The sequence below is a fragment of the Rhinoderma darwinii genome, chromosome 4 (assembly GCF_050947455.1).
Source record: "Rhinoderma darwinii isolate aRhiDar2 chromosome 4, aRhiDar2.hap1, whole genome shotgun sequence".
Lineage (NCBI taxonomy): Eukaryota > Metazoa > Chordata > Amphibia > Anura > Rhinodermatidae > Rhinoderma > Rhinoderma darwinii.
Window position 1 is genome coordinate 348,802,105 of NC_134690.1, and position 72,089 is coordinate 348,874,193.

Below are 72,089 nucleotides of genomic sequence, written 5' to 3' on the forward strand. Positions count from 1 at the left end.
TTTCACAAGGGATAAAGGAGAAAAAGCACCCCAACATTTGTAAATCAATTTCTCCAGCGTACGGAAATACCCCACATGTGGTCATAAACTGCTGTTTGGAAACATGGCAGGGCTCAGAAAGGCAGGAGCACTATTTGGCATTCAGATTTTGCTGGATTGGTTTTTGGGTGCTATGTCACATTTGCAAAACCCTAAGGTACCAGAGTCAATGGCGGATCATAGGGCTTTTGGGGCAGCCGCCCAAAGTACAATGTAGTGTTATTGCGTTTTTGCTGCGAATCACGGCAAAAACTGTGACAAAACGGCATTGTATATGTCCTGCAAAAGGACATAAGGTCAGGGCCGGCCTTAGGTTGGATGGCGCCCTGTGCGGGACTCTCTATTGCCACCCCCTAGACAAGCCAAAAATTAACCACATATATAGACACGCTGGAACATATATACCGTACATACATAAAGACAGATATTTAGACATACAGGCAAATATACATACACACATTCAGGAATATATACATACTGGTAAATATATAGACGTACAGACACATATATACACACACACACACACACACACACACACACACACAGATAAATACACAGACAGGGATATATACAAATACATAAAAGGCACATATATACAAGCACAGACACACATTCACAAACAGACCCATATATACCCAGTACAGATAATGTAGTAGATTTCATGTGCAGTCCTATGTAACACCACAGATAACACACAGTAATAACTGGGTACAGATAATGTAGTAGATATTGCCTGCAGTCCCGTGTAACACCTCAGAGAACAGATATCGTAGATGTTACCTGCAGTCCTATGTAATACCACTGATAACAGTGATAACTCTCCGAATACAGATAATGTAGTAGATGTCACCTGCCGTCCTATGTAACGCCACAGATAACATAGCGATAACTCTGAGTACAGATAATGTCGTAGATGACAACTATACCCACAGACACATATAAACACCCACACAGAGGCATATATATATAAAAATATATATATATGGGCCAGCAGGGTATATAAGGGGCAGCAGGATATATAGGGGGCAGCAGGATATATAGGGACGGACAACAGGGTATATAGAGACAGAATGTTATATAGGAGGCAGCAGGATATATAGGGGGAAGCAGGGTATATAGGGGGCAGCAGGGTATATAGAGGCAGCAGGATTTATAGGGGGCAGCAGGATATATAGGGGCAGCAGGATATATGGGAACAGCAAGGTATATAGGGGGCAGTGGGATATATAGGAGGCAGCGCAGATATCTTTGTTTTATCTGTTCTACTTTAATATTGAACACACATTTTTACAAAGAGACAAACACATGCAGACACACACTAACATATACACATACAAACAGAGAGACACACACACACTGTAACATGGACACATACTATATATATATATATACATATATATATACACACACACACACAGTCTCTCCATGCTGACAGGATCAGAGGCTTTGTGCAGGACAGGCTGTGGGTGGAGCTTCCTCCTCTGCTGTTATTTACTCTGTGTGGCACAGAGTAGAGGCAGAGCCCAGTGGCATCCCCTACATGCTTGGAGGGGGCAGCGCCCTGTGCGCTCCCACACCCCTAAGGCCGGCCCTGCATAAGGTCACATGACCTCATCTCTGAAGTTCTTACTACTGTTTAGAGACCTGCTGGTCACATTACCGCAGGTCCATGAGCAGCAGCAAGACTCCACAGAGAAGACTGAGGTGAGCTGCTATGTAAGTATAAGGGGATAGATTTATTTAAGGGGTCTGTACTTAGGGGTCTGGTGTGGGGACTGTATTTAGGGTGACTGGTTTGGGGACTGTATTTAGGGGGTCTGGTCTGTATTTAGGAAGTTTGGTGTCTATTAGTTTAAGGGGTCTGGATTCAGTGGGTCTGAGGTCTATCAGTTTAAGGGGTTTAGGGTCTGTATATTTAGGGGTCTGTGTTAGTTTAAGGGGTCTGGGGTTTGTATTTAGGGGGTCTGTATTAGTTTGACGTCTGGGGTCTGTATTAGTTTAGGGGTCTGGTCTAGGGTCTGTATTACTTAAGGGAGTCAGGTCTGGGGTCATTATTAGTGTAGGGGGTCAGATCTGGGAGTCTGTATTAGTTTATGGGGTCTGTATTTAGGGGGTCTGGTCTTGTTTTAGGGTCTATTAGTTTAGGGGTCTGTATTAGTTTAGGGGGTCTGGTCTTGGGTCTGTATTAAGGGAGTCAGGTTTTGGGTCATTATTACTGTAGAGGGTCGGGTTTGTATTTAGGGGTCCTGTCTGAGGTCTGTATTTATTTACGGTACTTGTTCTGAGGTCTGTATTTGTTTAGGGGGGTCTGGTCTGGGGACTGCAATAGTTTAGAAGGTCTGGGTCTGTTTGTATTCTATGATCTAGTCTGGGGTCAAAATGTATTAGTCTGGGGTGGTCCAGGCACATCGATAGGTCATCGGTAAAAAAAACGGTCTGTGCCCGGACAACACCTTTAATGTATGGTCCTGAACCTTGGTGTCTAAATTTGTGTGTTTCCATAGAGGCTGGAAACGGCTGCAGAAGTGGTGGGCAAAGATGTCTCATCAGGAGAAGTCGCCATAACGGTCTGCGTCAGATGGAGAAGAAAAGAAAACGACTCCCGTCAGAGGAGACATCACCTGTGAGTCACTGGATCTATAGGGGCTCTGTCCCCTCTCCTGACCTGAAACCAAAAGCCATAGTCTCAAAAAAAATAAAAAAAATAAAATAAAAAAATAACAGTACAAAAATGACTTTATTATTCCATATTGGAAAGAACACAGTTGACCACAACTGTAAACATACAACATATACACAAAAGACGTATAAAATAATAAAAACAAGGTGTGGTAGAGAATTGGAGGACACAGCAGGTAACAATATCCACAGAAAATACAAAAGGGGTTACAAATGAAAGGCATAAATATGCATGTAGACTATAATATAAAGGAGTATAATGCAGGTAGACAGTAAATACTGACACTCCTCCAATTCAGTGATTTAAAAAAATGACAATACATATCCAATGTGAATAGTTCAAACTACATAAGAGAGAAGACCAAACTGATCATCCTTACTGATGATCCCATATATTTATAAATCCATATTAGAAAGGAATAGTATTAGTCCAAGATTTATAAACATAGCGATATAGAATATAAGCATTACAGACCTGAATTGGTCATGCTGCAGACAAGCCTCCTGCCGTGTCCTCTCACCGCACCCTCCAACGCACGTTTCGCAATCCTTCTTCAGGGAGAGTAAGGTGAGAAGGCAGAGAGGAGGTATTTATATGGGCAAATATTAAAATTACTTAATTTACCAAGGTGCTCAGTGATAGAATGAGTGTACAGGTGTTACAAAAATGTCTCTCCATGCATCCACGCCATCCCAAACCGAGGGAAACGAGCGACGCCCACCACTTCCGCCAAACCGCACCATTGCCACGCTCAGAGAAGCGGATATGACGTCACCCATCCCAGCGGCGGGACAGCGCATGCACAGTGAGCGCACAATAACACGGTGGCCATCTTACTAAGGGGCAATTTAACTAAAATCACTATTGTAGTTGAGGGCACTACAAACATTCATAGACAATCAATGGGGATAATATGGGGAAATAACCATATAGACCTTGGACTAGTACAGACCATTATATCCATAAAAAATTCATATAAATACCCAAACAAGTATATTTCTAAATGTATACAGTTGAACTAGTATCTGACGAACCAAATTAATCCCAACATATTGGAATATTGTTGCGGATAATGGATCTATATAGACATATATAAGGGACTATAACAATAAGTATCCACTAAACCAATATGTTTAGGCTGGGTTCACACACCCTATTTACGGACGTAATTCGGGCGTTTTAGCCTCGAATTACGTCCAAAAATACGGCTCCAAAGCGTCGGCAAACATCTGCCCATTCATTTGAATGGGTTTTACGATGTACTGTGCCGACGGTTATTTGTTTTACGCGCCGCTGTCGTAATAAAGACGCCCGCGTCAAAGAAGTGCATGTCACTTCTTGAGACGTAATTGGAGCAGTTTTCCATTGTCTCCATGGAAAAACAGCTCCAATTACGTCCGTAATGGACGCTGCGAAAAACGCCTGCACATGCCATTACGTCTGAAATGCCGGAGTTGTTTTCTCCTGAAAACAGCTCCGTAATTTCAGCCGTAACGGACGTGCACCTGTGAACCCAGCCTAAGAGTGGCCATAAAGTGTGAAAAAAATATAAACAAACAAATAATAATTATGTGGTGATAATTTGAATATCTTTATAGAAATAAATAAATAATATATATAATTATAAGATATAAAAGTGTGTATATATTAGAAATATATATGAAGAGATTAATTAATTAACATAGATATCTTCTCACATTATCCATGTATAAATGTGAAATGTATGAATAAATATACATAAATGTGTGAAAATAAAGCATAATCATGCCGATGCAAATGAACGTGAAAAAGAATAAATAATAAAACAAAGACATGTGTAAGTGAACAAACAATATAAGACATGAATATGTTCATGATAAACAGGACAAGTGAATATTAATAATATAGGATATGGATATTGTTAATAATCTTAATAGAAACATATGTTGATTGAGGAAATTATCCGCATTATCCAACTTCATCTCTTGGTCCTGTATAGTGTGGATCCCTTATTCATACTAAGAAAAATTAAGGGCATAATGACAAGAAAATTAGAGTATATAATGTTCAAGTACAGTCCATATTCATGATAACTTCGATGTAAATCTGCTAAAAACACCCATACTGATATCCACAGACCCATAGAAAGAAGCAACCTTGCATGGAAGGACTCAAAAATGACCCCTTATAAATATGCCCAAAAAGACAAACCTACCTCTCACAATCCTGCCCACCCAAAAAAAAATATTCTATTAAAGAATCACAAAAAATATTAACAATATTCCTATACATATTGTATTATTATGTTGTATCAAAATACTGATATGTTTACAAAGTTATACTTTATGCACATGTCACGGAAGATCATATACTACTCACAAATATGATGAAAAAGCCAATCTTTCATTTAGCCCCATTGGTGAGATTGTTCTCAGTACAGTGATCCATTTACATTCAATCTTCAATAGTTTTTGCATCAAGTTCCTTCCTCTGGATCCCAAGGGACATGATCAATGCCCCTTACTTGTAGTTTATTCCATTGGCCACGATGGAATTCTCTGAAATGCTTCGGTACTGGTTTCAGCTTCCTTATTTTTTCTTTTTCCATCGAAGATAATGCATATGCCCTTTTAATATCTCCGATGTGTTCTTGAATTCGAACTCTCAATTCCCTCGACGTAAGGCCCACATAAAGGAGTCCACAGGGACATGTAAGATAATAGACCACTGAAGATGTACGACAATTTATATAATGCACGATTTTGTAGTTTCGATCACCAATGGAATTGGTAAAGCAGTCTGTCCTGACCATATATTGACAGATGGAGCAATCCCCACATGGTAGAGAGCCCCAGTTAGGACCACGTGAATCAAAGATGGAGTCAGATCTTGGAGCCACATAATGGCTATGTACTAAGATATCACCCCCAGTCTGGCTCCTTTTGGCAACCACTTTAGGTTGTATGGACAAGAATCTGTTGAGATCCGGATCTTGTCTCAAAATTGGCCAGTATTTTTTATAAATCTGCATGGTTTCATCCAACGTGTATGAAAATTAGTGATCAATCTCACCTCACCAATATTTTGCTTGCAAGCTTTTGGCACCAACAGTTGAGTCCTATTTACCTTTTTAGCTCTTATATATTCTTGCCCTATATCACGTTGTTTATAACCTCGTTTGAGAAAACATCTTTCTAGCTCTAAGGCTTCCTTCTCAAATTCAGAGGTTTGATCACAAATTCTTCTAGCCCGCAGAAATTGGCCAGTAGGTATAGCTCGTAATAAAATGGGCTGGATGAGCAGATCTCGCATGCAGTAATGAATTCACAGTTTTTTTTTTTTTACGATGTATCACTGTATGTATTATATGGTCATGGCCGACTGAAATATCTAAAAAGTCAATAGACCTTTGGCTGATAACATGAGTGAGGCGAATATTCAAATCGTTATCATTAAGTTGATGAATGAAGCACTCTCTCCTAACATGTCTTGTAGGAAATCCTTGTAATCTACATATCTTTGTGTACCCAGGACTAATAGACAAACGTGTGTTACCATTCCCATTATCAAGAGTAAGTGTGATACGGCCAGCGATGGTTGGAGTCTATCAGTATGTAGGGACACAGCCCTTTGACAAGAGCAATCGTAACACCCATTTGTCACCAAAAAGGTGGTGTTCACTATAGACACGGCAGAGCGGCAGTGGGGAAGGGGGGCTCAAGTTTGGGGAACAGCCCAGGGCCTATGGTCTACTTAATCCACCACTGACCAGAGTACAGTGGAAGCCCCTACGAAGTGACCACATTTTGGAAACTACACCCCTCAAGGCATTTAAAGGGAATGTGTCGCTAGAATTTGTTTTAGTTAAACTATTATTTGAGTGATTACACATTGTTTTAATTTTTTCACAAGTCAGGAAATATTATAAATTAGATTCTAATTTCTAACATTTCCATGTGCTGGGCACTAGAGGGAGAAGTTCCCAAAATTGCAGCATGGTCAATGTGGTAAAGCAACCTCATTGCTTTATGCTGCAAATTCGGAGTAGACACACTCGCTCTAGTGTCCTCACACAATCCCCCCTCCCTTATTCTGGCTAGTGCCAGGAGAAGGAGGGGTTTGAATCTTCAAACCTCCTACACTGTGTGCTGCCATTTTTTGAGCGACTGCACAGTGTAGGATTATATACAGTGCTCAGCAGACAGTATAACACGAACATAATACACACATCACTTTCACGAACATAAATTACCTGCTCCTGTCGCCTCCGCTCCTATGCCTTGCACCTTCGCTTCCTTGAACATATGGCCAGAAGCCGCGGCTGGAAGTCGTCATCTTACTGTCCGGATGACGGAAAATGGTGCCGGATTTCGCTCTGTGAACAAGCTCCGTTTTGGTCTGTGTGGGAGACGGCGTATGCTGCAGAGAATGAAACGGCTCCCGTTCGCATTCTCTATGGGGTTGTATGTGCCGTATTCCATCTCTGTATGTGTCGTTAATCGACACATACAGAGATGAAAAAAAAATGGCAGCCCCCATAGAGAAGTAAAAGTAAGAAAAAAATAAAAAGTAGAACACAAGAACACAAATCAATAAAATTTATTTTAATATCATACTAAAAGCAATATTATATATAAAGAAAAAAAATTCATGACACCTTCCCTTTAACATTTGCCTGGACATACGACAGAGCTCAGAAGTTAAGAGCAACATGCGCATTTGAGGCCTATTTTGGTGATTTTCACAGCATTGGCCCACAATTGCAGGGCTCTGAGGTCAAATAGTAAAACAAAACCCAAGTAGTGACCCCTATTTTGGAAACTACACCCCTTGAAGGTGCAAGGTCTGTAGTGTGCATTTTGACCCCACAGGTGTTTTCCATTAGTAATTAATGCGCAGCGGATGGTGCAAAGTGAAAATCACAATTTTCCGCTGATATGCCATTTTAGTGCACAATATGTTGTACCCAGTTTGTGCCACCGAAGACACACACACACCTCGTAAACTGCTAAGCTGGTTCCCTCGGGTATGGCGATGCCATATATGTGGACGTAAACTGCTGTTTGGGCACACTGTAGTGCTCAGAACATAGGTAGCGCCATTTGGCTTTTGGAGCGCAGATTTTTGCTTGGTAGTAGTTGTTTGTGGTTTTGCTGGTATTTCAGTTTATAATGCGGGGGCATATGTAGGCTGAGCAGAATACATCAGGGTATAATAATGCGGTAAATAAATAATATTTCAGAGATAGGTGGCCAGTGTCGCACTGATAAATGGTGCCTGATCTTACCCGCTTTTGGACACTCTGCACATTTTGTATCGCCATATTCTAGAGCCAGAACTTTTTTTTAAAAAAAGCTGTGTAAGGGCTTGTTTATTGCGGGACAGGTTGTAGTTTTTATTGGTACTATTTTGGGGTACATGGGACTTTATGATAATTTTTTATTCCATGTTTTGTGAGGGGTGGTGATAAAAAAAATAGCGATTATGGCATTGTTTTTTATAATTTTTTTTGCGGTGTTGACCGTGTGGGGAAAATAACATTAGAGTTTTATAGATTGGGTCGTTACAGAGGCGGTGATACCAAATATGTGTACTTTTTTTTTTTTTTTTTTTTTTAAACGTTTTCATTGTTTTCCTATAATAAAAGACTTATTATAGGAAAACAAGGCAGTGTTTGTTTTTATTAACTTGAAACTTTTCTTTTTACACTTATATTCAACTTTTTTTTTGTCCCACTAGGGGACTTGAGGGCCCGTACCTCTGGAGTTTACTCAAATGCATTGCCCTACCCACGTAGTGCAATCCATTAGAGCTGTCAGTCATTCACTGACAGCAAGCCTATTAGGTCCCGTCTGTGGGCGGGGCCCAATAGGCTATTGTACGTGGAAGACCAGGAGGCCATTATTAGGATTCCGGTTGCCATAGCGACGATCGGCAGTGTCACATCGTGTCGATCTCTACAAACCACTAAGATGCCGCGATCGCTTTTGATCACAGCATCTACGGTGTTAATGGCATGGATCGGATCTAGCTCTGTTCCTTGCCGTTACAGCACAGTGTCAGCTGTAACATACAGATGATACCAGTGGCTGATGTCGCAGGAGCCTGCGCCATCTTGTTACTGTGGCCGGACACATTTTCAGCCCCGCCTCTGGGCAGGACCTAGCAGGCTTCCGTGCTTCCCTGATAATGCTCTGACGTAATAGTCCGTCAGTTTGCGTTAACAGGACAACACCTGTGACCAGTGGCGTAGCTATAGGGGTCGCAATTGGCCCCCACCGCCACTCTAAGACTGGCCATAAAATTAATTCTTTAACAAACTCCTTTTTAAACAGCGCAATGTGCTGCAGCGTGTGTATCTACAATCCTCCCCTATCTCCTCCCGTCTTGTGCTCTGTGGCACTTTATTGGAGGAGGCAAGAGAGGAGGATTCTAGATACACACGCTGCAGCACATCACGCTGTGTAAGGACAGAGCTCGAGCACATCACAGCTTATTTTCCCCTAGGTGTTGGTGCAGGACGAGCCTGTTTCACACAGTTAAATGTTGTTGTTTTTTGCTCTGATCTAGCCTGTGTTTAAAGAGGCTCTGTTACCACATTATTAGTGCCCTATCTCCTATATAAGAAGATGGGCGCTATAATGTAGGTGACAGTAATGCTATTTAGAAAAACGATCTATTTTAAACCACTTTGAGCGATTTTTAGCTTTATGCTAATGAGTTTCTTAATGCCCAAGTGGGCGTGTTGTTACTTTAGACCAAGGGGGCGTTGTACAGAGGAGTATATGACGCTGACCAATCAGCATCATACACTTCTCTCCATTCATTTACACTGCACTAGCGATATAGTTATATCGTTATTTGCAGCCACATACACACACACACACACACACTATAACATTACTGCAGCGTCCTGATAATGAATATACATCACTACCAGCCTGGACGTGATGTTTATTCAGAATCCTGACCACTTCTTTAGCGTCTCTGTGAGATTTACAGTAAGGCAAACGTAATCTCGTGAGATTACGATGTAACCTGTCATTTCAAACGAGATTACGTTTGCCTTGCTGGAATCTCACAGAAAAGATTCACAAGTGGTGAGGATTCTGAATAAACATCACGTCCAGGCTGGTAGTGATGTATATTCATTATCAGAACACTGCAGTAATGTTAGTGTTTGTCTATGTGGCTGCACATAGCGATATAACTATATCGCTAGTGCAGTGTAAATTAATGGAGAGGAGTGCATGATGCTGATTGGTCAGCGTCATACACTCCTCTGTACAACGCCCACTTGGTCTAAAGTAAAAACATGCCAAATCTTTTTAAAAAAACGTGTTCATACTTAACCCCTCCCTCTTTTGTGCATGTAGTCTGGCCTCCTGGGGTGAACTTGCAGGCTATGTGACCATTGCAACGGCCACATGGGATGAAACGTCCTCTCAGGTGGCTGGTCGGGAGAAGCAGGTCCTTTTTTTTTTTTTTCTTACTTGCGATTTTTGCTGCGGAATCGCTGTGATTCTGCCGCAAATGTTGCAACACATACCACTTTGCTGTGGGCTTAAAGAGGCTCTGTCACCAGATTTTGCAACCCCTATCTGCTATTGCAGCAGATCGGCGCTGCAATGTAGATTACAGTAACGTTTTTATTTTTAAAAAACGAGCATTTTTGGCCAAGTTATGACCATTTTTGTATTTATGCAAATGAGGCTTGCAAAAGTCCAACTGGGCGTGTATTGTGTGTGTTACATCGTATATACGGATGACTACGGATCCGTATTTACGGATAGATGAAAATACGGTCATATGTGTGGGACCGTCAAGCCCACGTTCCGACGTAGCGTAAACAGTAGCGGCAAAGTGGAGGAGATTAAGAAAATCGCATGCCCACGCTGCAGAAAAAAAAAACGCAGCGTAAAAGTTAAATTCTCTTGCGGTGTGGAATTTAAATCCGCAGCATGGCAATTTATGTTGCGTTTTTGTAGGTTTTCCCCGTTGAATTCAATGGGGATGCAAAGCCGGCAACAGAAAGCAAATTGCAACTTCTGCAGTGGATTCATAGCCATTACGCAGCAAAAATTGCAACTACGGAGAAAAAAAACCCCACTAACCCAGAAGTCCGTTTCTTCGTCCAGTCCGGCCTCCTGGGATGACGTTGCATCACATGTGACCGCTGTAGCCAATCACAGGCTGTAGCGGCGGTTACATGGGATAAAAAGTCATCCCAGGAGGCCAGCCCGGGGGACTTGAGAGGGCTGGCCTCCCGAGATGACGTCACATTCCGTGTGACCGCAGCTGTAGCCAATCACAGGCTGCAGTGGTCACATGGCCTGCAGCGTCATCTAGAGAGGCCGGACCAGACTGCACGGGAGGGACGCGTTGCCATAACAACGGCCTAGGTAAGTATGAGGTTTTTTACCGCTGCTTTCCGCAGCGGAAAATCCATCCAAACGAACGCACCACAACATGGTGTGGTTTTTCCGACGGAACGTACTGCGGGTTCCAAGTCGGATACGCTGCGCAATTTTTACGCAGAGTATCCGACCCGACTGCTGCAGACAATCCGTGGGCACTGGAACAGACTCCAAACAGAACACCATCACTACCGGAGAGATCGCAACGACCCAGCACCACGTAACCCAACTCTAGGGAAAGGGAGATAGTTGGCACATTTTAAAAGTAAACTAATGTTAGATGGGTTTTCCAGGGCCTTTTTTTTTTTTCTTTTAAGGCTGGAGCACAGGAGCACTGAGGAGTTTTATTAATATAAGGCAAATGGGGCGGGCATTGAGGTGTAATCAAAGAATTCAAAGGGGCGGGCATCATGGCCGGCCTTCGGTACATGCGACCAGTGCTGTCGCACAGGGTGCTGCATGCTGCACTGAGAGGGGGGGCGCCACCGGGTGTGCATGCCCCACGCCATGGCCACTACTCAGGGCGCCAGCCGGTCAGGTGCCACTCACTTACTGCCCCGACCTCAATTCTGACTGTCCCGCACCCTGGCCACCGCTGGTCTGTTCACACTGTCCTGCGTCCTGAATGACGCGTGATGACATCATTCAGGATGCGGGACAGAGAGGAAACATTTTCTGCTGCCACATAAGAGGTTAATGGGGTTGTCCGGGTTTAAACTTTTTAACACTATCTGTGTATGAATGGCGGGTGTGCATTCCAACAATATTGCATGTGCCACTGTGTGTTATCTGCGGTGTTACGTAGGACTGCAGGTACACTACATTATCTGTACTCTGAGAGTTATCACTGTTATCTGTGGTGTTACATAGGACTGCAGGTAACTATCTGTACTGTGTATATATGTGCCTGTGTGGGTATATTCGGGTCTGTATGTCCATATGTTTACCTATACGTATTTGTATGTGACCGTGTGTGTATGTGTGTGTATGTGTATGTGTGTATGTGTATGTGTGTGTGTGTATGTGTGTGTGTGTATGTGTGTGTGTGTATGTATATATATATATATATATATATATATATATATATATTTGCATGTATGTCTAAATACGTGCCTCTATGTATGCATGTATATTATATATGTCCCAGTATGTGCGTGTCATTTTAATAGAGAGAGATATAGATATATAAATATATCTATATCTCTCTCTATCTGAAGTCCTAGGTTTGGGGCATCCGATTGGTCCACAGCCCCCTCAATGTCCGCTACGTTCATCTTTTACATCTAGTTCTATAGCAGCACCATTTTCTTTGCGTGCATGCTATCACGCAGTGAAAATTGAGGAAATGAAAACTATAATAATGTGAAAGTTGTTTACGTCGGGAAGGGGTTAAAGTTTGTAATTGTTAGCAAGGTATAAGGGGTAAGTTAGAAAACCCCTTTTGTTTAAAAAATCAACAATGTCCTGACTCTAAGCTTCACACAAGTGTAATATGAGCTTTTTGCACCTGTATTACAGCTGCAAATTGTGGTCCAACTCCAGGTCTAACAACCTGAACTAATCGCATCATAAGGATCTATTCCGCTAGTGTAAAGTCAGTCCAAGGTCTCTCTTACACGGCAGTATTTGAGTAATTTGTACTTCAGAATTTGTAAGCCAAAACCATTATACTTTTCCTTGCGTAGGTTCACTCCCAGTTTTGCCCTACAAATACTGACGCAAAATACTGCCGTGTGAAAGCAGTACAAAACCAATATGAAATATTCAGTTTTACGCCAAAATGCTAATGAATTGCTATGGTGTTTACAATTTAGAAATATTGCAGACTAGTTCAGTACTTTTTAATCTATCTACCTTTTTAACCTGAATCAGAAAAGTTACTGAATCAGGCAGCTAGTTTTTATAGGTCCCCCACCATTAGGAATGCACGATGCATCGAAACTTCGATACGGTTTCAATACCGTGCATCCTCAAACGGTTCCATACCGTTATGTCATGTATTTCGATACTAAGCTGTGTGGCCGCATAGCTAAACACATGCATGTATAAGAGCGGGGCTGCGGCAGTGTAATACAGCCATTGCCCCGCTCCCGAGTCCTGACAAGTGCGCGCGCGGTCAGTATGATGGGATGTGGCCGGCGCTGCACTAATGATTGCCGGCAATGAAGAGAGAACATGGCGGGTGCACTGCAAAACACCCCCAGGTTCTGACTTCAGTGCCTGCACCGCCGCTAGTTAGTGCAGCGCCGGCTGCATCACCTCATGCTGACTGCGCACGCACTTATGGTTAGGAGCGGGGCAATGCCTGTATTACACAGCCACAGCCCTGCTGCAGAGATCAGAGAAACCTCTCATCTCCGCCGCTATTCTCCTGAATGCTGCGATCAAATATGACCGCAGCATTCAGTTGAAAATAAGGAGGGGATGCCCTTTGGATCGCATCACAGGGAATTCCTGTGACGCGATTGAGAGCCATACCATGTAAGGGCAGACAGCCCAGGGTTCATTGAAGGACCCCAGGGCTGTCTGACCATATTTCCTGTTAGGACATACTTCGGTATGTCCCAACAACTGCCTGTGTACCATCAGTACACAGGCCAACATACTGGCACATAGATATATGCCAGTACATTGAAGTTTAAAAATAAAAGAAGTTATGTATTTTGAACCATGTGCATTACATTAATAGTAATTAACTCCATCATGTACCTCACATTAACCCAATGTTGTCCATTATGACGGAGGAACATGATGGGTTCAAAATTCATCACACCACGCGCCTCACATCAGAAAATGGAAGAATTTTTTTTTAAATTATCATTGTTGGCAAAAGTATAATTTTGGTATAGAGTATCGCAATACTACACGAAGTATCGGTATCGAAGTCCAAATTCTGGTATCGTGCCTTCCCTACCCACCATCACACCCAAACCATACTTCTAAGATATTTTAAAATGGAAAAAAAACAAACCACTACTCTTAAGATTATAAAAACTACATCTTTATTAAATAGAACATTTACATATCTACAAAAATGTATGTTCATAACAGATTAATAAATTAAAACAGACTTTTACAATCTCCTTCATCAATGTGCGGAAAAACATTGTATCCACTAAAAAAGGACAGAGCCTTGAAGTTATTCATGGTAAACCTGCCTGAAAAAGTAAAATGCAACTCTGTCCTAAATTATTCCAGAGTTGTAGTAGAAGTTCTGTGAGGTAGGAGGTGGTCAGTGACTGCTGACAATCACCAGTATGGTTCTGAAGAGGACCGGTCACTAGATCATATAAGTTGAACTGGTTAACTGACCTGAATAGCGCGGTCTCTCTGATTCCAGCGTGGTTTTTCTTTTTTTCCTGGACCCCCTCCCCCTGTTCCAGAGATATGGCCCACTGATGTGTTGACGCCTTATAGGCCAATTTACTGTAGTTAGCCTATGAGGTGGAGCTAGCTTCCCTGCCTCTGATGCTGACCAATCAGCACAAGGCAGCTTATTGGCTTATTCACACCTTGTTGGCTAACTACAGCAAATTAGAAGGGAGGGGGGTGGTGTGTGCAAGAAAAAAAAAAAGAAAAACAGTGCTGGAATCAGGGAGTCCGCGCTATTCAGGTCAGTAAACCAGTTCAACTTATAGGACCTAGTGACGGGTCATTTTAAACCTATTTTAACTAAATATTTGTGGCACAAAGCAGACAGAACTACATGGATTAGCATTAGATCACATTGTTAGGCCACTGTCACACATCGGGGTTGTCATGTATTTGGACTACTACTAAGGCTATTGTGCTCGGTTTCTTTAATACAGAACATAGTTACTATGGTCCCCCTATACTGCTGACTGGTACCACCACTAGGAGGCCAATCTGTTTACAGCCGTTTATGGTGCCTATTGACATGAATAGCGACATATGGACTGGCTCCCTTTTGGCAGAAACAGGTAGACCATATTTTGTACAAGTATGTTTGTGGTGGAGGGTTCATGCTCTGTACTAGAGAAATGAAGCACCAAAGTCTTACCAAATAAAACATAAAATACTGCAAATCATTTAAAGAGGCTCTGTCACCAGATTTTCAAACCCCTATCTCCTATTGGAGCAGATCGGCGCTGCAATGTAGATAAGAGTAACGTTTTGTTTTTTCCAAAAACGAGCATTTTTGGCCAAGTTATGACCATTTTTATATTTATGCAAATGAGGCTTTCTAAAGTCCAACTGGGAGTGTTTAAAGTTAAAGTACAAGTGGGCGTGTATTGTGTATGTACATCTGGGCGTTTTTACTTGTTTTACTAGCTGGGCGTTGTGAATAGAAGTGTATGATGCTGACGAATCAGCATCATCCACTTCTCTTCGTTAACACCCAGCTTCTGGCAGTTCACAGACACACAGCGTGTCCTCGCGAGATCACGCTGTGACGTCACTCACTTCCTCCCACAGGAACTTCATCGCATCGGACGCTGTGTGTCTGTGAACTGCCAGAAGCTGGGTGTTAACGAAGAGAAGTGGATGATGCTGATTCGTCAGCATCATACACTTCCATTCACAACGCCCAGCTAGTAAAGCAAGTAAACACACCCAGATGTACACAAACAATACACGCCCACTTGGACTTAACTTTAAACACGCCCAGTTGTACTTAAAGGCTCATTTGCATAAATATAAAAATGGTCATAACTTGGCCAAAAATGCTCGTTTAAAAAAAAAAAAAAAAAAAGCGTTACTGTTATCTACATTGCAGTGCCGATCTGCTGCAATAGGAGATAGGGATTTGATCATCTGGTGACAGAGCCTCTTTAAGCTGCAACTTTTGAGGAATGAGGGTATGTTCACACACAGTGGTTTCAGATGTAATTCAGGCATTTTACGCCTCGAATTACACCTGAAAAAATGCCCCTAATACGCCTACAAACATCTGCCCATTGCTTTCAATGGGAATTACGATGTTCTGTTCCCACGAGCCTTTATTTTACGCGTCGCTGTCGAAATACAGCGCGTAAAATGACAGCTCGTCAAAAGAAGTGCAGGACACTTCTTGGGACATTTTTGGAGGCGTTTTTCATTGACTCCATTGAAAAAAGGCTCCAAAAAAGGCCGTGAAAAAACGCGAGTTGTTAAAAAAAGTCTGAAAATCAGGAGCTGTTTTTGCTCACTGCGTGTGAACATACCCTTAAAGCAAAATGGCAGGTGCATGATAAGTCATATATGGCGTTTCCATTTAAAAGTTTTCTACTTGCCAAATCAGATTTTGGATACAATGCCATTTATGCAGAGTTCAATGCTCAAAATGACCCAAAAAGTTTAAAGAGCCTCTAAATCTTTGGTAAAGTGATACCTTAAAATATAATGGATTTATCCGGCTTGCACATGTGGCTATCTGGAAGATTCATCCTTACCTGCTGTATCTGTCAAGTAATGCAAAACAGACAAATGGATAAAACGACCAAGAGATCCGGAGCCTCTGTGCTTCTATGTTTCCAAGACGCAACAGTCTCCATATATTCCAAATCTTGCACACTGGTTGACATGCATTATTAGATATGCTTAAAGCTTCTCTCTGTAGATCAAGGTTATGGTTGTCTGTTTACTGCAACTACGGATGAGTGAAAGGACGGGTTCACCTCTGTTCACACTACGGTCATGGCTTCTGTTCTTACCTGGGCAAGCCGGTATGACAGATCCACTTTCAAATGAATCCTAACAAATGCCCATAACGGATAATGGGGTCTGACAAGTTTCCATTGGGATGCCGGTGTTTTTGATGGCAAGAATACGGCTGCAGACTACATTATTCTTGCCATCAAAAAAGCACCGAAACCCTGATGGAATGAAAAACACCTATGTGAACATCGATTACTGTATCGGACAAAAAAATAATTCACAGTTCAATGTAACAAAGTAACATTTTCGCTTAATTCTGACAGTGCAACCTGCTGAGTATGAGTAAATCAATAAGAATCAAGTTAGAACAGGACTTATGTTGTATAAATCTCAGTACAATCTAGAGGTCTTTAGTTTTCAATTAACATTAGTCAAGAAAAATAATAAAATAATCAACCCCAGCACCGGGTGATATGGCACATATTATGGCAAAGTCTCTGAAAACATCAGAAACTGTTCAAGTATTTTGCCCCTCGCCCCGTAGTTCATTGTATTAATCAATTGATGTTGTTCTAGACATTGCTCTTCATCAAATCCATGTAGTAAAATGTTGCCCCGAGGGCCCAGCTGGTCTCTACATCATTGATTTTCTTAACAAGCTGTGGAGATAAAACAATACAAAGACTCGGACTCACTAAATGCCATGATACATTTATTCCATGCACAATAGGCCCATGAAAAAAAGAAAGACAAAATAGGGTAAGGATGAGAATTTACGTCGCAGTTCAATTGAGTTTTTTGCTGGGAGTTTGGGGAAAAAGTGCATTTAAACTGCAAAGTGAATTCTCACACTTAATGGTGGGCAGTTTATAATGTTTCCGCTGGTGCCCGCTTGTTAAAAAGATGAAAAAGTGGGGGTTGTCACAGAATTAATGAAAAAAAAAACAGAAAGAGAAAATCAGACATAATATAGTGCATGACTATCTCTTTCTAAGGCCCCATGCGCACGACCGTAGTTTCCATCCGTAATTACGGAATTCATAATTACGGATGAAATTGTGGACCCATTAATTTCTATTGGCTACGGACACCTTTCCGTATATTTACAGATGTGTGTCCGGGCCGTAGAAATGATCTACAAAATACAAAACATGTCCTATTCTTGTCCGCAATTGCGACACGGACTCGCTCAGAAGTCTATGGGCGCTTCCGCAATTGTGGATTGCTACGGATATGTATCCGTAGACGTGGGAGCCGTATTTGCAGAGAGTACATGTGGGTGAGGCCTACAAAACCAGCCCAGCCCTATATCTTACATGGATCCAGAAATCTTTCCATTCATTGCTCTGCTAGCTTTTCTTCAGGCTGGCCGCTCAGGGAGCATGTCCTTTTTGCTGCAGCTCCTCCCCTTCCGTGTCAACGCTTGTATAGGAAGATCACCGCCTCTGCCTCCTACCTAGGAGAAGCTTTACAAATGCTCCCCTTTACATGTCCTTAGACGGAGAGGCCACCCTTATATAACTGAAGCGTATCTCGCAGCTGGAGCATTTTTGTATCAAAGGTAAATTACAAAACAATTCTTTTTTTAATGCTGAATTCTATTGCTATAACATTTAATAGTAGGACAACCCCTTTAAAAAGGATCTTGAAACTGACAACGTCATGCATGTCAAACCCTAGTATATTAGAAACTTTTGGGTGCTTTAGAGTTTCTAAAAGGGAAATGGTCAACAACTTTAAGCTGCCCTTTCTGAGGGTAGAATAAAGTAGTGACGGAAATGCAGATTTGCGGTCTCTCACTTGTGTGAATGGTAAGGGATCGTCAAAAACTGCCCTAAAATGCCTTCCATTGATTTCAATGAGAGGCGGGGGCAGTTTTCTCCCGCGAGCGGTAAAACCGGCTCGCAGGAGGAAGAAGGGACATGCCCTATCTTCGGGTGTTTACGTCTCTGACCTCCCATTGACATCAATGGGAGGCAGAGAAAGCGTATTTCGCAGCGTTTTATGCCTGCGGCGCTCAATGGCCGCGGGCAAAAAAACGCAGCGAAAATCGGCATGCAGGGAGAGGAAAATCTGCCTCAAACTTACAAATGGAATTTTGAGGCAGAACTTCCGCCTGCAAAAAACTCAGTGTGAACATAGCCTAAACGTTGCAGCACTCACATCGCGCTAGGAGGAAGGAGACCTGTGTATTCATGAGCGGTCGCTCCCACGACTGCTAATTGACTACTTTCACCCCATTACTATGCATAGGGCGAAGCGGTCAATCAGTGGCAGCTAGGAAGGGGAATCGGCAGTTCAAGAGTACACCAAAAAATCACTTAGCAGTTAGGGTATGTTCACACGCAAACTCAAAAACGTCTGAAAATACGGAGCTGTTTTAGTCACTCACGATTTTCGCGGCTATTTTTGGAGCAGTTTTTCATAGACTTGAAAATGGCTCCAAAAACATCCCAAGAAGTGACCTGCACTTCTTTTTCGCGGCCATTTTTCAAAACGGCCACGTAAAAAAAACGGCCTGTCGGAACAGAACACCGTTTTTCCCATTCTGCTTCCGATTTTCCGGGCGTTTACGGCCCAAAAACAGCCGAAAACAGGCCGTTTGAACATACCCTTACACATAAGTGACAGACTGCTGAAATCACCGTCTACCACTACAATTTTTTTGCTGCCCTCAGGAAGGGTTAGCATAGGGGGCGTGGCTACGCTTAAGTGAGCTGTGGCCGTAAGATTCACAGCAATCAACAGCGATCCTTACAAAAAAAGAGCTGTTCACTCCTATTATTCTACTCAGCGGCTCCTGCTGAACAGTTTACTCCTATGTCCGGGATCGGATATAACTTACAGTTGCAACGTAGTTACGAGTCCGAAACAGTGGCATCGATTTTGCACCTGGCCCCGATCGATACACGGCCTGCGCAACAGCCACTAGTACACCCACTCTGGGGGATCCATTCAGATGTCAAGAGTCCTGGAGAGTACTACAAGAGGCTTCATGGGCCGCTGAACTGCAGCCTCATGTACCTACTCGACACAAGAGTGTCCTGCCAGGATATTCAAAGGGCTAAACAGAACGGGTGAGTCTAGGGGCATTGCACTCCAACCCCCCTTCCCTATATCTACTAACATCTGGTTTAAGGCTAAGGTAGCAGCTATACTGTGGCTGGCTCCCTGGGACTTTGATACCTGGCCGGGGATCCATTAGCAGGGATCTAACCCCAAACACTTCTCTCATACTGGGCCGCCCCAGCATTTTGCAACATCCTGCTTCATACTAAATATTTATCCTTCTGGGGACCATAATCTCAATATACATAATGCCGGACACTTAGAAAGGGAAGCATAAGGCTATGTTCACACGGAGTATTTTGCAGGAGGAATATCTGCCTCAAAATTCCGTTTGGAAGTTTGAGGCAGATTTTCCTCTCCCTGCATGCAGATTTTCGCTGAGTTTTTCGCCCACGGCCATTGAGCGCCGCGGGCGTAAAACACTGCGAAATACGCTTTCTCTGCCTCCCATTGAAGTCAATGGGAGGTCAGAGGCGGAACCGCCCGAAGATAGGGCATGTCGCTTCTTTTTCCTGCTCACGGGAAAAAGACGCTGACGCCTCCCATTGAAATCAATGGGAGGCATTTTCGGGCCGTTTTTGCGACGCGGTTTCCGCATCAAAAAACTCGTCAAAATACTCTGTGTGAACATAGCCTAAGGCTGTTTTCACACAGTTTTTTGCAGGAGGAAAATTCTGCCTCAAAATTTTGAGGCAGATTTTGTCCTTCCTGCACGTAGTTTGCCGCGATTTTCGCCCGCGGCCATTGAGTGCTACGGGCAAAAAAACTCAGCAAAATACGCTCTCTCTGCCTCCCATTGATGTCAATGGGAGGTCAGAGGCGTAAACGTGCGAAGATAGGGCATGTCCCTTCTTTCTCCCGCGAGCGGTAAAAGTCAACGGGAGGCATTTTCGGGCGGTTTTTGCGGAGCGGTTTCCGTTCCAAAAAGCTTGTCAAAATACTCTGTGTGAACAGGCCCTAAAGCTGCTGACAGGTTCCCTTTATTTTAAATAAGCACATATGAAACACCACAACCGTCGTCACAGTAGCAAGAAGCGTATTACTATAGATAAATCCTTCGGGAGGTTTATTATTTCAGAATAAAATAATTAATCCGTGCAAAATGTATACAGATTAATCACTTGTGCAGGGACCGATGTGGTGGTGCATGCTCCTAAAATAATTGATGCAAATGACAAAGAAAGTTACCTTCAAATCTTTGTCTTTTGGAAAACCTAGATCCTGAAGAAGGTGCGTAATATACGCTAGATCCATACAGAGGTAAGGATGGCTGCCTGCGGTCTTTTCTATGTTTGTACATTCTAAGTGTGAGGGGAGAAAACCAAAGTTAATTATAAGTGGTGCTCTGAGCTACACAATAAGAGATATAGAGATCTTATTTTATATACATATATATATATATATATATATATATCTATCTATATCTATCTTATATACATATGCACATTATTATAACCACCTGCTAATATCCAGACTAACCGTCATGTACAGTAACTAGACGGGCTGGAAGGGACTCAAGGCGATGGTAGGTAAACTCAGGTGTCTAGGGCCATGCGGACTGCAGTGAATCACACATTTGCTGGAGGGTGCGTGGAGAAGGATCCATAGAGCAAACAAGACAATCGAGGTGGTCCCACAGATGCACAATTGTGTTTAAGTCTGGCGAATTAGGGGGCCAGGGAAGTACTTGGTAGTCTTGGTCGTGCTCTTCCAACCACTGTCGACATTACTAGCCGCGTGACATGGGGTCTGACAATTCCATCTGCCCCAGGGAAGCCCTTGGTGGACGTGATCTGCAACGATGGATTTATACTCAAATTGGTTCAGAGTGCCTTCAACATGGATGAATGGGCTCAGAGAATGCCATGAAAAATTCCCTAGACCATAATGCATAGCCACCAGCTTGTGTTCTTCCAATGGTTGCAGGTTGTTTGTTCTGACGTTTCTCGCCTGACACACCAACATCCATCCGTTCGATGAAGCAGAAAACGTGACTCATTGGAGAAGGCAACCCTTTGGTCCAAATCAGATACTGCCATGCAAATTGAAGCCTTTTTCTAATGCACATTTGTTAGCATAGGAGCAGTGACCATCCGTCTGCTTCAGAGCCCCATATGCTGTAGGGTTCGCTGAACTGTTTAAGACACACGTCTTGTAGCCTCCTGGTTGATTTTCTCAGTGAGCTGCTACACTGTAGCGGGTCGTTCGGCACTCAGGCACATTTGTAGCCGACGTTCACCTCAGTTTTCATGTCTGTTATTCTCAATGGTGCCATTTGTCCACTCACGATACACTATCACCACGCAAACAGTTCGCGCTGTTTGAGAAATACTGACACCCTTGGCCCGAAAGCCAGTAATCATCCCTTTTTGCAACTCTGATAAATCGCACCTTTTACCCATGGCAACAACGAGTGATTATGTGTTCAGACAGCCTATTGCACACCTTATATACCCACAAAGCCAGCCCACGACACAACACTTCCTTCATGGGCTACGTGCTGCTTATGTCGAAAGTAGGAGGTGGTCATAATAATGTCACTCGAGCATGTATGTATGTATACACACACATATATATATATATATATATATATATATACATACACACACACACACACACACACACACACACACACACACACACAGCATATACACACACATAGCCACACACAAGGTAACTAGTATGAATAAATCTGTAAAAAATGGCGTTGCTAAATCCCCCCCCCCCTGGAATTGTAGACATATTTAAAGGCTACGTTGAAAACTTTTTGTTTTTTTATAAAAGAATGTATTCATGATATGTAATGCAACTTTTTTTGCAGCAGTTATCAATCACATCTTAGTTCATAACTTAGATGTGATCGATAATCAGTGGATCCGGAGTCACGCAGGACCCGCTGCCACCAAAGCTGTCAGTCCCGCTGACCTGACTGATTTCTGCGCAAGAAACAGCTTCTATGTATCCAGGATATATATATATATATATATATATATATATATATATATATATATATATATATAAAAAGTTAAAAAAAACTATTGAAAAAAGTTGCATTAAACATCAGGATACATTTTTTTTATTTGAATAAAACAAAGTGTTCAAAGATTTACATAGCCTTTAAAGAGTCTTTAATCTGAATCCCCTCTTCAAAAGTAGGTGTGATTCAAGTAATCAAGAAATACAACCTCTGGCCGTTTTATCAATTTGTATATTTGTATGAATTTATGAATTGAGATATTATTGCCATATATAAATCTTCAGCTACTGCCCAGTTTCCTGCATGTGTTTCAACGTGGTTGCAGTGGTATCATGAATGCACTTTGAATAGCTAAAAACTACGTAATTTTGTGGTTCAAATACAGTTACATATATTTTTCTAAAATATTGATTCAGTTTGTGTGTTTATAGTTTAAGCCCAACACCCCAATTTTTAGTTTTCTGTTTTGATATGGCAATTAGCTCGGTATTGAGCACCCTCTAGAGATGGTCTCCTGACGGGTCCATTGATAGAGCTCTCAAGATATTGTTTGTTTTTTTTGTTAGCTAATAAGTATTTAGGGTCATATATGCATTATAGGAAAAGCCAGTCTGCACTTCCATCATTCACAAGTGGGTAAATACGCCATTTATACAGGACCTCTCTCAAATGAAGCCGGCTTGGCTACCAGCTGATTGTTATGGGTCCAGCTACTGACCACCATCAAGAAACGGGATATTGTTGGGTCAGTTGCGGCTGGTTACACATTTCCACTGCAGCAATAGGTAGTATTACAAAGTGTCTATGAATGGCTGACCATGTAGTACATGTCCTGAAAGGTCTGCCAGTGCAGGAGCTGCTCTTTGTTACTGGCTCTCTGATGACACTCTTTATGCTCTGAAAAGGGCACCTGTTAAGGGGTTGTCTTCATGAGGTAACCTGTTTAGGAACAGCCAACCAGCTCAGCTTTCATTTTAAAGTCACTCACCTTTTATGGCTGCAGTTTCAAAATCTTTAACTTTTACAAAGCCACCAACACTTGGATCTGAATATAAAATAAAATAACATCCTTTACATGAAAAGATCTAAAGCATACTGGGAAAATAAAAAAATATCTATTTATACAAATATGAAATTATTTATGGGCAGCTCAGTGATTAGGCCCTATTCACACGACAGGGTTTCCCGGCCGTGTGACTGCCATTCAAAAAAAACATCCGTCACACGGCCGCAGTAGGAACAATAGACCCCAAATGGGGCTATTCACACGACCGATTTTTTGACGGCCCGGGAAACCCAGCCATCAAAAAAATGGGACATGCCCTATTTTCGGCCGTTCTCCCAGCTCCCATAGAAGTCTATGGGGCCGGGTAATAGACGGCCATCACTGGAATGTGTTCCGAGTGACGGCTGTGTCTTCCGTTGCTCGCTCTCTCTTCCTCCCCAAAGTGCGAAGTGCATGTGAGGAGGAGGGTATTTTTTTGCTCCCTGTAGGAGCGGAATCCCCAATCCCTGGCCACAGCTTCGGCAACGCTGTGGTCAGGGATTGGGAATGCCGCTCCAGGAGAAGTCAATATATGGACACAGTGACGTCATGGTCTTCAGAAGCGGAATCCCCGGCGCTGTGGCCAGTGTTTCTGCTCCAGGAGAAGTACCTGACTTCACTGTCCATATATGGACACAGTGACGTCAGAGACTTCTCCTGGTACGCTGGCGCTATCCACAGAAAGGTAGGATGGGGGGGTGCTGTGTGGCACTACCTACAAGGGGGGCTGTGTGGCACTATCTACAAGGGGGCAGCGTGTGGCAGTATCTACAGAGGGCAGCGTGTGGCAGTATCTACAGAGGGCAGCGTGTGGCAAAAAATGTACAAATGAAACATCCGTTTTTAAAACGGACAGGGAAAAAAAACTGATGCAAAACGGGTCAAAATTGGCCATTAAAAACGGAAACATGCCCCGGAACGGATGCAAAACGGCCAAGAAAAACTAACGTTTTTATCGGCCGACACTCTGACCCTGTCCTGTGAATAGAGCCTTAGAACCATTCCTTTATAGCACTGGTCCCGAGTTCGAATACGACCAAGGGCGTCATCTGAATGGGGTTTGTCTGTTCTCTGAGTTTCTTTCCACACTCCAAAAACATGCCGATAGGTTAATTTGCTTTCTATAAAATTGATCATGGATAGGGAAATTAGATTGTGCGGACAGGGTGTCATGTGAATGGCGACAATCACTATACAGTACTGTATAATAAGTTGGTGCTATACAAGCAACAGGAAATAACTATATGTATACAGAAAGATCGATACTGTGTGTCTATACTCATAAAGAGTCTGCACAATTACGTACCTATTAATTGTGTGTCCTCAGCTCGATCAAAGTAATAAGAAAAGGCATAAAAGAACAGACTCTCCACTTCACCAGCACGCTTTACTTTTCCAGTCAGCATCTGAGCTACGCTTTTAGAACACGAGTCATATAAAGATTTCACTACACAAAAACAAAGATGAAAAAGTGGTGAACTAAACAAGAACAGAATCCCCCACACAGATTTGCAGTTCGCGCTAAAGTCACTTTCTTTTAAGCCCTTAAGGATGTGGCATGGTTTTGGCCTGGGACGCAACAATTTTTTTATATTTTTTATCTCCGCATTTCATAAGCCATAATGGTTATACTTTTCCCGACGACGTGGCTAAATGACGGCTTGGTGTTTTTTTTGCAGAATGAGTGGCATTTTTTTATGGCACAGTATGGAGATTGTTTTTGGAACATATTTTACGGCGTTTACCATGCAGAAAAAATTATATGTTAACTTTATTTTGCAGGTCGTTACGATTACGGCGAACCAGATTTACACAGTTTTTACACTTTTGCACAATAAAAACACTTTCTTTTATAAAATAATTTGTTTTCGTGTCACCACTATTCAGACCTATAGCATTTTTATTTTGATGGCTTTTCAGAGGGCTTATTTTTTGTCAGATGACTTGTCGTCATTGGTACCGTTTTACGGTACATATGACCTTTTGATTACTGTTCATTCCTGTTTTTAAGAAACGGGATGAACAAAAAAAAAAAAAAAAAAAAAAGTGTGTGTAACAGTTCATAGAAAAATTAAAATTTGTTTTCCCTGCAAGGGGACTTAACTTTGTGATCCTTCGAATGCTCGGATAATACACGGCAATACTTCTGTATTGCAGTGTATTATGCCGGTCAGTGTTACACTGACAGGCAGCCTATTAGGTCCTACCTCCTGCAGGGTCTAAGCCTCTCGGATATGGTTGACCTGGGGACCATTGCTAAGCAATGGTAACCCATTGGCAACCCCACGATCCTGTTGCAGTGGCACCGATGTGCTTACACAGGGAGCCCCCATCCCACTCCGATCCTGGCCGCCAGAGCCAACGTTGACCACAGCTATTGCAGAATGGGGGCAGCTGTATATAACAGCTGACACCTGCAGCAGATGGTGCAGGCACAGCTCCTGAGCATGCTTCATTCCCTCAGCGCAATAATGCGACAGTGTGTGAACTACCCGCTCCCCAAGCAATACTGTGAGGTGGTGGAAGGGGGTGAAGAGAAAATACATGATGGAGATTCATTCATTTAGATACTTTGGCAAAGTTGAAAAAAGCAAAAACACATACCATCATTCTGTCCCTTAACTTTGTATGTTATTCCTGCATGGTTAAACTCAGTGACAAAGCCCGGTGTTATACAAGATGTCACCAACTCTCCATTTGGCTCCACTGCACAAAGAAAACCGATTGTTCATTAGATTTGTGTTTTCCATGATGCACAGGGCTCGGCTGTTTTCATCACTCCCATAGCCTGAGTCTTGTGGCAGCATGCATGCTCGACTGCCACTCCATGCAAACGCCTCCTCACTGCAATAGTGTGGTGATGAGGAACGGGGAGTCTAGACATCTCCCCTTCTAGTAATCCGTGGGATTTCCAGCAGTAAGGCACCTCGCGATCATACATTAAACATTTAGCCCATGGATAATTGCTAAATTTGTTTAGTGGGATAACCCCTTTAAAGGGGTTTTCCTAACTTGGACATTTATAGCATATCCATAGGATATGCCTTAAATGTCTGATTGATTCGGGTCTCAGCTCTGGGACTCGCATCTCTATCGAGAACGGGAGTCACCAGACCCCCGCCTAGTCTGGTTAAGGGGCCGCTGTCTGCCGATTTCAGGCAGGAACTAGTGAAGTGGGGGCCGCCCACACTCTTCAATCTGTACTATGGGAGTTACAGAAACAGCCGATGAAGCGCTGCTTGGTGGTTTCTGTAACTCCCATAGAACAGCTTGAGTGGCCCGCTTTCCACTAGTCCCCACCTGGAATCGGCAGCAAGCAGCTACCTCACCAGGCGAAGCGGGGGTTGGGTGACCCCGATTCTAGATGTAAGTGTGTGTCCCAGAGCTGAAATATGTGATAAATGTCAGGAATACCCATTTAATGTGCGGTCTTATTTCACCAAAGCTGCAGATGATAGCATCACAATTGCATCACTACTTCTACAACACAACCAAGGCGCACGCACATTCCAGATGTCACAACAAACACTTGTTTGAACTTTCCTGAAGCACGATATCTCGTAATGTGTTTTATAAACCGCTTTTGCATTTCCTGCATTATTTTAACATCAGCACAGATGCTTTTGTAGCATCTAAAGCTGAGATAGATATAGACCATATTGTAAAGAACACCAAGTAGACCAGTCACTTAGCAAGAGGTAAGTTTACATGTTCTATGGCCAGGAATTTCTAAGCATACAGTACTCTCTAATTGTGAACCTATACTTTCATATGCGTCTAAAGTCATAAGCAAAATTCTGAACAGAATGTTTTTTCCCCTTCTCATAAAGGGTAAAACTTACATGGTTTCCCTTCAGTACCTCCCATGATTTGCAGCCTTGCTGACATTAATCCGAGTCCAAGGTAACTGCAGACAAAAAGATGAAAGAGAAAGCCAAGACATGTTAAAACACGTAGAAATCAAGCAAACATAAAAAAATTCAAATCTCAGTCCAGGTGGAGATTTTAGAAGTTGCCTACTCCTGCCTAGACTCCTTCAAAATTCTCCTCAGTGGCCTTCCGTATAAAATTCTTGCATGTACTTCCAATCCATTCTCAACTGCTGCCTAGTTAATCTACCTCTCCCCTCTGCCAGTCCTGTAAATGGCTACTCATTGCCAAGCAAAATACTGGTCAAAATACTGACAATGACATACAAGGCTTGCCACAACCTGTCCCTTCCATACATCTCTCCCCTAATCTCCAGTCCCAACAGTACATCCTCCTTCTTTGTGGTCTTCAGGTCTGCTTCTCAAATCATCATCTCCAAGATTTCTCCTGTGCATACCCCCCATACTCTGGGACTCGCTGTACAAACACATCAGACTCTCCTACCATCAACAGCAACCTAAAAACCCACCTCTTCAGAAAAACTTATACCCTGCAATAACCCTGCCACCACTACACTACCTTTACCCTCACGGGTATGACCCCCTCTCTCCTACTGTACCTTAAAGGGAAGGGGTCATGGTTTTTTTAAAAAAATATGATATTGCTTTTAATATAATGTAAACAAAAATTTTATTTCTTTCTACTTTTTAATGTATTCTTACTTTTACTTCTCTATGGGGGCTGCCATTTTTTTTCCCCATCTCTGCATGTGTCGATTAACGACAGATACAGAGATGGAATACGGCAGCACAGTGCATAGGAGTCAATGAACGGCTCCCGTCCATTACCTCTGCTATCTGGCTCTGTACTGCACAGACACAGGTCAGAGTCACACAGCAGAGAAGCTGGTTGTAGGGAGATAGCAGGCGCCATTATGAAGACCAGCTGCACTGCAGGTAAGGTGTGTGTCTCTGTCTGTCCCTCTCTCTCTCTCTGACCGCCGCTCTCGTGACCACCGACGGCCCCCCCACCCGACGACCCATCCAACGGGTCCCCCTACCCCACGGCCCCCCACCCAACGGGTCCCCCTACCCCACGGCCCCCCCACCAGACGGGCCCCCCCCTGTAGTCGTGCAGGAGACGCTGTATAAAGGACGCAGCTTATCCTTCTATGTAATGTGATGTCTGCCGTCCACACATGATGTGGAAGTGACTGTGCGTCCCCCCTGTGTAGTGACATTTGGTGTAGTGTAGGTTGTGGTGTCTGCCGGTGTCCTGGGGGAGGTCAGTTCTTCTCCTCGACCAGTGATTCAGGTGTTTATCACACGTTCCTGTCCTGGGAAAGCTGAGTGATAAACAATATGCTCGCTGTTAGTGTGGTGCCCAGCTTTCCCAGATCCCTGAACGGCAAATCTCTAGTTGTGCTGAGACTGTTTAGGGATGTGACTAATGAACCGCTCACACTCAAGTAGGAGGGGTAATGGTGATCACCCAGCTTTCCCATTAGCAGATATAACCAGAAAAGGGCTGGATGGACGGGCTGAGGGTGCACAGGGTTTTTGGTGATCCCCCTCTGTCATGTGATCGGACCTAGGTTACCGGTTCATCAGACGGTGTTCATGTGACTATAAATCTGTCCATAACAAGAGACAGTGCACTCAGGACAAGCCCTGCTCTCATGCCGTAGTTGTACGGTTCGGTCTGCAGCGATGGCTGTGGGTGGCTCTGACACCCGCCTCCCCTGTCGGGTCATCTCAGGACAGAAGGGGGTGTCCGGATTGGAGACACAGCGCTGCACCTGTCCTCGGGTTGTGTGTGGTATTGCAGTTCACCTCCATTGAAGTGAATAGGACAGAGCTGTAATACCACACACGAACTGAGGACAGGTGCGGTGCCATGTTTTCCTTGACGACCCCTTTAAGACTTTTCCCGTGTCTGCAGTGTGTGTGTCTGCAGTGTGTGTGTGTGTGTGTGTAGTGTGTGTGTGTGTCTGCAGTGTGTGTGTGTGTGTCTGCAGTGTGTGTGTGTCTGCAGTGTGTGTGTGTGTGTCTGCAGTGTGTGTGTGTGTGTCTGCAGTGTGTGTGTGTGTCTGCAGTGTGTGTGTGTGTCTGCAGTGTGTGTGTGTGTCTGCAGTGTGTGTGTGTGTCTGCAGTGTGTGTGTGTGTGTGTGTGTGTGTGTGTGTGTGTCTGCAGTGTGTGTGTGTCTGCAGTGTGTGTGTGTGTGTCTGCAGTGTGTGTGTGTGTGTGTGTGTGTGTGTCTGCAGTGTGTGTGTGTCTGCAGTGTGTGTCTGCAGTGTGTGTGTGTGTGTCTGCAGTGTGTGTGTGTCTGCAGTGTGTGTGTGTGTGTGTGTGTGTGTCTGCAGTGTGTGTGTGTGTCTGCAGTGTGTGTGTGTGTGTGTCTGCAGTGTGTGTGTGTGTGTGTGTCTGCAGTGTGTGTGTGTCTGCAGTGTGTGTGTGTGTGTGTGTCTGCAGTGTGTGTGTGTCTGCAGTGTGTGTGTGTGTGTGTGTCTGCAGTGTGTGTGTGTGTCTGCAGTGTGTGTGTGTGTGTGTGTGTGTGTCTGCAGTGTGTGTGTGTGTGTGTGTGTCTGCAGTGTGTGTGTGTGTGTGTGTGTGTGTGTGTCTGCAGTGTGTGTGTGTGTGTGTGTGTCTGCAGTGTGTGTGTGTGTGTGTCTGCAGTGTGTGTGTCTGCAGTGTGTGTGTGTCTGTCTGCAGTGTGTGTGTGTGTGTCTGTCTGCAGTGTGTGTGTGTGTGTCTGTCTGCAGTGTGTGTGTGTGTGTGTCTGTCTGCAGTGTGTGTGTGTGTGTGTGTGTGTGTGTGTGTGTGTGTGTGTGTGTGTGTGTGTGCAGCGTGTGTGTGTGTGTGCAGCGTGTGTGTGTGCAGCGTGTGTGTGTGTGTGTGCAGCGTGTGTGTGTGTGTGTGTGTGTGTGTGTGCGTGCGTGCGTGCCAAATATAAAAAAATAGGTTCACACGGTGTGTATTTGACACATCAACTGAAAAGTCATTCACTTCACTTTCATCATTCTAAGGGTATGTTCACACACAATAGTCTCAGCTGAAAAATCGGAAACAGAACGCCTACAAGCATCTGCCCATTGGTTTCAATGGGAAATACAGCGTTCTGTTCCGACAGGGCGTTTTTTACGTGGTCGTTTTCCAAAAATGGCACGTAAAAAGACACCCGCCAAAATGAAGTGCACATCACTTCTGACGTTTTTGGAGCGGTTTTTCATTGACTTTATAGAAAAACAGCTCTAAAAACGGCAATAAAAAACGCAGCCAAAAACGCGAGTTTGATTAAAAAATGGCTGAAAATCAGGAGCTGTTTTCCCTTTGTTTAGTAAGCGTGTGAACATACCCTTAGCCTTTTGGTGTGTCCTATAACTTCTGCCAGCTGCAGAATCACACCCAAAATGGCTGCTGGACACTACTTAGCAATTTGAAGACACCTTTTCCTGGCTTGTGGCTTGTAGGAGGGGGGGGGGGGGGTGGGTGAGTGTCCCTCCCACATTTACGGCAGCCGTGAGTCAGGTTGCTTTGCCTTATTCACCTTGCTGTAACTCTGGGAAGTCCTCCCCCTGGTGGCCAACATAGGAAAACAAGTGAAATTATTATTTAATTTTTAATACTTTCCACCATATGGAAGAAAAAAAAAAAAATAGCGCAAAAAATGTAATATATAATAGAAATAAGTAACAACATTTTATGCACATTATGTATTTAACCCCTATCCGCACCAGGACGTAACTGTCCGTCGTTGCGGGAGGTTACTTCCCGCACGAGGACGTACAGTTACTGAGTTAATCCCGGTGCACACTGTCGGCGACAGTGTGCACCGGGAATCGGGAGGTCAGCTGTCGCCGACAGCTGACACTCCCCTCTTGCCGGCCAGCGGTCCTTTGCCGCTGATTTCGGCGCATTAACCCCTTAAATTCGGCGATCGGGTGCAATCGCCGAATTTTAGGGGTTTCTAACATATCGGCAGACCCCCGTCCGAAATCGCGGGGTCTGCCGATAGTTAGTATGGCAAACGGAAGCCAAACAATGGCCTCCGGGTCTGCCATGGACGGAAGCCCATCAGGACCAACCTTCGGCTGGTCCTGATAGGCTTCCTGTCAGAGTGACAGAAAGTCACTGTGCCGTTCCCGATGCACACTGTCGGCGACAGTGTGCATCGGGAACTTGGAGATCAGTTGTCCCCGACAGCTGACACTCTCCAGTGTTGCCGATCAGCGGCTCATCGCCGCTGATTTCGGCAATTAACCTGTTACATGCGGGGCTCGATTGCGATCTCCGCATGTAGCGGGTTTGTAGCGCATCAGCAGCCCCCATGCAATCGTGGGGGCTTGTGATGCTTGTGATGGCACCCGGGGGCCAGACAACGGCCCCCAAGTCTGCCATGTATGTCAGCCTATGAGGATCAGTCTCTGCTGATCCTCGTAGACCAACTGTCAGAGTGACTGTGACGTCACACTGACAGTTGGAATACGTTACACTACCTAGGTAGTGTAATGTATTCTAGCAGCGATCAGAGCTGCAGGTCAAAAAAATAAAGTGTAAAAAGTAAAAAAAAAGTTAATAAAAGTGTAAAAATAAAAGGTTTTGTTTTCCTATAATAAGTCATTTATTATAGGGGAAAAATGAAAACGTTAAAAAAAGTACACATATTTGGTATCGCCGCGTTCGTAACGACCCAATCTATGAAACTATAATGTTAATTTTTCCGCACGGTGAACGCCGCAAACAAAATAAACGGAAAACTGTCAGCATCGCTATTTTTTGGACACCACCCCTCCCAAGATATAGAATAAAAAGTGATCAAAAAGTCGCATTTACCCCAAAATGGTACCATTAAAAACTACAACCCGTCCCGCAAAAAACAAGACCTCCCACAGCTTTTTTGACGAAAAAATAAAAACGTTACGGCTCAAAATAGCGTGTCCCAGAAAATAAATTATTTTATAGAAACTTAAATTTTATAGTGCAAACGCTGCAAAACGTAAAAAAATCTATACACATATGGTATCGCCATAAACGTACCGACCGGCAGAATAAATTAAAACGTAATTTATTGCGCACGGTGAACGCTGTAATAAATAAAGAATTTAAAGCGCCAAAATCGCTGTTTTTTGGTCACCTTAGCTCTAAAAAAGATCCTGAGGGGCCAAAATGCTCACTATACCCCTAGAAAAATACCTTGAGGGGTGTAGATTCCAAAATGGGGTCACTTTTGGGGGGTTTCCACTGTTTTGGTCCCTCCGGGGCGTTGCAAACCCGACATGGCACTGAAAACCAATCCAGCAAAATCTGCGCTCCAAAATCCAAAAGGCGCTCCCTCCCTTCTGAGCCTTGCTGTGGGTCCAAACATCAGTTTACGACCACATATGGGGTATTGCCGTAATCGGGAGAAATTGCTTTACACATTTTGGGGTGCTTTTTCTCCTTTATTCCTTGTAAAAATGAAAAAATTCTATGTTTCCACAGAAAAATAGGTGATTTTCATCTTCACAGACTAATTCCACTAAATTCTGCAAAAAAACTGTGGGGTCAATATGCTAACTATACCCCTAGAAAAATGCCTTGAGGGGTGTAGTTTCCAAAATGGGGTCACTTTGGGGGGGTTTCGACTGTTTAGGTACCACAAGACCTCCTCAAACCTGACATGGTGCCTAAAATATATTCCTAAAAAAAGGAGGCCCCAAAATCCACTAGTTGCTCCTTTGTTTCTGAGGCCGGTATTTCAGTCCATTACCGCACTAGGGCCACATGTTGGATATTTCTAAAATCTGCAGAATCTGGGCAATAAATATTGAGTTACGTTTCTCTGGTAAAACCTTCTGTGTTACAGATTTTTTTTTATTACAAATGAATTTCGGCAAAAAAAATGAAATTCGTAAATTTCACCTCTACTTTGCCTTAATTCCTGTGAAACGCCTAAAGGGTTAAAATATTTTCTGAATGTGGTTTTGAATACCTTGAGGGGTACAGTTTTCAAAATGGGGTGATTTATGGGGACTTTCTAATATATAAGGCCCTCAAAGCCACTTCAGAACTGAACTGGTCCCTGAAAAAATAGCCTTTTGAAATGTTATTTAAAATATGAGAAATTGCTGCTAAAGTTCTAAGCCTTGTAACGTCGTAGCAAAATAAAAAGTACGTGAAAAAAAATGATGCAAACATAAAGTAGACATATGGGGGATGTTAACTAGTAACTATTTTGTGTGGTATTACTATCTGTTTCACAAGCAAATGCATTTAAATTTAGAAAAATGCAAATTTTTGCTACAATTTTTAAAGTTTTTCACAAATAAATATTTAATTTATCGACCAAATTTTTTCACTAACCTAAAGTACAATATGTCACGAGAAAACAATCTCAGAATCGCTTGGATAGGTAAAAGCATTCCGGAGTTATTACTACATAAAGTGACATGTCAGATTTGAAAAAATCATCTGTGTCCACAAGGCCAAAACAGGCTGTGTCCTAAAGGGGTTAAATCCCTCTCTGTTTTGTATGTACCGTGCTCTTAGAGAAGTAGCGCTATAAAATAAATAATCCTAAATCCAGCAGTATAAAATATGAAAAATGTTGGATTAGGTCATCCTGTTAACTGTAAAGGACAACAGTGTTTCTCAAGATTTTACAGCAGCAACAGGGATGAAGCAATGTACAGCCCTCCCTCCTCTGTCCATTTCCTCTAGATACTGGACAATAAAAAAACGGTTTGTATATTAAAAAGCAGCCTAAGTGAAGAAACAGCGTGGACTTTAAGTTTATTACATTTATTATTGCTGTCTAATGTTGTTTAGTTACTTGAAAGTGAACCATTCTGCATTGCTTACAAAATAGACAACCAGCCCATATATATCCTAATATGTGCTTTGTAATACTACTATACAGCTGTGAATATCAAAGACATGCCTAAAATATGGAGGAATATCTATAGTATGGGTAAAGAATAAGCATGTTGTATTACAGGAATAAAGACACTTGGCAATTATTGTAACTAATTCATCGGATGATCGTATCGGTTTAAAAAAAAACAAAAAACTGAAATACTATAGCTGTCAGACACGCTGGTGACATGATAATGTACGGGGACGAGCGATCGGAGTAACGACTGCTCATCCCCATACATAGCTCCTTGTGACCAGAGCAAACGAGTGCCGATCCACGAGCTGTCGCGTTGATCGGTGCTCGTTGCACCAGCCAAAATTGGTCGGTGTAATAGGGCCTTAAGATGGTACACCCCTAGTGTTATTACAGTGCCACAGATAACGTTCTCAACATAGTCATAGTCACAATGTTCATCTGACACCTATCTTCCCTTATTCCTCCATTAACAGGTTAAGAACAGAGGGAGATAATTAGCTGGCAGACACTCCTGGTGCACCAATCACATATGAGACAAAGGATGAGAGAAGTTGGTAAAATTCCTCACCCGTTTCCACTTTTGAGAGACGACAGGGTATCTACAGATCATATGGATAACGTACAACCATAAAGGGGGTTTTACACTGGGCAATTTTCGGGGCAAACGATCATTCATAGAATGCTCGTTGCCAGCAAACGCTTGTTCATCTGCTGATCGTATAGTTTTAAAAAAGTTAAATGTTATCGGCGTCGGCTGCACATCTCCCTGTGTAAACAGGGAGAGGCGATGCCAACATAATAATCGGAGTAACGAGCGCTCGTCCCCATCCATAGCTCCATTTGACAGGAGCAGACGAGCGGTCTCATTGATCAGCGCTCACTGTACCGGCCAAAGTCGGACAGTGTAATAGGAGCTTTAGGCTATGTTCACACGGAGTATTTTGGGGGAGGAATATCTGCCTCAAAATTCCGTTTGGAACTTTGAGGCAGATATTCCTCTCCCTGCACGCCGATTTTCGCGGCAATTATCGCGCCGTTTTTCGCCCGCGGCCATTGAGCGCCGCGGGCATAAAACAGCAAGATATACGCTTTCTCCTGCCTCCCATTGAAGTCAATGGGAGGTCGGAGGCGGAAGCGCCCGAAGATAGGGCATGTCGCTTCTTTTTCCCGCGAGGCAGTTTTACTGCTCGCGGGAAAAAGACGCCGACGCCTCCCATTGAAATCAAAGGGAGGCGTTCTCGGGCCGTTTCTGCCGAGTTTTGCGACGCGGTTTCCGCGTCAAGAATCTCGGCAAAATACCCCGTGTGAACATAGCCTAAGACTGCAAGGAGGCTCGGAATGGAGCTGTAGATTTGAATCCCTCATGTGCAGGGCTCTCTCTACTTCTGTACCAGTCATTAGTCACTATAGTTTATTTATGTTCTGCATTTAACCCCTTCAGGACTGAGCCTGTTTTGGCCTTCAGGACGAAGCCGATTTTTAAAATCTGACATGTGTCACTTTATGTGGTAATAACTCCGGAATGCTTTTACCTATCCAAGCGATTCTGAGATTGTTTTCTCGTGACACATTGGACTTTATGTTACTGGCAAAATTTGCCCGATAGATTCAGTATTTAATTGTGAAAAACACCAAAATTTAGCGAAAAATTGCAAAAATTAGCATTTTTCTAAATTTAAATGTATCTGCTTGTAAAACCGATAGTAATACCACACAAAATAGTTACTAGTTACCATCCCCCACATGTCTACTTTAGTTTGGCATCGTTTTTTGAAAATTATTTTATTTTTCTAGGACGTTACAAGGCTTAGAACTTTAGCAGCGATTTCTCATATTTTCAAGAAAATTTCAAAAGGCGATTTTTACAGGGGCCAGTTCAGTTCTGAAGTGGCTTTGAGAGTCTTATATATTAGAAAGTCCCCATAAATCACCCCATTTTGAAAACTGCACCCCTTAAAGTATTCAAAACAGCATTCAGAAAGTGTATTAACCCTTTAGGCGTTTCACAGGAATTAAAGCAAAGTAGAGGTGAAAGTTACAAATTTCATTTTTTTTATACAAAATTCATTTGTAATACATTTTTTTCTATACCAGAGAAGGTTTTTCCCAAAAAATGTAACTTATTATTTATTGCCCAGATTCTGCAGTTTTTAGAAATACCCCACATGTGGCCCTAGTTCGGTCATGGACTGAAACACAGGCCTCAGAAGCAAAGGAGCACCTAGTGGATTTTGGGGCCTTCTTTTTTTAGCATATATTTTAGGTACCATGTCAGGTTTGAAGAGGTCTTGTGGGGCCAAAACAATAAAGACCCCCAAAAGTGACCTCATTTTGGAAACTACACCCCTCAGGGAATTTATCTAGGGGTATAGTTAGCATTTTGAACCCACAGTTTTTTTGCTAAATTTATTTGAATTAGTTTGTGAAGATGAAAATCTACTTTTTTCTGAAAAAGCGTAGAAATTTTTAATTTTTTCAAGGTATAAAAGAGAAAAAACACCCCAACATATGTGAAGCAATTTCTCCTGATTACGGCAATACCCCATATGTGGTAATAAACTGCTGTTTGGACCCACAGCAGGACTCAGAAGGGAAGGAGCGCCATTTGGATTTTGAAATTCTGATTTTGCTGGAATGGTTTTCAGTGCCATGTCGCGTTTGAAATGCACTGGAGGGAACAAAATAGTGGAAACCCCCGGAAAGTGACCCCATTTTGGAAACTACACCCCTCAAGGAATTTTTCTAGGGGTAAAGTTAGCATTTTGACTCCACGGTTGTTTTGCTGAATTCATTGGAATTATTCTGTAAAGGTAAAAATCGACTTTTTTTCTGAAAAAAGGTAGCCATTTTTAATTTTTACAAGGAATAAAGGAGAAAAAGCACCCCAACATTTGTAAAACAATTTCTCCCGATTACGGAAATATGCCATATGTAGTAATAAACTGCTGTTTGGACCCACAGCAAGGCTTAGAAGGGAAGGAGCGCTATTTGGCTTTTGGAGCTCAAATTTAGCTGAAACGGTTTTTGGGTGCCATGTCGCATTTGCAAAGCCCCTGAGAGGCCAAAACAGGGGAAACCCCCCAAAAGTGGAAATTACACCACTTAAAGAATCTATCTAGGGATATAGTGGGCATTTAGACCCCACAAGTCTTTTGCAGGATTTATTAGAATTAGGCCGTGAAAATGAATATCGACATTTCTTCCACTAAAATGTTGCATTTTTTTCAATTTCACAAAGGATAAAGGGGGAAAAAGCTGCCCAACCTTTGTAAAGCAATTTCTCCCGAGTACGGCAATACCCCACGTGTGGGCATAAATGGTTTTTCATTAGAAAGTAATTAACCCTTTCTGGAGTGATCCATTTTTTTCTTTTCCTTCTTAGTTTTTTCCTCCCCGCGTTCCAAGAGCCACAACTTTTTTATTTTTCAGTCAATAGAGCGGTATAAGGGCTTATTTATTGAGGGACGAGCGGTCGTTTTTATTGGTGCAACTTTTTGGTACATACAACTTTTTGAGCACTTTTTATTACATTTTTAGGTAGAGCCAAGGTGACCAAAAAAACAGCGATTTTGCCGTTCTAAATTCTTTATTTTTTACGTGAGACGCTCCATACATCACCCCCCACACTACGACATGCTATGTCATGGTGCGCGCAGGGGTTAATGCGCAGCGCATGGTGCGGAGTGAAAATTACAATTTTCCACTCATATGCCATTTTAGTGCACTATATGTTATGCCCAGTTTGTGCCACTGAAGACAAATAACTCAAAATATTAACCGGGTTCTCCTGGGTATGGCGATGCCATATCTGTGGACGTAAATTGGTGTTTAGGCACGCTGCAGGGCTCAGAAGGGAGGGACGCCATTTGGCTTTTGGGGCACAGAGTTTGCTTGGTAGTTGTTCTGTTTGGGGTTTTACTGTTGTTTCAGTTTATAATGTGGGGGCATATGTAAGCTGTGCGGGGTACATCAGGGTACATGTTATCTGTGCGGGGTACATCAGGGTACATGTTATCTGTGCGGAGTACATCAGGGTACATGTTATCTGTGCGGGGTACATCAGGGCATAATAAGAGGGTATAATAATGCAGTAAATAAATAATAATCCGCAGATATGTGGCCGGTGTCGCACTGATAAATGGTGTCGGATCTTATCCGCTTTTGGACACTCCGCACATTTTGCATCGCCATATTCTGAGAGCCAGAACTGTTTTATTTTTTCTCCACCGGAGCCGTGTGAGGGTTTATTCTTTGCGGGACAATCTGTAGTTTTCATTGGTACCATTTTGGGGTACCAGAATTTTTTTTTATCACGTTTTATTCCATTTTTTGGCAAGCAAGGTGACCAAAAACCATCAATTCTGACAATGTTTTTTATTTGTTTTTTTTTATGGCCTTCACCCTGGGCTATAAATGACCATTATACTTTATTCTGCGGGTCGATACGATTACGGCGATACCAGATGTATATAATTTTGTTATGTTTTGCAGCGTTTGTGCAATAAAATCACTTATTTATAAAATAAATTAATTTTTGTGTCCCCATATTCTTAGAGCCATAACGTTTTTATTTTTCAGTCAAAAAAGCGGTGTAAGGGCTTGTTTTTTGCGGGACGGGATGTAGTTTGTATTGATACCATTTTGGCGTACATGCGACTTTTTGATCACTTTTTATTGTATATTTTGGGAGGGTTGGTAACCAAAAAATTGTGATTCGGGCACTGTTTTTCGTTTATTTTTTTTGCGGTGTTCACCGTGCGGGAAAAATAATATTACAGTTTTATAGTTGGGGTCGTTACGAACGCGGCGATACCAAATATGTGTACTTTTTTTAACGTGTTAATTTTTTTCCTATAATAAAAGTCTTATTATAGGGAAAAAAGCATTCTTTGTTTATGTCACTTCTAACTTTTGATTTTTACACTTTTTCAAAACATTTTTATTATCTTTTTTTAACTTTTTTTACTTGTCCCACTAGGGGACACTTAGACTTGCAGCTCTGATCGCTGCTGGAACACATTACACTACACACGTAGTGTAATGTGTTCTAACTGTCATTGTGACGTAACTGTCACACTGACAGGAAGCAGAGGAGGAACGGCCGGAGGCTGATCCTCCGAGGCTTCCGTACATGGCAACCCGGAGGTCATTGTCTGGCCTCTGGTTGCCATGATAAGGATCGCCAGCCCCCGCAAATACATGTGGGGGGCTGCCGATCCGCTGTAAACCTCTTCGATGTGGTGATCGCAATCGACCACCGCATCGAAGGGGTTAATTGCCGATTTCAGCGGCGACAGGCCGCTGATCGGCAACGGGGAGAGCAGGACTGACACCCTGCACAGTTAACCGCCGCTGCGGTGCAGCGCCGCGCGGCGGTTAACTTTTAAAGCGCAGACGTAACTGTACGCCCAGGTGCGCGAAGTTACTGCTTATCTGGACGTACAGTTACGCCAAGGTGCGGGAAGGGGTTAAACCTCTGCAATTTATATGTACAGCCCTTTAGAAGTTAGGCTTATGTTTAGTTTGTACGCCAGGAAAGTTTCCGACATACACACTAAACGTGTCAAAAGGCCGAAGGCCAAAAGAGTCTTTCTGATCTCCTTTTGACCGGTATATAGCAAAAAATAAAAAAAAATGGAATAGCGTGGGAGACTAGGCTATTCTATCCCACACAGTCCATTGTACGCGCGTCAAAAGACAGCGCATTAAAAAAAAAAAAAAAAAAAAAAAAGACGCCTCCGTCAAAGAGGTGCCTGTCACTTCTTGGGACGTAATTGGAGCAGTTTTCCATTGACTACATTGAAAAACAGCTCCAATTACGTCCGTAATGGATGCTGCGAAAAACGCCTGCACATGCCATTACGTCTGAAATTCCGGAGCGGTTTTCTCCTGAAACCAGCTTCGTAATTTCAGCCGTATCGGACGTGTCAACATACCCTAACAGTGGCATCCATTACGCACAAGCTATAATGGTATCTGTAACTGATATGTCATGAAAAGGGTCATGAGAGTTCATGACGTGTCCACTATTAAACATCTCTCACAACCTACGTCAAATGTAGGCCAACAAAAAACCGTGACGTAAACATAGCCTTATTGACGCTACAAGATAATATTAACCCGTTAGTGACCGCCAATACGCCTTTTCACGGCGGCCACTAATGGGCTTTATTCTGATGCATAGGCCTTTTCACGGCACTGCATCAGAATAAAATTGCGGCGCCGTGAAAAGAGATAGCTCCCTTGGAGCACACTCTGGGGACCGTTGTTTGCGGTCCCCAAACCGGCGATCGCCGGTATTCAACGAATACCGGCGTCCGCCGTTACAATTAACGCAGCGGTGGAAAATCGCCATTTTTATCTCCTCTCACCATGAATGTTTGGTGAGAGGAGATAAAAAACTAACCTGAAGGGCCTCCGATGCCCGCGATCGTGCCCCCCCTTATCTTCTCCTCCCGCAGCTGCCGGGAAGAGAAAAAAAATGGCGCCCGCGCACACAATCTAATTAATATTGCGGCGCCGTGCAGAGTGATAGCTCCCTGCCCTCAGCTACCGGAGGTAGCTGAGGGCTTGGAGCACAGTCTGAAATCTAACTTTTTATCTCCTCTCACCATGAATGTTTGGTGAGAGGAGATAAAAAACTACTTGTTAGGCCTCCGATCGTGCCCCCCACTCCCCCCAACCGCCGGAAAAAAAAATATGGCGCACGCATGCGCTGTCAGTGAAAGGCAGCTATTCTGCCTGTAAATAGAAACTGATCAGGGACCGTTATAATTGGTCCCTGATCAGATGGTCACTGTGATATACCTATCACAGTGACCATAGTCCTATATTTTCAAAATACAGCACAAGATTTGTGCTCTTTCCCTCCCTCCTCTCACTGTAGTTGATCTGTGAGAGGGGAGAGAGAGAGAGATACTATACAAATCTTGTGCTGTATTATACTGTAAAATACACCACATACTTACTCGCCAGTGTTCCGATATTATCCGAATATTGTCCGTAATTTACCCCAGATTACCCGTAATCACCCCAGATTACCCGTAATTAACCCAGATTACCAGTAATCACCCCAGATTACACGTAATCACCCCCGTTTTTTTGTTTGTATTCTAAAAAAACAAAAAAAAACAACAATTATTAGTGTGGTGAACATGAACCGCAGAAGCCGCAGAATGTAATCTGCAGAGCAGGCATACGTCATGCTGTGCTCTAGCGGTTCCGGCAGTGATACAGACACTGCGTCAGTAGCAGAACTTGGCTCAGAAAGCGACACAAGTTCTGCTTCTGCCACTGGACCCCCCAGCCCTATGGTGGTGGACGCAGCGGTCAGCGGTGAAGCGTCAGGAGACGGGCCTAGTACTGCAGTCCCTTCCGCAATTTGGGATCCTGCAATTGATTTCTCCCCCCAAGTTTTTACCATTTACAGCGACTCCAGGCATCAATGCAGATGTCTCAAATTTTAGTCCCTATAATTTTTTTTTATTTGTTTATAGGCGATCAGGTCCTGGAACTAATCGTCCAGCAGACGAATTTATACGCCAGGCAATTTGGCACCCAAAATCCCAGGTCTTGCTATGCCAGAGGATGGATCCCCACAACAGTTTCTGAAATAAATTTTTTGGGGGGGGAAATACCCTAAACATGGGGATAGTAAAAAAAAACTCTATCCGCTCCTATTGGGCTACCAGCGCTATCCATAGCACGCCTGTATTTGCAGCCGTTATGGCCCGAACGCGCTATGAGACTCTAATGCGTTTCATGCATTTTTCTGACAATACACAAATCCCCCCAAGAAGTGACCCAGCCTATGATCGCCTCAAACTGAGACCCCTAATCTCCCTCCTAAGTAACTCATTTTTCAATTTATACACCCCAGGCCAAAAACTAGCGGTAGATGAGTCCCTTATGTCCTTCAAGGGCCGTCTATCGTTTCGACAATACATCCCCTCCAAAAGAGCCCGATACGGAGTGAAACTCTATAAGGTGTGCGAGAGCACAACGGGCTACACCTGTGGCTTTTTCATTTATGAGGGCAGGGACCGCCACCTTAATCCCCCAGGATGCCCAGAGGATATTGGCATTAGTGGGAAAATTGTCTGAGAACTCATGGTGCCATTCCTACAAAAATGGTACCATGTGTACACCGACAATTACTACACCAGTGTCCCCCTGTATAAGTCCCTCCATGCTGCGAATACAGGGGCCTGTGGGACGGTACGAAAAAATAGAGTCGGCTTCCCTCAACGACTGGTGTCCAGGCGACTAGTAAGGGGTGCGTCACTCTCATTTGCAAGTGACCAGTTGCTCGCTGTCAAATGGAGTGACAAAAAGGACGTGTACATGCTCTCCACCGTGCACGAGGACACCACAGTGGCAGTAAGAGAGAGGGGCGCTACCTCTGATAAGAGGAAACCGGTCTGCGTGGTGGACTATAACAAGTTCATGGGGGGAGTCGATCTGACCAGGTCCTACAACCGTACCTGGTCAAGCGCAAAACTAGGGCCTGGTATAAAAAGGTAGCGATCTACCTTATCCAAATGGCCACTTACAACAGCTATGTGCTGTACAAGACCCAGGGAACGCTCAGTTTCCGCCAGTATCAGGAGAAAATTATAGAGCAGCTCCTGTTTGACTCCCCCGCACCTAGAGACTCCTTCGAGTCAGAGGATGTCAAAAGGCTCACTGAGCGCCACTTCCTTCACCCCGTCCCTGCCTCTGTGAACCAAAGATACCCCCAAAAGAGATGCCGGGTGTGCAGTAAACACGGAAGGAGGAGCGATTCCCGGTTTTACTGCCCCATGTGCCCTTCAAATCCAGGCCTGTGCAACTACCCCTGTTTTCAGACCTACCACACCGTTTCTAATTATTAATTTTATCTATAATTTAGGGAAAACCAAAAAGGGTGGGGTGGGGGGGGGGGATTCTTTTTAGGGAGTCAAATGAATACAGTTTATTGTGCAGGAGCCCACATCTGTCTATTCAGAACATGGACCCCACAAGTGTTCTTGAAATAAAAAATAAATTTGGGCATTGCATTTATTAGTAGATAAATCCAACACCTGCGGCCCGTGCCGCCCCTGAATTAGTGGAAGTCGTGCATTTTAGAAATGGTTACAAGAATAAATTGGGGATGTAGTTCCTTTTTCTTATGACTATGTCCTGCCACATACGGCTGTTACATTCCTAATTCTGTACCGTGATACGGGCATGATTTTTTTTTCAAGGATCTCTAATAATCGAGCTGTTCCTTATCAATACACCATGGGCTTTGTTACGGTTCTTCTGGAAATACTGACATTTTGGGGATTAGTGATCCTTTACTGTTCCTATAGATGGTTTTGGACACTGTCCCTTTATATATTCTGTAGGTGATTGGTTGTTTTGTGCACATAGCGGTTCCTACCTTGCCGGGCAGGGGCCTGTTATGGTGTACCGCGTCACTTGGCACATTCGTCCCTCATAAGGATTGATGGAGCTAAAGAGACGTTGTACAACCAGTCACTGAAAAAACAAAACCTTGTCTTGACAGCCCTGCAGGTGTTCTTCTATCTAGTGAACAGACTCGAGTTTGCAACATAGTTGGATACATTTTCCTCCATTTGTTTGAAGATATTGCCCGTCACTCCAGCACAGTTTATTTTTTCCTCTCTGACTGATTTTATATTAGGACAGAATTCTGTCCACAATGACATCATAATGGCACCAACTGCTTCTTCAGCAAGACATAGTCATAAGTACAGGAAAATACGTCTATAGCAACATGTATCCATTATGAATACACGGCTTCACTTCTCTTCTGTATGCCGCACAAATTTATTAATGTGGCATATTTCTAACAGAATAACCTTCTACCACGTCTCCTCTATTTCATGTGGAAACGTAATAAAAGCTTGAAGAAAACATTATATACCCATAGTGTCTGAAATGATACCCATTATTTCCTCCTTTAAAAAATTTTTGGTCCGCATGCCCACTACACCACTAGATGAATACCTTTAGGGATTTAGTTTTTAAAATGGGGTCATTTCTGCCTGGTTTTTTTTTTGTTCAGGCAGCTCAATGCCTCTAAATGCATGATATGGGGCAGAGAATTTATTCAATTGTGCCCTGAAAGCCAAAGGGTGCTCCCTCTCTTTTTGGCCCAGCCACACGTCTAATAAGCAGATTGGGGCAACAATGAGAGTATTTTTGAAAACAGGAGAAACCGGGTGATAGATTTTGGGGTGTGTTTCTTCATTCTTATGGTCGCTTTACACAGAAATCGGTCTTCAAAGTGATACTTTTATGAAAAAAGTGATTTTTTATTTTTTTTCACCTTAAATTTAGCAAAAAACTGTGGGGTCAAAATACTCACTACACCCCTAGATAAATACCTTAAGTGGTCTAGTTTTCTAAATGGGGTCGTTTATGGGGAGTTTCTTTCGTTCTGGTAGTTCAAAACCTCTCCAAATATACAGTGGGGCCTAAAACATTTTCAAGCAAAATATGAGACCTGAATGCCTCCGGTTGCTCCCTTCCTTTCAGTCCCTGCTGTGTGTCCAGGCAATGCATTAGAGTCACAATGGGGGCATTTTTGAAAACAGGAAAAACAGGGTGATAGATTTTGGGGTGTGTTTCTTCATTCTTATGGTCGCTTTACAAAGAAATCGGTCTTCAAAGTTATACTTTTATGAAAAAAGTGAGATTATATTTTTTTACGCCTGCTTTGCATGAATTCTTACAAAAAAACTGTGGGGTCAAACTACTTACAACACCCCTTAATAAATACCTTAAGGGGTGTAGTTTGCAAAATGGGGTCACTTGTGGGGGTTTCCACCATTCTGACACCTATGAGCCTCTGAAAACCTGGCTTGGTGCAGGAAAACCAAATGTACTTCAAAATGTATAAAATTATTACCAAACTTGTAAGTCTTCTAAATTGCTCAAAAAAAAAATCTTTTTTTCAAAAGTGCTGCCAAAATAGAGTAGAGAGATGGAAATATATATTTAATTAAAAAAATCGTACTGTATGTACATATGTGACATATTGCCGTTAAAAATAGGGAAAAATGATAATTTTTACAAAATTTCTTCATTTTTTCTATTTTTTTATTAATTTCCGTAAATCGTATCAGTCTACTTTTACCACTAAAATAAAGTACAACATGTGACGAAAAAACAATGTCAGAATTACTTGGATATTCAAAACTTTCGCTGAGTTATTCTCTGATAAACTCACACATACCAGATTTAACAAATCCGGCTTGGTCATTAAGGCCCAAACAAGCCCGGTCATTAAGGGGTTAAGTGGCAAGAATGGGGTCAGGAAAACATTCCTGTTCTTGCCACTAAAAATATGGCTACCATATGGAACAGTATTATGGCTGTCTGAATGAGACCTTCAAAGATTTGATATGCGATCTGAAGAAAACGCAACTGTTATTGAGTATTTAGCAAGGCTTTACATGGAGATTTATTCAATGCCTTCCCCCTGCTTGCATTCTGGGCCCCAATGACCAAGCAATTTTTAAAGTTTTTCCATCGTCACATTCGAAAAGCTATAAAACTTTTTTTATTTTTGCGTCGACATAGCTGTATAAGGTCTTGTTTTTTGCGGGACAAGTTGTATTTTTTAATAGCACCATTTTGGGGTACATATTTATTGGTTAATAAATAGATAGAAAAACAACCATTTTTTGCGTCCTAAATCTAAGACGTTTACCGTGTGATATAAATAACACAATAACTTTATTCAACGGGTTGTTACGATTGCAACGATACCAAATTTCTATAGATTTTGTATGTTTTACTACTTTTACACAGTAAAAACACTTTTTTTCAATATTATTTGTTTTTGTGCCTCCATATTTGAAGAGCCATAACTTTTTTATTGTTTCGCCGATGCAATTGTATCAGGGCTTTTTGTTTGTGGGAAGACTTGTAGTTTTTATTGGTACCGTTTTGGAGTAGATGCGACTTTTTGATCACATTTTCTTTAAGTCAGGATTCACAGAAAACAGCAATTTTTCCATTGTTTTTTTATTTTATTGGCGTTCACTGTGCGGGTTAAATAAAGTAATAGCTTTATAGTCGGGGTCATTACGGACGTGGCGATACCAAATATATGTAACTTTTTTTAATAGTAAAGCATTTTGTAAGGGGAAAAAGTGTTTTTTGTTTAATTTACTTTATTCTAATTTTTTTTAAACTTTTTTACTAGCCCTACTAGGGGACTTTAATATGCGATCATCCGATCGCTTTTATAATACACTGCAATAGTTTTACTGCCTGTCCGTTTAAAACGGACAGGCATCTGCTAGGCCATACCTCTGGCACGACTTAGCAGGCATTTACTACAGGCAGACCTGGGGGCCTTTATTAGGCCCCCGGCTGCCATAGGAGACACAGACACTCAGCAATCTTATCGCCGTGTGTCGGTGGGATGAGAGGGAGCTCCTTCCCTCTCTCCAAAACAACTCTGATGCGGCGCTCGCTGTCGAGTGCCGCATCGGAGGGGGTTAAACGGGTGAGATCTATACTAATATCGATCTCACCCGTTCGAGCAGGGATGCCCCCAATTACCTCTGGTAGCTGAGAGCAGGGAGATTTAACGGCTCCCTGCTGTTTATTTATTCTGATGAAGTGCAGTGAAAAGGCTATTGCATCAGAATAAAGCCCACTAATGACCGCTGTGAAAAGGCGTATCAGCGGTTATTAAGGGGTTCTCCAGGTTTCTAGAGTTGATGGCCCAACCTAAGGATAAGCCATCAATATTTAATTGTGGAGTTCTGACTCTCGGCACCCTTGCCGATGAGCTGTTTGAAGGGACGTGGCGCTCGTACGATCGCTGCAACCTCTTCATTGTATACATAGTGCTCCTCCTCGTTCGTACTTGCATGCGCCGTTACATTTGTAGTGGCCGTGCAAGGTATTGCACCACTGTCTCATTCACTTGAATGGGACAGTGGTGCAATACCTGGCATGGCTGCTACAAATGTAACAAGTCAATTTTAGAAACCCAGATAATCCCTTTAATGGCAATCGCTAGTTCGATTTCCCTTTATAGTCATCTTAACACATGAAATGGTTGGCACGATCACTTTTCTTAGAAACTCCACAAACATCAACTGCCGGCGTACATTTACACATTACGAATATCGTAAGTTATGATCGAAAATGGATGCATTGCATGTAAAGCCAGATTTACCAGAACGGATCAGAATATAACTCACCTGTGTGAGTAGAGGTGGAACGTGCGGTTAAATAACTGAAAGTTGGTAATAAATCCAGGTGGTGCAGTAGTAAACGTGGTCTGTGTATAAAAGAATACATTTTCATGGCAGTAAATTCACTTTAATAGATAAATACACAAGGCATTCTATAGCCCAATACTAAACGCTGTAAAGCTGTTCAAGTGCTGAACATACATTGGCAAGAGAAAAATCTCAGATCTAAGCAAAGTTAAAAAATGTCACCTAGTGGCCAGTCTCTCCTTTAACGTGTCCCTCCAAGTATGATCTCCCGATCAGACATTAGGCAAGGAGATACACTATTGCATGCTGGATTGTACAGTGGTCGAGGCAAACGAAAAGTGCTCGAAGAGTATCTCTGCATGGGCCCTATGAAATCGGGCTGAAGAAAAGACTTGGAGGCACACTTTAACCCCTTCACGACCAGCCCACGTAGATTAACGGGCTGCCGTGCTGGGCTTTTCTCCTGCAGCCCGTTAATCTCCGTGGTGTCAGAACAGAGTGCACAGCGCTCTCCCTGTGCTCTGAATCTCTCAGCACACGCTGCTATTAGCAGCCTAAGTGCTGAGAGAAGACATCAGGACCGGATTGGTGTCGGTCCTGATGACGTGATCACCATGATAAAGCTATCATGGTGTTCATAGCAAAGTTTGTTGCAGCAACAAACTTTCGTGCTGTTTGTTACACTGTTTCTCCTCCCCCCCTGTCAGATCGTTCTGAGACAGTGGGGGAGAAGAAGCGCTGTGCTGAGCAGCTGCTGTGTGTCTCCTATAAAGACACACCGACTGTGAAAAACACACACAAATAACACCTCCACATAGTTTAGTGTAGGCAGCTAGCTATAGTTTAGGTAGATAGTACTCAGACTAGGACAATTAATTAGTTAATTAATAATCAATTAGGGCTTATAATGTGTGTGTATATATATATATATATATATATATATATATATATATATATATATATATATATATATATATATACACATACACATATATATATATATACACACATTATATATATATATATATATATATATATATATATCTATATGATTTTATATATATATAGAGAGAGAGAGAGAGAGACAGATATATATATCTGTCTCTCTCTATATATTTACATCTATAAAATTATATAGATATATATTTATATACTGTGTGTGTATATATATATATATACACACACATACACACACACACACACACACACACAGACACACACGTAATATATATTATATATAGACATATATTTGAAATTTGTTAATACTAAAAATTAATAATTAGGGATGTTATATCTATAACATCATATAGATATATCCGTACATGTAATATATACGTATACACACATATACTTATATAAATCTCTTCATATATTTTACACGTCTGTAAATTCTAAATACATTGATTCATTGTTAGGCTGTGTTCACACGGAATTTTTTGCAGGAGGAAAATTCCTCCTGCAAAAACTGCTCCGGACGTTTTTTGCACAGTGGTTTGCCAAAAACTCGTCGAAACACTCGTCGAGGTGTTTTTTTTACCCTTCTGACTGATTGAAATGGGGTTTTGGAGGCGGAAACCGCCTCAAGATAGCTCATGTCGCTTCTTTTTACCGCGATGCGTTTTTTTTGCTCACGGTAAAAAAGCTCATCCAACTCCCATTGAAATCAATGGGAGACATTTTCGGGAGGTTTTTGACGAGTTTTGCGGAACAGGGCCTTAGGGTTGTTCATAAATTTATTGATCAATGGGCTTTTTCTTTGTTACTTTTATTAAAACTGTTACAAAAAATAAGTTTAAAAAAAATATGTAAAAAATGGCACACAAGTTATATACCACTTAAGAGGCATTTGCTCTCTTGGATTCGGATAGTGAATGGGGTCACTTTTGGGGGGTTTCTGCTGTTTTGGTCCCTCGAGGGCGTTGCAAATGGGACATGGCACCGAAAACCATTATAGCAAAATTTGAGCTCCAAAACCCAAATGCCGCTCCTTCCCTTCTGAGGTTTGTAATGTGTTCAAATATACGTTTATGACCACATATGGGGTATTGCCGTAATCAGGATAAATTTCTTTACAAATGTTGGGGCGCTTTTTCTCCTTTATTCCTTGCAAAAATTAAAAAATGTCTGTTTCTTCAGAAGAAATGTAGATTTTCATTTTCACAGACTAACGCCAATAAATTCAGCAAAAAACCTGTGGGGTTAAAATGCTCACTATACAACTAGATAAATTCCTTGAGGGGTGTAGTTTCCAAAATGGGGTCACTTTTTGGGGGTTTCCACTGTTTAGGCACCACAAGACCTCTTCAAACCAGACATGGAGCCTAAAATATATTGTAATAAAAAGGAGGCCTCAAAATCCACTAGGTGCTCCTTTGCTTCTGAGGCCTGTGTTTCAGTCCATTGGGACACTAGGGCCACATGTGGGATATTTCTAAAAACTGCAGAATCTGGGCAATAAGTATTGAGTTGCGTTTCTCTGGTAAAACCTTCTGTGTTACAGAATTTTTTCTATTACAAATGAATTTCTGCAAAAAAAATTACATTTGTAAATTTCACCTCCACTTTGCTTTAGTTCCTGTGAAATGTCTAAAGGGTTAAGAAACTTCCTGAATGCTGTTTTGAATACTTTGAGGGGTGAAGTTTTTAAAATGGGGTGAATTATGGGGAGTTTCTAATATATAAGGCCCTCAAAGCCACTTCAGAAGTGAACTGGTCCCTGAAAAAATAGGTTTTGGAAATTTCTTGAAAATATGAGAAATTGCTGCTAAAGTTCTAAGCCATGTAACGTCCTAGAAAAATAAAAGGATGTTCAAAAAACGATGCCAACATAAAGTAGACATATGGGGGATGTTAACTAGTAACTATTGTGTGTGGTATTACTATCTGTTTTGCAAGCAGATACTTTCAAATTTAGAAAAATGCAATTTTGTGCAAATTTTCTATACATTTTGGTGTTTTTCACAAATAAATATTGAATTTATCGACCAAATTTTTTTACAGAAGTAAAGTACAATATGTCACGAGAAAACAATCTCAGAATCGCTTGGATAGGTAAAAGCAATTCGGAGTTATTACCACATAAAGTGACACATGTCAGATTTTAAAAAATCGCCTGCGTCCACAAGGCCAAAACAGGCTGTGTCCTGAAGGGGTTAATGTGAAGTGGTCATCAACAATAAAATTATTTGGAGTGTTTCTCCTTGGAATGCTATAGTAGATGAATACTATGGTGTCTACAGGAGGATGATGATGATTATGGTCAACTATACCCTTTCATATGGATAGAAGGTGATTTGCGTTGATCCACCACCAAGATCCAGCATTCCAGCCAACTTTGCAGAAGCATTTGTTAAACCCCCTATTAGAATAAGACAAATAGAGCACGTAAAAAAGCAGAAAGCATACTATACATTTGTTTGCGCTCATCAAATATACCAAGACTTCTAAGATACATTTTTTCTTTTACATACTGTATGAAAAAGTTAAACAAATATAAGACCATCATATGTCTGGAGTACACCCATCAGATACCCACCCATTGAGTCTTTATAAAAATAAAAAGGTAAAACTCCTAAATAAATTAGAAGCATCTTACTACAGCGGTCTTTAGATTAAGCCTTGTGTCTGAAATGCCAGTTGCAATAAATTCCCCCCAGTGTTTGCACTAATTTAAGGCTTGCAGGGAAGAAGGTGGAAACAGTGTAGAAGAGCAAATTCTGAACACCTTCTCCAGAGAGCGCTCTATGTAAAGTAGTATCTATGACACTGGACATAGCAGACTGACAAAACCCTGACATGGTCTCAGCATTCCCATGAGCTGCTTACCAGGTATCAAGGGTCATTGATACCCGCGTCCAGGTCAAATTTTCCATTTCTGATATGCACTTCTTTAAACGATAAAATCTTTGAATATCCTAACTATTTTTACAAGACTTATGGAGGCTTTAATTTTCTAGATTAGTTTAATTAATTTAATGTTTTACATTTTTAGTATGAGCAGATAAATCACTAAAAAAAACAAAAAAAAACAGTCTTGCAATTTCTAAAATATATTTATTTGATATATATATATATATATATATATATATATACACACACACATATATATATACATACTGTTGCAGCTCTGTAACAGTTATCCTTCTTCACTCTCCCCTCACAGAAGATCCAGGAGAGAGAAGAAGACTAAAGAGTTGAAACAAAAAACTTTCCGTACCTTATCTGCCCAGATAACAAGCACACTGGCTCCGTTATCTCTGGGCAGAAGCCATGGAAGGAGGGAGAAGGGGGGGGGGGGGGTGCTGACACGGGAAGAGATGAGGGATAGAGAGATAAGTGCAGACTGCCCCATTGTGAGCAGAGCTGAAACTTGTTAGTATAGTTTCATTAAAAAAAAAACAAAAACATTTGTTTTATGAAATTAAGTCAAAGAGGTGTTGGCACTTGTAAAGAGAGCCGACATAGATTAGTGCAAAGTTGCTCACGCTGAAGCAGCTTCTGCACTCATTAAACCCTGATGCACGCTGCAAAAGTCTATACACGTGCTAACTGCACGGGGCATCAGCAGTTAGAACATATATAGCCGTATGACAGCCATGAAGGGGTTAAACAGTGGCGCACTCTGCTGACTCCAGCATTTGGGCAACTTTTATTCAGTACAGAACACTTAATTTTGAGATCTATATAACGGGTACATGCATAAAAATAAAGTCTTCCAATAAAAAGGCAGCTAGCAATGCTTACCTGTTAGAAAGTTAACAGTTATCCAAGCAAATATTCCTGGAAAATAAAAATTTGTTGATTACCAGGGTATTGTAGATTTGGGGGGAAATCAGTTCAGGTTTCCAGCTTGATTTTTTAAATGGCTGTAGTTGCAAGTAACTTGAATATGCGACCCTGCTCACCTTCATCCGTACCATCCATAATAGAGACACTTTCTTTTCCAACAAGGAACGGAGATGACTGAAAAATGTTCGTCACCTAAAATATATGGAGAGTTGTAAAAAAAAAAACAAAAAAAACAAAAAAAAAAAACAAGATATTATCCCTAGAGTATGTTCATACCACTTATTTTCTGCCGTTTTTCGGGCCGGAAATTGGAAGCAGGACGCCTCCAAACATCTGCCCATTGAATTCAAGGGGAAAAACGGCGTTCTGTTCACATAGGGTTTTTTTTACGCGGCAGTCATGAAAAACAGCCACGTAAAAAAACGCCCGCGAAAAAGTGCATGCCACTTCTTTAGCAATTTTTCGTGGACTATCGAAAAACCGCTCCAAAAACTTCCGTAAAAAACGAGAGTTGTTTAAAAAAACTTCTGAAAATCAGAAGTTTTCCCTGGAAAACAGCTCCGAATTTTCAGATGTTTTTTGCTAAGAGTGTGAACATGCCCTTACTCTCCTACAATTTATAGGACATTGCTCTATACATTTATGTTTATTTCCGGTCCCATTTCATAGTAGCCAAACTCTGCAAATTGCACATGTGAGTGAATGCAGGTTTTTAAAACATGAATATTTAAAGTGGCTTTCTGGGACTTTGATATGGATGACCCATCTTTACAATAGGTCATTAATATCAGATCGGCAGGGGTCTAACTCCCGGCACTTCCACCAATCATCTGATTGACGGGGGCCCGCGGCATTCCAGTGAGCTCATAGCTTACCCAGCGACAGTAGCTGTGCCGATACTTCAGCTTTTGCAGCTAAATCCCATTCAAGTGAATGGGACTGTGCTGCAGCACCGCGACCCCTTAAATCAGCTGATCGGTGAGGGTGCAGGGATTCGGACCCCCACCGACCTGATATTGATGAAGTATTTTAAGAAAAGGTCATCGATATTAAAGTATCGGAAATTTTTTTTTATTTCATGTAACAAATTGACTGATCGTTGTAGTTGATTTCCGCTCTGGCTAATTTATAGAGGTTACGTCTAAGGGAAAGCCCTTTTATTTAAAAATGTTTTTTCTAGACGAGACAACCCCATTTTCATTTACATAAAAGCAGACAAGCATTTTAAAAATATATTACCGTGCCCAGCAGTTTCTGTGCTTTCTCTTCTGGTAAAAGACGTAATCCAGCTGTAGCTTTGAGGACGAGTGGAGTAGATCTCCTGAGGCGTTCAGGTATTTCTTCAATTGCAATATGTAGCAGGTCTTTTATTCCTGCAGCACACTGAGAGCGTGGGAGAAAAAGTGGTAATGAACGTTTGTTCTTTATCTAGTAAAAAGGTGCTTGAAGAACCAAAAAAAAAGGTTTTAAAACTCTACTGGGTCCATCTGCTTTTTCTTCTATACACGTGACTCCTTCTCAAAATATGATGCTGGCATTTGTCACCATGCTTAAAATGCCCCCAAAACAGTCAACATCTGTCCTACAAAGCTTCAGCTTCTGTGGAAAAACGTGATCCCTGTATTTACATGTAGTTTTCCTGGCTCCTCTAAGGTCAAGGTTTATAGTATTTAACCCCTTAATGACCGGGCCATTTTGCACGTTAATGACCAAGGATTATTTTTTGTTTTTTCACGGTCGCATTCCAAGAGTCGTAACTTTTTTTTTATTCCGTCGATATAGCCGTATAAGGGCTTGTTTTTTTTGCGGAACGAGTTGTATTTTGTATTTGCACCATTTTTAGATGCTTCTAATATATCGATTAACTTTATTTTAGGAGAATTGAAAATAAGCAGCTATTCCAGCATTGATTTTCACGTTATAAATTTATGCCGTTTACTATGCAGCGTAAATAACATGTTCACTTTATTCTATGGGTCGGCACGATTACGGGAATACCAAATATGTAGAGGTTTTATATGTTTTCCTACGTTTGCACAATAAAAACCTTTAGAAAAAAATTACTTGTTTTCGCATCGCCGCGTTCCAAGAGCCGTAACTTTTTTATTTTTCCGTCAATGTGGCTGTATGTGGGCTTGATTTTTGCGGGACAATGTGTAGTTTTCATTAGTACTATTTTGGGGTACATATGACTTATAGATTAACTTATTTTTTATGGGGGGAATGGGAGAAAAGAGAGAATTTTGCCGTTGTTTTTTTGTGTTTTTTTTTTACACCGTTCATCCTGCGGTTTAATTAATGTGTTCATTTTATTGTTCAAGTCGTTATGATCATGGGGATACCATATATGTGTATGTGTGATTTGTTTTAACACTTACTAAATCAAACCACTTTTTGGGCAAAAAGTTGTATTTTATCTGTACATTTTTTTTTCCCCACAAACTTTATTTAACTGCTTGACATTTTTTTTTTTAGTCCCACCAGGGGACTTCACTATGCGATCTGCCGATCGCATATATAATGCTTTGGTATACTTAGTATATCAAAGCATTATTGCCTGTAAATCTGACAGGCAATCTATTAGGCCATGCCTCTGGCATTTGCTGAAGGACAGACCTGGGGGTCTTTGTTAGGCCCCCGGCTGCCATTTAAACCCGACGGCGACCCGCGATTTCTTTGCGGGGGCGCCGATGTGGTGACAGAGGGAGCTCTCTCCCTCTGTTAAACACATTAGATGTCGCTATTGACAGCGGCATTTAATGGGTTAAACTGCCGGAATCGGAGCACGCTTCGATTCCGGCAGTTGTGGCAGGAGACAGGCTGTGTATAACAGCCGTGCTCCTGCCGCTGATCGCGTGTGTACAGTGTCAGTACCCGCGCCATCACAGGACGGATATATCCATCCTCCTGCGCGAACTAGCAGCTGCAGAGGACGGATACATCCGTCCTTCGGCGTTAAGAGGTTAAAGGAAGAATGTCTTATTTTTTTCAAGTATCCATTAGGGCCTGTTCACAGGGAGTATTTTGACGCGCTTTTTGGAGTGGAAACCGCTCCGCAAAACTCGTCAAAAACCGTCCGAAAATGCCTCCCATTTCAATGGGCGGCGGGGGCGGTTTTCTCCCTCAAGCGGTAAAACCGCCTCGCGGGAGAAAGAAAGGACATGCTCTATCTTCGCGCGTTTACGCCTCTGACCTCCCGTTTACATAAATGGCCGCGGGCGAAAAACACTGCAAAAAACGCTGCGAAAATCGCAGCAAACGACGTGCAGTAAGGACAAAATCTACCTCAAAATCCCAATTTTGAGGCAGAATTTTCCTCCTGCAAAAAACTCAGTGTGAACACAGCCTTAGGTGGAAGTGTTGTTTTTAGCTATATACACAGTTTAAATACATCAACAATAAATACATTATCTTGCATGCAGTCTTCGCCTTACTATAACAATATTTCCATACGGGAGAGGTTGATGGCTTTGAGAAGCCAGCACTGCATAGGTAAGTAATATAGTCTCTTTTACTGAGCTATTTGTAGAAATCTCACATAATCCCTATGCAAACAAGTTATGTTCCCGGACTTACATAGAAGGTAATGGTTTAATCGCATGACATCTAACAATAGCTTCCCAGCCATAACTAACACGTTGAGTAGTCCAATATTTGTCTTGGCTGCTACCCACCACAGCTATACGATAGGGTAAGTAATGGCCAGTTTAGGAATCTATTCTTCTCCTCCCTAAAAACAGATCCTTTTTCCTTTTATATCCCTTAAGAAGTATTTTTCTTTTCTAGGCTGGGTTTAATTTCAATTATAAAAAAAACACAAAAACACACTTCAATATCTCAAGGTCTATAATGGGATTCTGGAAACCTTATATCATGAGAACATTCTTATATTTTCAAAAATATGCAAACAGCCCGCACACCTGCTCGAAGACTTCCACACCGGGGCTGCAAAGTATTTTCATTTGCATCAAGTATCACTTGTAATATTTTAGCAAATCACAGCAGTCAAATAAGAGATATCTGCAAACCTCTAACTGGATAACTTGCCTTATCTGGCTCATCAGCATATGCAGACAGTCCCGGCTTTATAGCCTTAAAGAGTTCATGTTCCAGATGGGGTTCTCCTGATAAAGAAAAAATAAATCATCAGATCACGCCAATGAAATATTACATTCTATATGTATGCGCATGTGCCAGCAGGGATGATATTGACTCAGGACTCACGTGATACATCATCATCTCCATTAATTTTGGCACTATTGTTTACATGTTCTGTCATCCTTCAGCGCATTATACAGAAGGGAAGAAGAATTTAATAACATATTGTATGTGTCATAACTACTAATATGACAGATACTTATTACAAACTGGCCAGCCAGGGTCCCAGAAGCTGGAATTACAGAATTTGCTGTTCAAAAGTATATTTCCTCTATGGTAAAAGGTTATTCCCAACTAAGACATTTATGGCATATCCCTGGGATACGGGAGCTCTGGGACCCACACCTATCAGCAGAACGGGGATCACCCAACCCCAGTCCCGTTCATTGAGACAGCCGCCGCATCCAGGGCCAAAGAATGAATGGAGTGGTGGGAGTTACGGAAACAGACGAGAAAGCAGATGACCCCTGTTCTAGTGATAGGTGCAGATCGCAGAGCTGGAATCCGCATCTATCAGATAGATTGTCTATGGCATATCCTGTTGATAAACCATAAATGTCTTAGATGGGAATACCCCCCAACATCCCCCCCCCCCTTAAATTGGACCAGTGGCTGTCAGCAAAAAAAAACATATTCTACAACAAAAACAGAAGTAATAAAAAGTAATGATTGTCCAATCACACCCCTCACTAAGTTCTGCATATGCTCAGTACACTATACAAAACATGGCATGCTGGGACATTTAGTTCTCACAAGTGCTGAGAAACAATGGATAGGACATTATGGGTTGTAAAGGACAACCTACTTGGCAATGTTGCATAATCTGCTATGACTTATCTCAAGAAAATCTAAAATATTAAAAGATAAAACATGCTTTGCTTGTCTACTTTATAAAAAAAACCGGAGCTGGCAGGTGATGTAAGCAGAATGCAGTATGTGTCTTTTACAGGTGAACGTGTACTATGACTCAGGGGGTACTAATGTAAAGATGCATGGCTTCCTAAATTTCTATTTACAAGCTATGCCTGATGTGAATCATGACTGAAGATGTATTAGGAGGAGTTGTGACATTCCTGCATATGTCAATTTCACAACTGTGTGATTCAGTGCAGCACCACACCAGAAGTACACAAACTGCAGGACTCAATGGCACTATTACTCTGAGCAGGATACACGAACAACCGCTCCATTTTTAAAGGGGCAGTCAGATAGCACCTCCTTAGCAACCAGTCTCTCTCAAATACTAAAGTCTTCTGCTAAAGGCAGAACGACCGATCAACTGAGGGCAGAAATGAGGCAAGGAGGCTTGGCAGCCTTGGTGCTACCCTAACGCTACCAATAGAAGCTTGTATGCAGGATCGCTTACCAGAGGATGTTTGACTGAACTTGTAAACGTGCACTCGTGTGCCGGTGCTCCCGGCATCAAACATTATACCATAGAATATCTCATTTGATATTCCATATGCGTCCTCAAGGTCAGGCACAGATGTGTGAGTACTAGGAGTCCATCGGAGGTAGCTGATATAGAGCGTGACACAAAGTGCAACAAACAGGAGAAGCTGGAACTTTGAAATTTTCATGGTTGTCGTTTCAGAACTGCAACACAAAAAGTTTTCAAGAATTGTACTGAAACCGGCTGTTTAGACTTGAATTGAAAAATTATAATATTAAAAACCACATCAGTTCACACAGCATTTAGGGTATGTTCACACGGCCTATTTACGGACGTAATTCGGGCGTTTTTGCCCCGAATTACGTCCGAAAATAGCGCCTCAATAGCGCTGACAAACATCTGCCCATTGAAAGCAATGGGCAGACGTTTGTCTGTTCACACGAGGCGTAATTTACGCGCCGCTGTCAAAAAAGACGGCGCGTAAATAGACGCCCGCGTCAAAGAAGTGACCGGTCACTTCTTTGGCCGTAATTTGAGCCGTTATTCATTGACTCCAATGAATAGCAGCGCCAATTACGCCCGTAGTTGACGCGGCGTTCAAGCGCCTGCACATGCCGTTACGACTGATATTACGGGGATGTTTTCAGGCTGAAACATCCCCGTAATTTCAGCCGTAACGGACGCCCTCGTGTGAACATACCCTTACTGGCGTTTTACGCCTCAAATTACGCCTGAAAAGACGGCTCCAATATGTCTGCAAACATCTGCCCATTACTTTCAATGGGTTTTACGATGTTCTGTTCAGATGAGGTGCAATTTTACACGTCGCTGTCAAAAGATGGCGCGTAAAAAGACGCCCGCGACAAAGAAGTGCAGGACACTTCTTGGGACGTTTTTGGAGCAGTCTTTCATTGACTCCAATGAAAACCAGCTCCAATTACGTCCGTAAAAGACGCCGCGAAAAACGTGAGTACATGCAAAATACGTCTGAAATTCAGGAGCTGTTTTCGTCCTGAAAACAGCTCCGTAATTTCAGACGTATTTTGCGTTTGCGTGTGAACATACCCTAAATCACCCCCATTGATTTCAATCGGAGCCAGAAGCGGTTTTTTTCCCCCCAGGTGGCTTTCCAATCAATGAGACAGAAAAAACCCACGCCACTTGTTTAAAGCACTTTTTGTAACGCTTTTTTGACCAAAAACTACCTGCGGTTTTGCATTGGATGAATTCTACAAAACTGCTAAAAAAAAGCTTTACATTGTACAAAAATGAGGCGTATTTACATAAAACCCCTTTAACTTTTACACTAGTCGCACAGCTTTTCCCACCTCCAATTCTGTGTTACATGAAAGCGTCAGGCAGCAGCAACTTTGTGGTGAGCAGGTTCGCTATACGGGTGGCTTAATGCTTTATAATGGGCGAATATACAAAATAATTGAGGAAAATTTATCAATGTCATTACACTTAAGAAAATAGCACATAACTGGGTTTGGCTTTCAAATACTAAGTTTTCTGCGCCTTTCAGTTTAGAAAAGTAATGGAGAGCAATGGAGGACACAAACCGTGAGGGGATTATGGAGCAATATTAGTAAATGTCCCCTAATAAATGGCTGACAGAATGTCAATAAGTGCCAGAGAAGATGAGGTATTTATCAATAGTTCTATGGTCTCCTTATAATAAACCTGAGTGGCCACCGAACATACAGAGGAGCAGCTCGTTCCCGGTCTCCACTTACCTGAACATAATCAGAAGCCATAAGAATGCCGGGCAGAGCTCCTGTTACTGTCAACTAGCTCCACGTCACGGCCCCACCCCCTCTACGTCATTCCAAGGCGTCTGGAGGATGTCACGTAACGAAACAAACAGCTCCCATAGGGTGCAAGATAGACTGGAATGCGTGGTTTGAAGGTCACGTGACCGGAGAGGAAGTGGGCGGGGCCTAGTACGTGTGTGTGTTGAGCTGCGGTGACGGGTGTGTTCAGAGCCTTTGTTGCACTGGAGACTGACACAGGGGAGAGCGATGTTCTGTCATGGGGAAACCCTCTGTATGATGGGGGTTGTTCCGTGTGAGAGGAGTGATTTTTCGCAGGTGCAGTTTTTGTCTATTTTTTTTCTTGTGAAAAACGTGACTCCGGCATGAGACGTCTTATTAGCAGTTTCTTTTGATGCAATTATAAAAGCTGCTGCAAAAAAACCTAAAAAAAATACCTCATGTAAGGGTCCATTCACACGTTGTAGTTGGGGGTGCAGTTAGAACCGCATCAGAAAACGCACCAAATCCTTACCCTTAGTACTCTAGTGTTTTTTTTATCATGCAATATAACCACAAAATAGATCCTTATGGCGGACATAGTTCAGATCTCTGCAATCTGTCAGAAATGCACACCGAATAGGCTGGGCATGCATTTTTTGTTTTGTTAGTGAGGCCGCAAGTCACTGATTTTGCTGCGGTTTTCCAAAAATTGTGACACAAGCACCTTAAAATCGCGAGAGCCACTACATGTGGTTTTTGCATTTTTTACAGGGATGCCCTTTTTTTCAGCTGTAATTTGAGGTTAGTGTTACATACGTACTGGCATGTGTGAATACACCCTAATAAGGTTATTTTTTTTCAAATACTTTAGTTTTTATACTCTGCTGTCATACAACATATAAGGGCTCATGCACACTGGCATGGTGGCTGAACATTAGTGTGGTGGGCTCTGTTGGACTCCTGGAGACAATGCTCAGAATATCTCTGTCAGGGGAGTAGCTAAAGTCTTATGGATCTCGATGCAAATCTTCTTGGGGCACCCCCAACTTTTTTTCATGGCTGATGGCCCGCAGCTTTCAGCTTCATCGCAGGGTCTCCTAAATGACCCATCGAGCTAGCAGCCAGGGGTGTTGCTAAGGTCTTAAAAAAAAGAATAATAATAAAAGAAAATATATATAACACACAAAAAAGTTTGATCAGCACGTTCAAGCAAAATGTAAAAAAGTATACAGGCAGGGGTGTAACTAAGAAAGACTGGGCCCCATAGCAAACTTTTGACTGGGGCCCCCTCCCCTGGGTGCCACACAACCCCCCTTGTAGATAGTGCCTACCTGTAGATAGTGCCATACACAGCGCCCCCTGTAGATAGCGCCATACACAGCCCCCTGTAGATAGCGCCATACACAGCCTCCTGTAGATAGCGCCATACACAGCCCCCTGTAGATAGCGCCATACACAGCCCCCTGTAGATAGCGCCATACACAGCCCCCTGTAGATAGCGCCATACACAGCCCCCTGTAGATAGCGCCATACACAGCCCCCTGTAGATAGCGCCATACACAGCCCCCTGTAGATAGCGCCATACACAGCCCCCTGTAGATAGAGCCATACACAGCCCCCTGTATATAGAGCCATACACAGCCGACTGTATATAGAGCCATACACAGCCCCCTGTAGATAGAGCCATACACAGCCCCCTGTAGATAGCTCCATACACAGCCCCCTGTAGATAGCGCCATACACAGCCCCCTGTAGATAGCACCATACACAGCCCCCTGTAGATAGCACCATACAGGCCACCCTGTAGATCGCGTCATACGGCCCTGTCCTTGTATATAGCGCCATACAGCCTCCCCTGTAGATAGCGTCATACAGCCCCTCTGTAGATAGCACCATACAGCCCCCTCCCTGCATATAGCGCCACACAGCCCCCCTGTAGATAGTGTCATACATCCTCCCTGTGGATAGCGCCATACGGGCCCCTCCCTGTAGATAGCGCCATACATCCCCCTGTAGATAGCGCCATACAGGCCACCCCTCTGTGGATAGTGCCATACAGCCCCCCTGCATATAGCACCATACACCCTCCCTGTAGCTAACGCCATACAGCCCCAACCCCCCCAAAAAACGGCCTGTAGCCTATGGTTTGTCCCACAAATCACATGTTTGCCCGATAACTACTTTTCGCTATATGTGAAATAAAATATCACTTATTGCATAATACCTTGGAGTGCTGAGTTCCCATTTTTTAACTAAATATGCATACTGAATCTACTTACAATAGTGAGGTTCTTAGCGCATATTCTAATTAAATTGTGTGAGCCCACCTATATTGGAGACAGCATATCTATAGGACTATCACCCCTATGGCTATGCCTCGGGACAGGATTAGATTCAGGGCCCAGCCAACAGTATCACAAATGATCTGCTTAGATACAGGGCCCAGCAGATAGTATCACACATGATAGGCTTAGATAAAGGCCCAGCGGACAGTATTAAACATGATAGGCTTAGATACAGGGTCCAATGGACAGTAATACAGATGCTTAGGTTTAGATACAGCAGACAGCATCACACGTGATAGGCTTAGATACGGGGCCCCAGCAGATAGGATTGTTATACTTATCCTCCTCGCTACTGAGCAGGGTTCTGTTCGGGTCCAGGTGCAGCGCCTGTCCTGACGCCATTCAGTGTCACGATGTTGTGCATGGCGCAGATAGCATTGTGACATCATTCCACTAAAAGCCGTCAAGACCAGAGCTGGGCCCGGACCCGACTCAGGAGTGCGAAGGGTAATATATATATATATATATATATATATATATACTGTCTTTTACTGTAGTATAAGGGGCCCGTAAAGGTTATTACAGTATAATGCACCAATTCAGTATAATGTCCCCTTAGGTGCCCTCATACAGTATAATGCCCACTTAGCAGGTGCCCCCATACAGAATAATGCCCCCTTAACAGCTGCTCCCATACAGTATGATTTTTGATTCATAATTCATGATACATGATTCAAGATTAATGATACATGATTAATGATACATGATTCAAGATTAAAAAGATTCAAGATTGATGATACATGATTGATGATACATGATTCAAGATTCATGAGTCATGAGTCATGATTCATGATTCAAGAGTCATGATTCAAGAGTCATGATTCAAGAGTCATGATTCAAGAGTCATGATTCAAGAGTCATGATTCAAGAGTCATGATTCAAGAGTCATGATTCAAGAGTCATGATTCAAGATTCATGAGTCATGATTCAAGATTCATGTGTCATGATTCAATATTCATGGGTCATGATTCATGATTCATGATTCATGAGTCATGATTCAAGATTCATGAGTCATGATTCAAGATTCATGAGTCATGATTCAAGATTCATGAGTCATGATTCAAGATTGATTCAAGATTCATGAGTCAAGAGTCATGATTCAAGAGTCATGATTCAAGAGTCATGATTCAAGAGTCATGATTCAAGAGTCATGATTCAAGAGTCATGATTCAAGAGTCATGATTCAAGAGTCATGATTAATAATAATAATAATAATAATAATAATCTTTATTTATATAGCGCCAACATATTACGCAGCACTTTACAATTTAGAGGGAACATGAAACAAACAATATCAGACATTACATAGTGACAAAGTTCATTTACAATTCAAACCTGGGTAGTGAGGACCCTGCTCGCAAGAGCTTACAATCTATGAGGACATAAGGGAGACACAAAGTGTAACAGTGTTTGTTCTGTACAATAGTCCGGCCATTTTTATACACATGCGGTGGTAACATAAAGCTGCATGAGCCGGTCACCAGCCACTATCCGTGTATGACGGACATGAAGAGAAGGAGTGTGAGGGAATCTTATTCTGATGACTAATCTAAATGGAGGGCCATGGAAAGGAGTCAGATTAGGGAATGTTATAGGCCTGTCTAAATAGATGTGTTTTCAGGGCACGTTTAAAACTGTGGATATTGGGAATTAATCTGATTGTCTGGGGTAGCACATTCCAGAGGACGGGTGCAGCACGAGAGAAATCTTGGAGACGGGAGTGGGAGGTTCGGATTATGGAGGATTTTAATCTAAGGTCGTTGGCAGAACGTAGAGTCCGAGTAGGGTGGTAGACAGAGATGAGGGAGGAGATGTAAGGAGGTGCAGCACTGTGGAGAGCTTTGTGGGTGAGAGTAATAAGTTTGAATTTTATTCGGAAGGGGATGGGCAACCAGTGCAGTGACTGGCACAGATTAGAGGCGTTGGTGTAGCGGTTGGTCATAAAGATGAGCCTGGCTGCTGCATTGAGGATAGATTGGAGAGGGGAGAGTTTAGTGAGGGGAAGACCGACTAGTAATGAGTTACAGTAGTCAAGACGAGAGTGAATCAGAGCAACAATGAGAGTTTTGGCAGTTTCCTCCGTAAGAAAAGAGCGGATTCTGGAGATGTTTTTGAGGTGAAAATGACAGGAGCGTGAAAGTGATTGTATGTGAGGAGTAAAGGAAAGATCTGAGTCAAAAATAACCCCTAGACAGCGGGCGTGCTGCTTAGGAGTTATGATAGTGCCACACACAGAGATGGAGACATCAGGTTTAGGGAGGTTAGTAGATGGTGGGAACACAAGGAGCTCAGTTTTAGAAAGATTCAGTTTCAGATAGAGAGAGGACATGATGTTAGAGACAGCGGACAGACAATAACTGGTGTTCTGTATTAGAGCAGGGGTGATGTCACGGGAAGAGGTATATAATTGGGTGTCATCAGCGTAGAGATGGTACTGGAAGCCAAATCTGCTGATGGTTTGTCCAATAGGAGCTGTGTAGAGAGAAAAGAGGAGCGGACCTAGGACTGATCCCTGAGGAACCCCGATATCAAGGGGAAGAGGAGAAGAGGTGGAACCAGCAAATGACACACTGAACGAGCGGTCAGAGAGATAGGAGGAAAACCAAGAGAGAGCCGCGTCCTTGAGGCCAATAGAGTGGAGCATGTTAAGTAGGAGTTTGTGGTCTACAGTGTCAAAGGCTGCAGAGAGATCCAAAAGAATCAGGAGAGAGGATTTACCGTCCGATTTAGCCGCCAAGAGATCATTTGAGACTTTAGTAAGGGCAGTTTCTGTGGAGTGTAGAGTGCGGAAACCAGATTGTAAGGGGTCAAGAATGGAGTTAGCAGAGAGATAGCGGATAAGGCGAGAGTAGACCAAGCGTTCCAGGAGTTTAGAGATGAAGGGCAGATTAGAGACTGGTCGGTAGTTGGCAGCGCTGGATGGGTCAAGTGTTGGTTTTTTCAATAATGGGTTTATAATGGCATGTTTAAAAGCGGAGGGAAAGATACCAGAGGAAAGAGAGAGGTTAAATATTTTAGTGAGGTGACTAGTGACAGCTGGGGAGAGGGACTGGAGGAGGTGTGAGGGGACAGGATCACTAGGGCAGGTAGTAGGACGAGAAGATTCATGAGTCATGATTCATGAGTCATGATTCAAGATTCATGTGTCATGATTCAATATTCATGGGTCATGATTCATGATTCATGATTCATGAGTCATGATTCAAGATTCATGAGTCATGATTCAAGATTCATGAGTCATGATTCAAGATTCATGTGTCATGATTCAATATTCATGATTCATGATTCATGATTCATGAGTCATGATTCAAGATTCATGAGTCATGATTCAAGATTCATGAGTCATGATTCAAGATTCATGAGTCATGATTCAAGATTGATTCAAGATTCATGAGTCAAGAGTCATGATTCAAGAGTCATGATTCAAGAGTCATGATTCAAGAGTCATGATTCAAGAGTCATGATTCAAGAGTCATGATTCAAGAGTCATGATTAATAATAATAATAATAATAATAATAATCTTTATTTATATAGCGCCAACATATTACGCAGCACTTTACAATTTAGAGGGAACATGAAACAAACAATATCAGACATTACATAGTGACAAAGTTCATTTACAATTCAAACCTGGGTAGTGAGGATTCAAGAGTCATGATTCAAGAGTCATGTATTCCCATACAGAATAATGCCCCCTTAACAGCTGCTCCCATACAGTATGATTTTTGATTCATAATTCATGATACATGATTCAAGATTAATGATACATGATTAATGATACATGATTCAAGATTAAAAAGATTCAAGATTGATGATACATGATTGATGATACATGATTCAAGATTCATGAGTCATGAGTCATGATTCATGATTCAAGAGTCATGATTCAAGAGTCATGATTCAAGAGTCATGATTCAAGAGTCATGATTCAAGAGTCATGATTCAAGAGTCATGATTCAAGAGTCATGATTCAAGAGTCATGATTCAAGATTCATGAGTCATGATTCAAGATTCATGTGTCATGATTCAATATTCATGGGTCATGATTCATGATTCATGATTCATGAGTCATGATTCAAGATTCATGAGTCATGATTCAAGATTCATGAGTCATGATTCAAGATTCATGAGTCATGATTCAAGATTGATTCAAGATTCATGAGTCAAGAGTCATGATTCAAGAGTCATGATTCAAGAGTCATGATTCAAGAGTCATGATTCAAGAGTCATGATTCAAGAGTCATGATTCAAGAGTCATGATTCAAGAGTCATGATTCAAGAGTCATGATTCAAGAGTCATGATTCAAGAGTCAAGAGTCAAGAGTCAAGAGTCATGAGTCATGATTCAAGAGTCATGAGTCATGAGTCATGAGTCATGATTCAAGATTCATGAGTCATGAGTCATGAGTCATGAGTCAAGAGTCAAAATTCATGAGTCAAGATTCAAGAGTCAAGATTCATGATTCAAGATTCATGTGTCATGATTCAAGATTCATGAGTCATGATTCAAGATTCATGAGTCATGATTCAATATTCATGAGTCATGGGTCATGATTCAAGATTCATGAGTCATGATTCAAGATTCATGAGTCGTGATTCAAGATTCATGAGTCGTGATTCAAGATTCATGAGTCGTGATTCAAGATTCATGAGTCGTGATTCAAGATTCATGAGTCGTGATTCAAGATTCATGAGTCGTGATTCATGAGTCAAGATTCATGAGTCATGATTCATGAGTCATGATTCAAGATTCATGAGTCATGATTCAAGATTCATGAGTCATGATTCAAGATTCATGAGTCATGATTCAAGATTCATGAGTCATGATTCAAGATTCATGAGTCATGATTCATGAGTCATGATTCAAGATTCATGAGTCATGATTCAAGATTCATGAGTCATGATTCAAGATTCATGAGTCATGATTCAAGATTCATGAGTCATGATTCAAGATTCATGAGTCATGATTCAAGATTCATGAGTCATGAGTCAAGATTCATGATTCAAGATTCATGAGTCATGATTCAAGTTTCATGGGTCAAGATTCATGGGTCATGAGTCATGGGTCATGAGTCATGGGTCATGAGTCATGGTACATGAGTAATGATTCAAGATTCATGAGTCATGGTTTAAGATTCATGATTCAAGATTCGTGAGACATGATGTATTATTCATGATTTAAGATTCAAGATTCATGATACATGATTCATAAAACATGATTTATGATATGTGATTCATGATACATGATTCAAGATTAAAGATTCATAATTCAAGATTCATGAGTCATGATTCAAGATTCATGAGTCATGATTCAAGATTTATGATTCAAGATTCATGGTACATGATTCATGATTCAAGATACATGATACAAGATTTATAATACATGATTCAAGATTCATGATTCAAGATTCGTGATACATGATTTATGATTCAAGATTCATTGAAACTTTTATTTTATGGTATATAATCCATTTCATTCCTGCATGAACCTCATCCCTGCTGTAGCTGCATTTCAAAAAGCTGAAACTTTTTTATTTTATGGTACTCTGCTTTCCTGTCTTGCTATATAGTCTAATGTTAGCTCAAAGTTTTGTCAAAGTGTTTGATCGTCGTTAAGTTTTATGATCATCCAGACCTACTAGTTTGTTTGTTTATCTCTGCATAGCTTTTCACCTCATGTGTCTAGTTTATTTGATTAATAGCTGAACGAGCTTAATTAGGCCTAGATCTGAGCATCTACTCCCCTATAAATTTAGATGTAGCATATGGGGAAGGCACGACGGCAGAAGTCATCTCTGTCTAAGTGTCATACTGTCAAAGTGTCCTGGCAGTTATACATGGCAGTTGCACAGGGTCAGTGACAGGTAAGCTGCATTACCAAACCAGACAAACTAGCTCACGCTCTCAATATTAGATTTCTAACTATCTGTAAACAAACATGTTTGCCACCGCTCTCATCATTATAGCTGCTCTTGGTTTTCAATCCTATCGCCCATTTAAGACTTGCCCAAAAACAGTCCGCATCAGTCCTTCTCTCCTGGCCTCACCCATGTACAGCTCCCATTCACTATTCACTTTCCTCAGTCAACTTAACCCATCTCATCCCACTGCCCAACATAAAAAACGCTCTCATAAATCACAGAACCATCTGCTGTCTCTCTCCATTCTCCTGCTATTAGCTGCAGGGGACATCTCTCCCAACCCTGGGCCTCCCTTTTCTTCTGCCAAGCTCAACCACTTACCTGCCACACATAGAAACCCTGCAAATCTTCTTGCCATTCCTTGTGTGTCTTCTCCTGTCTCTTTTAACTGTGCTCTCTGGAACTCTCGGTCCGTGTGCAACAAACTCACCTTTATTCATGACTTTTTCCTTTCTAACTCTCTCAACCCTCTGGCTCTTACAGAAACATGGCTACACCTGTCTGACACTGCTTCCCCTGCTGCTCTATCTTATGGTGGTCTCCAGTTCTCTCATGCCCCCAGAACTGAGAACAGGCAGGGTGGAGGAGTAGATATACTTCTTTCCCCACACTGCACTTTCCAGGTCATTCCCCCGGTCCCCTCACTCACATTTCCCTCTTTTGAAGTCCACACCCTCAGACTCTTTCACCCTTTTCCCCTCCGAGTGGCAGTTGTCTACCGCCCACGGGGCTCACCCCGCCAATTCCTGGATCATTTTGCTGCCTGGCTTCCACAGTTTCTATCCTCTGAAACACCCACTCTCATCATGGGTGACTTCAACATCCCCATTGATAACCCAATCTCCTCATCTGCCTCCCAGTTTCTATCTTTAACCTCGTCCCTCGGTCTGTCACAACTTACTAACTCTCCTACACATGAAGACGGGCATTCACTTGACCTGGTCTTCTTCCGGCTCTGCTCAGTTTCTGACTTTATTAACTCTCCTCTCCCGCTTTCTGACCACAATCTTCTCTCCTTTACTATCAAATATTCTCTGCCTCCTCAGGTCATCCCTACGTATCAGACATACAGAAATCTACATGCCATTAACACTGTGAAACTCATAGACAGTCTACAGTCCTCATTGTCCCCTATCTCTTCCCTCTCCTGTCCCAATCTGGCTGCCAAACTTTATAATAACACTCTCAAAAATGCATTGGATGAAGCAGCCCCACCTACACTCCGAACCACCCGACAAAGACGACGACGACAACCCTGGCACACGCCTCAATCCCGCTTTCTTCAGCGGTGCTTGAGATGTGCCGAACGACTGTGGAGAAAATCGCATTTGGATGCAGATTTCCTCCATTACAAATTTATGCTCAAAACTTACAACTCTGCCCTTCACCGCGCCAAACAAGTCTACTTCACTTCTCTCATCTCCACACTATCTAATAATCCAAAACGCCTCTTTGATACTTTTCACTCCCTCCTTAGTCCTAAAGTGCAGACGCCAATCACAGATCTCAGTGCTGAAGACCTGGCCAATTATTTTAAAGTTAAAATTGACAACATCCGGCATGATATTCTCTCCCAGTCCCCTAGTAACATCGATCCCCTTCCCCCCCGCACTCGCTCTTCTTCACTCTCAGCATTTGACCCAATAACTGAAGAAGAAGTCTCGAGGCTCCTCTCTTCTTCTCGTCCTACTACCTGCCCTAGTGATCCTGTCCCCTCACACCTCCTCCAGTCCCTCTCCCCAGCTGTCACTAGTCACCTGACTAAAATATTTAACCTCTCTCTTTCCTCTGGTATCTTTCCCTCCGCTTTTAAACATGCCATTATAAACCCATTATTGAAAAAACCAACACTTGACCCATCCAGCGCTGCCAACTACCGACCAGTCTCTAATCTGCCCTTCATCTCCAAACTCCTGGAACGCTTGGTCTACTCTCGCCTTATCCGCTATCTCTCTGCTAACTCCATTCTTGACCCCTTACAATCTGGTTTCCGCACTCTACACTCCACAGAAACTGCCCTTACTAAAGTCTCAAATGATCTCTTGGCGGCTAAATCGGACGGTAAATCCTCTCTCCTGATTCTTTTGGATCTCTCTGCAGCCTTTGACACTGTAGACCACAAACTCCTACTTAACATGCTCCACTCTATTGGCCTCCAGGACGCGGCTCTCTCTTGGTTTTCCTCCTATCTCTCTGACCGCTCATTCAGTGTGTCATTTGCTGGTTCCATTTCTTCTCCTCTTCCCCTTGATATCGGGGTTCCTCAGGGATCAGTCCTAGGTCCGCTCCTCTTTTCTCTCTACACAGCTCCTATTGGACAAACCATCAGCAGATTTGGCTTCCAGTACCATCTCTACGCTGATGACACCCAATTATATACCTCTTTCCATGACATCACCCCTGCTCTAATACAGAACACCAGTGATTGTCTGTCCGCTGTCTCTAACATCATGTCCTCTCTCTATCTGAAACTGAATCTTTCTAAAACTGAGCTCCTTGTGTTCCCACCATCTACTAACCTCCCTAAACCTGATGTCTCCATCTTTGTGTGTGGCACTATCATAACTCCTAAGCAGCACGCCCGCTGTCTCGGGGTTATTTTTGACTCAGATCTTTCCTTTACTCCTCACATACAATCACTTTCACGCTCCTGTCATTTTCACCTCAAAAACATCTCCAGAATCCGCTCTTTTCTTACGGAGGAAACTGCCAAAACTCTCATTGTTGCTCTGATTCACTCTCGTCTTGACTACTGTAACTCATTACTAGTCGGTCTTCCCCTCACTAAACTCTCCCCTCTCCAATCTATCCTCAATGCAGCAGCCAGGCTCATCTTTATGACCAACCGCTACACCAACGCCTCTAATCTGTGCCAGTCACTGCACTGGTTGCCCATCCCCTTCCGAATAAAATTCAAACTTATTACTCTCACCCACAAAGCTCTCCACAGTGCTGCACCTCCTTACATCTCCTCCCTCATCTCTGTCTACCACCCTACTCGGGCTCTACGTTCTGCCAACGACCTTAGATTAAAATCCTCCATAATCCGAACCTCCCACTACCGTCTCCAGGATTTCTCTCGTGCTGCACCCGTCCTCTGGAATATGCTACCCCAGACAATCAGATTAATTCTCAATATCCACAGTTTTAAACGTGCCCTGAAAACACATCTATTTAGACAGGCCTATAACATTCCCTAATCTGACTCCTTTCCATGGCCCTCCATTTAGATTAGTCATCAGAATAAGATTCCCTCACACTCCTTCTCTTCATGTCCGTCATACACGGATACTGGCTGGTGACCGGCTCATGCAGCTTTATGTTACCACCGCATGTGTATAAAAATGGCCGGACCATTGTACAGAACAAACACTATTACACTTTGTGTCTCCCTTATGTCCTCATAGATTGTAAGCTCTTGCGAGCAGGGTCCTCACTCCCCAGGTTTGAATTGTAAATGAACTTTGTCACTATGTAATGTCTGATATTGTTTGTTTCATGTTCCCTCTAAATTGTAAAGTGCTGCGTAATAATATGTTGGCGCTATATAAATAAAGATTATTATTAAGATACATGATTCATAAAACATGATTTATAATACGTGACTCTTGATACATGATTCAAGATTCAAGTTTCATTATTCATAATTCATGATACATGATTCATAATCTGATTCATGATACATGGTACGTGATTAATGATTCATTATTAATGATAAATGATACTTGATTCATGATTCAAGATTCATGATTCAAGATTCATGATACATGATTCATGACACATGATTCATGACACATGATTCATGACACATGATTCATGATACAAGGTTTAAGATTCATTATACATGATTCATGATACATGATTTAAGGTTCAAGATTCATGTTACATGATTCATGATTCGGGATTTAAGCTTCAAGATTAATACCTTCGCTCTTTGGCCACTTTTGAC

General features: G+C 42.3%; 1 protein-coding gene across 1 annotated transcript; it reads right to left on the reverse strand.

Moving 5' to 3' along the window:
- Positions 1 to 15,671: 15,671 nt before the first annotated feature.
- On the reverse strand, positions 15,672 to 60,006 carry ENTPD6 (ectonucleoside triphosphate diphosphohydrolase 6). Its single transcript, XM_075864486.1, has 14 exons — positions 59,856 to 60,006; positions 58,093 to 58,322; positions 56,616 to 56,692; positions 53,808 to 53,951; positions 52,685 to 52,760; positions 52,524 to 52,559; positions 51,050 to 51,138; positions 47,760 to 47,839; positions 27,647 to 27,711; positions 26,409 to 26,510; positions 25,111 to 25,251; positions 23,748 to 23,804; positions 20,971 to 21,083; positions 15,672 to 17,372 (listed from the first exon to the last, which is right to left on the reverse strand). Exons 1-14 carry the CDS (start codon positions 59,861 to 59,863, stop codon positions 17,286 to 17,288), a joined length of 1,305 nt encoding a protein of 434 aa, XP_075720601.1. The 5' UTR covers positions 59,864 to 60,006; the 3' UTR covers positions 15,672 to 17,285.
- Between the last annotated feature and the right edge of the window lie 12,083 nt (positions 60,007 to 72,089).

Coding starts and splice junctions, on each gene's coding strand:
- ENTPD6 (XM_075864486.1), bottom strand. Junction 56,693..58,092: donor GTTCAGTCAAACATCCTCTG/GTAAGCGATCCT, acceptor TTTCTTTATCAG/GAGAACCCCATCTGGAACAT. Junction 21,084..23,747: donor TGAAACTGCAGCCATAAAAG/GTGAGTGACTTT, acceptor CCTCACACTTAG/AATGTACAAACATAGAAAAG.